The sequence below is a fragment of the Cydia fagiglandana genome, chromosome 4 (assembly GCF_963556715.1).
Source record: "Cydia fagiglandana chromosome 4, ilCydFagi1.1, whole genome shotgun sequence".
Lineage (NCBI taxonomy): Eukaryota > Metazoa > Arthropoda > Insecta > Lepidoptera > Tortricidae > Cydia > Cydia fagiglandana.
The window spans coordinates 18,652,629-18,724,717 of NC_085935.1; the positions used below are offsets into that span (position 1 = coordinate 18,652,629).

At 37.7% G+C, this 72,089-nt stretch overlaps 3 protein-coding genes across 3 annotated transcripts; all 3 read right to left on the bottom strand.

Annotated features, from left to right (window-relative positions):
* Positions 1 to 28,040: 28,040 nt before the first annotated feature.
* LOC134664180 (uncharacterized) lies at positions 28,041 to 30,374 on the bottom strand. Its single transcript, XM_063520768.1, has 2 exons — positions 29,734 to 30,374; positions 28,041 to 28,478 (listed from the first exon to the last, which is right to left on the bottom strand). Exons 1-2 carry the CDS (start codon positions 29,991 to 29,993, stop codon positions 28,112 to 28,114), a joined length of 627 nt encoding a protein of 208 aa, XP_063376838.1. The 5' UTR covers positions 29,994 to 30,374; the 3' UTR covers positions 28,041 to 28,111.
* A 1,344-nt stretch (positions 30,375 to 31,718) lies between these two features.
* Positions 31,719 to 33,346, bottom strand: LOC134664181 (trypsin eta-like). The gene is made up of 3 exons (XM_063520769.1): positions 33,084 to 33,346; positions 32,223 to 32,362; positions 31,719 to 31,902 (listed from the first exon to the last, which is right to left on the bottom strand). The coding sequence occupies exons 1-3, from the start codon at positions 33,306 to 33,308 to the stop codon at positions 31,737 to 31,739; spliced, it is 531 nt and encodes a 176-aa protein (XP_063376839.1). The 5' UTR covers positions 33,309 to 33,346; the 3' UTR covers positions 31,719 to 31,736.
* A 634-nt stretch (positions 33,347 to 33,980) lies between these two features.
* On the bottom strand, positions 33,981 to 36,556 carry LOC134664182 (hypodermin-B-like). The gene is made up of 3 exons (XM_063520770.1): positions 36,042 to 36,556; positions 35,458 to 35,597; positions 33,981 to 34,253 (listed from the first exon to the last, which is right to left on the bottom strand). The coding sequence occupies exons 1-3, from the start codon at positions 36,513 to 36,515 to the stop codon at positions 34,061 to 34,063; spliced, it is 807 nt and encodes a 268-aa protein (XP_063376840.1). The 5' UTR covers positions 36,516 to 36,556; the 3' UTR covers positions 33,981 to 34,060.
* Positions 36,557 to 72,089: the final 35,533 nt, after the last annotated feature.

Below are 72,089 nucleotides of genomic sequence, written 5' to 3' on the forward strand. Positions count from 1 at the left end.
TTGCTTTATTAATAAAAAGGTATTTAATTTAAGAGTTATTTTTACCTTTTGGAACACCTGTACAATCGCTCTCAACACGCTGGGCTAGCGAAGCTTACGAGAAGCATGCGAATTTTTATATTCCCTCCCTTTGATTTTAATTTAAAAAAGTGAACATGAATTTAACTTACTCATACTTATTTCATGGCGCACTTGAAGGCAGTTTATCAAAACGCTAAGTGTATTTTGTTACACCGTCGAGCCACATTTCTAGCTGCATTTCGCGAAGTCACGGCACCGAGCGATTCCCACCACTCCCCAACCTACTTACGGTGAGCATGAGCATTCTCCCCATGATATTAGCTCAAGAGCCCAATTTAGTTGATTTTAATTTGATACGATTTTGTTCTTGTTATGATACAAACTTGAATATCGCTAATAGTGCTCGACATGCTGCTGTCACCTCTATTGACAATAATGGTAACATTCCATTTCTAACCGCAGCTGCATTACTGTCAATTTTACTATGGAAATTGACAGTGACAGCGACGCGTTCAGTACCGGTAGTGCAGCTGCGGTTAGGAATGGAATGTTACCATAACTTAAATTTCAAGATGACATGTACTGGGACTGCGTCGAGCACCAGTACCACCACCTTAGTGCATCAACTATTCGCAAAATTATTAAATATATTGAAAACGGGTCACTCATTTTTATTTCAGGTATTTTAAGTCGAAAACGCGCACGCGGAGGAATGCGGCCCGCAGTCTGCGCCGGTCCATCACCGTAAACGCAAGCTCCTGATGACACTGCTCGGTACGGAGTGAAACATGTCGAGCGTTTTTCGACTTAAAATACGTGAGCGACCAGGACCCCTATTCGACAAGCGACGTTTGACGTATCGTGTTGATCTCCCGTTGATGTGGGAAAAATCATAAGTTCTCGAATACGTACCATGTCAAAATTTATAGAATAGAATAGAATAGAATAGAATAGTTTATTTGTGTAAAAAAGGGTATAAATCGATGTTACATAATAATTGTTTCCAATCCTTAATTTACCATAATACATGGCGTACAAATATTCTTAAATTAGGTACTATCTAATATTAAACTCCCATTAAAATGACACATTGAAAAATAATAAGATACAATTAATAATAATTAATAATAAAATCATAGATTGCCAATATCATTTAAGATTACAATTTGTCTTATATAAAAATATACAATCATTATAAAACATAATCAATGGACACATCAACAATATAGCTTATAATTTACATAATGTCAAAAACTCATCAATTGAATAATAACAACTCTCCACCAAATGATCAAACAAGTGCTTTTTGAATAATTTAATTGGAAGGGCCTTAAAATCGTCAGTAAAAGTGTTAAATAATTGTATTGCCATGTAATGCACGTTTTTTCTGCTTAGTGAAAGGTTTGTCCTGGGTATGCACAGATTACATCGATGTGTACCTCTTTGAGACCTCATGGTGATAGTTTTAAAACATGTGGGGTACTTTTTGACAAATGTACATATTTCAAAGATGTACATTGCAGGTAATGTCAAGATTTTATTGTGCCTAAATAACGGTCTGCAGTGATCTAATTGCCAAGCCCCAGATAGAGACCTCACACATTTTTTTTGCGTCTTAAATATGATGTCAGCATCGACTGAGTTTCCCCATATTATCAGTCCATATCTCAATAGGGATGACACATACCCGTGATATGCTGAAAGAGCGGCTGCTTCCGAAACCACATTGCGAATACGATAGAGTACATAAACAAATCGATCCAATTTAGTGCGTAGGCTATCAATGTGGCTCTTCCAATTACAGAAGTGGTCAATGTTTATTCCAAGGAAAGATGCAGAATCTACTTCTTCAATTTTTGAATCATTGTACTTAATTTCTAAATCAATATGTTTACTTCGGTATGTCTGAAATTGTATCATTTTTGTTTTATTTATGTTAATTTTTAAATTATTGTTTTCTAGCCAGTCTATTACATTTACTAAAGCTTGATTGATTTTATCATCAAATGGCGTATCGTCATCATTTTTAATGAGCAGCGTTGTGTCATCCGCAAAGAGGATAGTATCATGGCTTACTACATTTGGGAGATCATTAATATAGAGTAAAAATAGCAAAGGGCCCAGGATACTGCCCTTGACATTTGACATTAACAATCCACAGTTAGGGTGACAAGTATACCAAACCGAAACACCCTTAGTTTAGAGTTGAGTTTTGGTTGTACCAAATGATATTATCCACCGTTGATGGAATCCACACTCAGTATGCAATAAAATCAACTGTTGATTTGACGTGGATGCAAAATCTGACAGTTGCACATGTCGAATTTGGCCCCCGTTTTCAATATATTTAATATGTCTGTATCTCACGGAAGTTTTGTTATGCCGCTCAAAAAGTTAATTCTTTAACCATTTGACATTTATTTTTAGTCATTCGATTTCGAATCGAAATTCTTATAGTAGAGATGCGTTTTTGTTTTAAGTACGATGACAAATATGTTGCCACTGCGGACTAAAGGGTTAAGTAGACTAGTTACCTTCAGTCGAGCTCGGAAGCGATGAGAATACATTAGACCGTAAATCTCCGCTTTACGACGTGTGAAGGCACTATCTTCCAATGACTTACGTTTTTACAACACACGCAACAACAGCCCCTAATACAATGACTGAAAGCCGAAAAACGCATTCACTGATGACCATAAAATTTATTACGTCTATAATTTTTATATCGATAGTAAAGGATTGGATCTTGTGTCAATATAAAGCCGGGTTTGGGCAACTGAGTTGATTTTAATGACGGTTCTATGACTGAAGGGTTTTACTGACCGTCTGAGAAGTTGGTATTATTTTTTATACAGTAAAACAGCTTTTTTGTTCAAAGTGCGGTTCATATGAACTTATATCTTTTTTATACCATGTCGTAGCAAACTAACATAAGACCCGTTTGATGTAAAGCGGACGCTGCACTCTATAGACGCCTCCATCTCCAACGGTATCACATGCGCATTGTCGATACTTAAAAATCAGTAACGTTCCTTTTTTAATGTAAGCTATTGACATGGAAACCAATGAAAACCAATAGTTATTTTTATTACCTACATTAGTTAGTTTAAGGATGATCTGACAAAGTTTCAGTTTACGATGATATACCGGGTGTGGCCTGTAACATGAGCAATAAATTTAACTGTAGGCTGTACCCCTCATACTGACCAACATTTGTTCAGCGACTTTTAAAAATAACTTGTGGTTTGATTTTTAATAGACTTTAAAGTTTATTCTAAGACGCAATGTATTGCAAATTTTCTTATGTTTAAGGTGTAACAAGCAACGTCAATCACAATGATATGGCGTGGCGATGGTGTCCATTGAAGATAATATTTATTTTGTATGATAAATAGGGAGTCTAAATACTTAATAATTTTTAAAAGTTGTTGAACAAAAGTGTCACCGTTTGAGGAGTACAATCTATGTTTGAATTATTTGCTCATGTTACAGGCCACACCCGGTATTACAACCTAATAAATTGAAGCAATCTTCACACAAGACAATACAATATAGAAACTACCTTTACAAAACTCTGAAAGTCACAATCGAATGCAACGCCAGGTGCAACCGGCGCGGCCGAAAATAGGCGTTAGATAATATCACCGCATTGCCGACACTGGAGAATTCTAAAAGCCAATTTTGATTTAAACCTTGTTCCTTAGAACAAATCAAATGAATATTTTAATTTTAGATTCACCTCCTCGTTACAAAAATCGTCGTAATTTTATTTTATTTCCCACAAAATTCGTCCTATTACAAAAAGGCGCAATCGCGACATAATCAATGTCGCACGTAATGCTGTAATGGCGCTTTAGTTCACGCTTGAATGGAAAAGCTAAACGGTGCTGATGACGAGTCTAAGAGCATTCGAATATTAACCCTTTTCTTGTTGAATATAAGTAAATCGTGAATCGTGAAGTGAATCGTGAATCTTGCGCTTATTTTTTTACTTTTCAATGCCGCGTGTATTTTTAATGGGGTCCCTTTGTTTCCCATAAGGTTTAAAGTCATAATGTATTGTTTGTCATATTATCGTTAGTCATAAAACTGGAACCGTTAACTTTTCAGGATTTTCATAAGGTTATTCTGTAGATAAGTTAGGTTAGGTTAGGTTTGTTTTATGGCAATACTGAAAAGTGACGCGTTTCTGAGAAAAACCAATTATTTATGACTAACGAAAATTCGGACAAACAATACATTATGACTTAAAATTAATTTGGGAAGCAATAGAGACCCATTTTAAATACAACTTCAAATGCTTCTAAGCTTTGGAAACAAACTGTCCTTATTTTTTGTACTTCCATTCAGTTACTAAATACTTCCATGGAAAGTTGGTTCAACTGCCGTTTGGCTGCACTTTGGCTGAAACTTGAAGAGCTACAAAATTGTTTTTTTTTATAGTACGCCGTCACCAGACGCTGTCAATTACACTATAATTACTTGGTTGCTCGTCTAGTCGTTTTTTTATGTCAGGCTTCATTTAAAAAGGAAATATCAGATAAAAAAGTTTCGTGCTCGAAGCTCATACAATTTAGGTACACTTGTTTCATTTTTATTTTATCGAGGGTTATATTATCGAGTGAGTTTTTTTGTAATAGGTCATTTACCATTGTTATGTACTGAAATAATTGAATTTAGATCTAGATATACAGATAGATATATAGATAGATATATGTATGGTGAACGATTGGGTGGTTAAAGTTCCTCAGTCCGCAACTTTGTAATTTTCTCTAAAGAAATAAAATCATTTTAATAATAATTTGTTCTTTAATGAAAGTTCTCTAGACCTCTCAGTCAAGGTACGATGGGATGGGCTACTTTACTGCACCGGTCAGCTAAATCTTTCGTCTTGTCGTCACGTCCCATCAGTTTAGTCTGAGGCCCATCGCTGGTTAGACTTCAAAGGTTAAGGACATATCCCAGAGAAAGAGAAAAATAAATGTTGTAGAGTTAGACCAAGAAAAGTCTGCAAAGATTTTGATAGCACACGCAGTGCAAGTGTTATTTTAAATGTCAAACTTCTATTAACTTATAACGTATGAATAACACTTGCACTGCGTGTGCTATCATAATCGTTGCAGACTTGTCTTTGTCTAAATCTTTTGCTGTCGCTTTTCAGATTTACTGCCGACATATTATGGATGGGTTTATCCATCTTTATCCACGTGATAAAATAACTGTCACTTTTTAACACCGTGGGATAGAAAGTGACGGATACTGTTTTATCTCGCTGTCATGTAGACAAGAATGACCATCATATCCGTACTGAATAGGTATAAAATTAATATTATTGGTAGCAATGTTCCGATACTTCAACAGTGCTTAAAATTGTGCTCTTATTTAATTTCTGGCTCAGGGATGTAGTCGTATCTTAGCCGCCGTAATTCTTAATTACAGACCTAAATAATATAATTCGATAAACTTAAAAAAGTTAAACGTTCTTCTAATGCCCAAAGACACCTTACTGTCACCTCTATTGACAATGACTTAAGTTTCAAGATGACATGTACTGGGACCGCGTCGAACACCAGTACCTTTACAAGCACCTATATAAAAGATCAAAAGAATTATCACCAACGATCGTTCAGTCAACCGACCACGTAACATTCGCAAATTATTCCACTAACACAGTCAATCGTTCCCGTTAATAGATTGGCAATTAATGAAGTGGCATTTACAAAATTATCCGAGCGGAACCCGTCGCGTTGACTTTAGTGAGGGGCTGTGTGAAATCCCATTCCCAAATTAAAGGGCCTGGCCCCCTAGCCAAGGTTACAATCGCTATCGCTTCGACAACGAAAAGCATTATGTATCTCTATCACTCTTCCCCATTAGTGTGACAGTGACAGTTGCGTTTCGATCGCTACGGAGCGTTAGCGATTGGCATCTTGGCTACGCGGCCTGTTTTTTTTCCAAAATCATGTAAATTGCCCCTAAATATTCGTCGTCGTAAATTTAAGAGTTAGACTCTTGTCGGTGTAGCTCTTTCCAGGGCCGCCTCCTTGATTTCCTTATACGACATTACAGCTACCTTTTCTTTTATTTGTGTTATGTAGATTATCCTCGGCCTTCCCCTTCCTCTCTTGTCTGCAATCTTTCCTTCTATTATGTTACTTATAAAATCGTTATGTCGTATAAGATAACCAATCATTTTCCCTCTCCTACTCTCTATTGTCCTCAACAGTTACCTTTTCTCTCCTACTCTTTTTAACACTTCTTCATTTGTGGTTCTTTCTGTCAATTTGATGTTTTCCATTCTCCGCTAACACCACGTTTCAAACGCTTCTAGTAGTTCTCTGTCTTTTGCCCCTATTATTGGGGAATAAATCTTTGATATATTCGTATAAACATAAGCCACACGTAAGCTAATAGAGCATGACTCTAACGAACAATAACTGAAATTGATATGCCAATAATTAGAATAAATAGGTACTCACATTATTCAAATAAGCGACATAGTACCTAAAGTACATACTTATGAAACTCAGAAAGGGTGTATTTATTATTTGATTGAATTTGATTTAAATATTGAAGCAGGGAAATCTGAGAAATTGGGATAATGCTTGGAATTTAATCTTGTCGTTGTGCATGTAAATTTATCTACTTACAGCTAAAAAAATATTTCCATGATGTCATATGTCATGTCGCTTGGATAGGGTATACGGTTTACTTTAGTCCCATAACCATGTTTGAATACCTTCCCCGGTACATCACTAGCTGACTTCCATTCGAACAGGCAATCTGGCTAAAAGGTCCACTTTGCGAAGACCCGCCCGCCTATTTCGTCTCCAACGGAGTCCGTCGGACGGTCGTGCGAACGGGACCCAGATACGTTTGACAGCCCTCGATGTATGGGAGATTCATTACAGATATCTGGATCTCTTTATTTGATACAATTGGTACAATGTCCAGATTGTTCATGAGAGTATTGATAGCCTAGGGCCACTTGCATCATTCACTAACCCGGGGTTAACCGGTTAAACCAGGAGTTACCATGGTTACCACTACCAATTTAACACTAAGTTATCGGTTTAACCAGTTAACCACGGGTTAGTGGGATGGTGCAAGTGGCGCTTATAAATCGTGGGCCAAAGATAAGAGTGAATGAATTGATAATGGAAGGAGAATGGAGCAGTAAGATCGGGATATTTGTCGGATCGGGAGAAATGGCATAGGCACTAGTTTTTACGAAAGCCATTACCACCTTACCAGACCTTATTGGGATTAGTGCGGTTTCACGATGTTATCCTTCACCGAAAAGCGACTGGTAAATATCAAATGATATTTCGTACATAAGTTCCAGAAAACTTATTGGTTGAACCCGCGACCTCCGGATTGAAAGTCACACACTGCTAGGCCACCAGCGCTCTCAGCCAGCACCACCAAATCTAATTGCTGCAAATAAGTCCAACTTTCATCTGTCAGCTACTTATACAAAACTTCAATGTTCAGAGAGACCAACTGACGTATTCGAACTTCAAGATATTCACAAGAGACGACACGTACTAGATCCATTCTAGATACGTTATAGTTTAGATATCAACTAGTTCTCTTTTGCAGCGCAATTCGGGCAACCAATGTCACTTTTACGTTAGATAGTGTAAGATTTATATATTAGATGTGAATTAGATCTCTAAGTCATCTCCTATGGAAATCGTTCAAGAGTATCTCCAGAATCGCGCAAATGTCAAATTTGACAGGTTAGATCTTAAACATATCGTTATCGTATCTTGGTGATGTCTAAAAGATGTCTAATAGATGTCTATTTCAAGATCCGAATCGGGCCCAATGTGTCAGTTAAATGTCAAGGAAACAATGCATACAAGCTTATTTCTCTGAGCCTCTTGTATTCTTCATTGTTTGTGAAGTTACAAGTACGCTACAATACAATTAATGCCTTTCAACTGAGGACAAAGTTGACAACACCCAGCTAAGTTCTTCGTAAGTTGTTTCTTTTGCGTACGAGTGTTCGTCTGTTCTTGCTTTGCTTTGTGTTATAAGATGGAAATAAGATCATCTCATGTCAGTGACAATGCAGACGTTAAAGTACCTCTTGAGAAACGTGATAATACTTACTGCTAATAAGTAATCGGATAAGTAAAGCGTGAGTGGGTTAGTAATACAAGACTGGTAATTCTACGTTACAAGGAGGTAGTAAGTATTATGTTAACCTAATCAGTACTTAGACTTAATGCAGTTAAATAGGTCTGCAATTACTCTGCCTACTTTAAAATGAAATGGTGACTAACTATTTCACATTATTAATTTAATAAAGGCTCCACCTGCAAAGTTCTTATCATCTAAAATATTCACGATATTAATTTTCAAAGGGAGCTAGTTGGGGAAGAATTTGTACAAAGAGGGGTTATTAGGAGTTTGATAATAATTTCTCGCTGGATGTAGGTAATATGAGAACGTTCACTATACTTCCTCAAACATTTTGTGTTCATTGGATGTGTGTAGCGACTATCAGGCGTATATTGATTTTAATAATAATAGTAGGTTAATTAGATCTGGATTAGTTATGGATCTGATCTAACGGTGTCAAAACGTTTATGGTTGAAGAAGTGACATTAAGGTACCGTTCGGATTCAGACTACGCAAGCATTACTGCTGCATTATTGCGGCGCGTCATTGCTACTGACTGTATTGCTGCCGCAAATCGACTTAGCCACTTATAAGTTGAAGAAAGAAGAAAACATTTTGTAGAGTGAATGCCCTCATAAGCATTAAAGCACCTCAGTGATATCGGGATATTCGGGATACTAAGCGAAAACGAAATTAATTCCAAAACATAGTTTTAACGCAAAGTGCCAAAAGCAATTTAGCTTTATGTTCGCCAAATTAAGTTCAGCGCAGCTATTTCTTCCGCTTACCGAGCGCGTATTTTTTCACGGCTGAGACGTACTCGTATGATAACGAAATTATATATTTTTTTTTAATGAAGAAAATAATATTCGCGCGTATGTAATGTATAAAAGGCGAACTTATCCCTTTAAGGGATAAGTATGTTTGGCGGTTTAGTGTTTTTGGCACACGGATAGCTTATTAAATGCAATAAGATACAGGATCCTTTTTTTTCTCAGAATTTAAACTCGGCTGATGTAAAAGATTTTATGAAAGCAGAAGAATATAAATGATCGTATTAGATCCATAATTGATACATATTTTGCCGTGACTTATTTTTAAAACGTGTTTTTCAATAAAAAGACACATCAAGATTGTTTATCTTATTTCTAATGCTAAAAAAAGAAACTATAAGGCCTATACCTGGTTGTGCCAAGGCGATGCGTTAAGCAATAGCAAGCACATCGTAGGACTTTTTTCGTTCGTCGCTTATTAGCATGCGCGGCGGCACAGAGGTAATAGCTGTGACGACAGTTCCACTTTTTACCTTTCTCGTGAAATGGTGGGGAATTTTCATATAAGGGTCAATTAACTTACTGCTTATTGCCACCGCCATAGCCCCTTGGTTCTTATGGCATTCTTAAAAAAAAAATATTTTATTGTGTTATTTTATGATATTTTGTGAATATCACGTGCTCGTTCTATCCTGACAGGATAGATAATTTGTTCCTAATTGCGCTTTAGAAAAGTCGTGCAACCGAACGTTACCGCCATACCGAACTACATACATCGAAATATGTAGATAGTTGAAACAAATAGGAAAACAGTAGAGAGAAAGAAGAGAGTGCCTCTTACATTACTATTGCAGCTGAGTGGTAAACTTTGAACACAACGACCCACTATTGAATTGAACTACAAAGCAATCTCCGGCTACTTATTTGTTACACAATACCCTAGTAGCATTTTCGTTGGGGCCCACGGTGCCAACGGTAGGAAAAACGTTGGGATGAAGTTCGTTCCGTAGCCAACGTTAATTTTGTATTGGCCCACCATCGCATTTACCAACATTCGCTGTGGCACAGATGCCCAACAATGGGCCTTTATGTATTTTGGTACCGTTGGCTAAACAACGATAATATTCGTTGGCCCAATGATGACATATATCGCATTTACCAACATTGGCAGTGGCAGTGATGCCCAACAATGGGCCTTTGTGTATTTTGCTACCGTTCGCTAAACAACGATAACATTCGTTGGCCCAATGGTGACGAATACCGCATTTACCAACATTGGCTGTGGCACGGATGCCCAACAATGGGCCTTTGTGTATTTTGGTAACGTTGGCTAGTCAACGATATCATCCGATGGCCCAATGATGACATATATCGCATTTACCAACATTGGCTGTGGCACTGATGCCCAACAATGGGCCTTTGTTTATTTTGGTAACGTTGGCTAATCGACGATGTCATCCGATGGCCCAATGACGATAAATATCGCATTTACCAACATTGGCTGTAGCATTGATGCCCAACAATGGGCCTTTGTGTATTTTGGTAACGTTGGCTAATCAACGAAATCATCCGATGGCCCAATGACGACAAATATCGCATTTACCAACATTGGCTGTAGCATTGATGCCCAACAACGGGCCTTTGTTTATTTGGTAACGTTGGCTAATCAACGATATCATCCGATGGCCCAATGACGACAAATATCGCATTTACCAACATTGACTGTAGCATTGATGCCCAACAATGGGCCTTTGTGTATTTTGGTAACGTTGGCTAATCAACGATATCATCCGATGGCCCAATGATGACAAATATCGCATTTACCAACATTGGCTGTGGCACTGATGCCCAACAATGGGCCTTTGTTTATTTTGGTAACGTTGGCTAATCAACGATATCATACGATGGCCCAATGACGACAAATATCGCATTTACCAACATTGGCAGTGGCAGTGATGCCCAACAATGGGCCTTTGTGTATTTTGCTACCGTTCGCTAAACAACGATAACATTCGTTGGCCCAATGGTGACGAATACCGCATTTACCAACATTGGCTGTGGCACGGATGCCCAACAATGGGCCTTTGTGTATTTTGGTAACGTTGGCTAGTCAACGATATCATCCGATGGCCCAATGATGACATATATCGCATTTACCAACATTGGCTGTGGCACTGATGCCCAACAATGGGCCTTTGTTTATTTTGGTAACGTTGGCTAATCGACGATGTCATCCGATGGCCCAATGACGATAAATATCGCATTTACCAACATTGGCTGTAGCATTGATGCCCAACAATGGGCCTTTGTGTATTTTGGTAACGTTGGCTAATCAACGAAATCATCCGATGGCCCAATGACGACAAATATCGCATTTACCAACATTGGCTGTAGCATTGATGCCCAACAACGGGCCTTTGTTTATTTGGTAACGTTGGCTAATCAACGATATCATCCGATGGCCCAATGACGACAAATATCGCATTTACCAACATTGACTGTAGCATTGATGCCCAACAATGGGCCTTTGTGTATTTTGGTAACGTTGGCTAATCAACGATATCATCCGATGGCCCAATGATGACAAATATCGCATTTACCAACATTGGCTGTGGCACTGATGCCCAACAATGGGCCTTTGTTTATTTTGGTAACGTTGGCTAATCAACGATATCATACGATGGCCCAATGACGACAAATATCGCATTTACCAACATTGGCTGTAGCATTGAGGCCCAAAAATGGGCCTTTGTGTATTTTGCTACCGTTCGCTAAACAACGATAACATTCGTTGGCCCAATGGTGACGAATACCGCATTTACCAACATTGGCTGTGGCACGGATGCCCAACAATGGGCCTTTGTGTATTTTGGTAACGTTGGCTAGTCAAAGATATCATCCGATGGCCCAATGATGACAAATATCGTATTTACCAACATTGGCTGTGGCACTGACGCCTAACAATGGGCCTTTGTGTATTTTTGTACCGGTGGCTAAACAACGATAACATTCGTTGGCCCAGTGAGCACAAATATCGCATTTACCAACATTGGCTATGGTACTGATGCCCAACAATACCAGTTGAGTTTGCTTGTGGCGTCACTAGATGGCGTTACTGTCTCCAAACATCGAAGTTATAGTTATTTTCTCGATTATTCCGGATATAATCATTATATTTTTTTAAAGTAACTTATAAATCTAATAGCTATAACTATAAAATTTATACATAAATTTGAAAAATTGTATTTTACCAACATTTTCTCAATTTAAATCTCAAAAAACATAAATCTCGCTTACGAAGTTTCGAAGTGCGGTTAGTATATATACAAATTAGAGTGTATAGTAAGTGTACTTGCTTCGGCAGTACATATACTAAAATTGGAACGATACAGAGAAGATTAACAACAACTGCTGCCTAGGGCCTTCATGTGGATACAACCAATGCCTACCGTAGTGTAATTGTAATACATATTTATCAGCAAAGGCCCAACGTCGTATTACACAACCACTTACTTAACGTAGGGTAACTGTAGGACTCGTAAACAAAAGTCCATTACATAATTAGACTGTAGGCACACTATAAATTACACAACTATTTACCTACGGTAGTATTGTAAGAATCCTACACAAGGCCCAACGTTAAAGTTACAATGTTGGCCCTTTGTGGGACAAGCTGTGTTGGGCCTTCAATCTGGTGCACGGCTACCTACCGACCTACCTGACTTGCCGTTGGGTAATTGTTGAATTTGCAAACAGAAGCACAACGAAAAAATTGCCCTTTTTTATTTTTTTGCAGTTGGCCCTACAGCAAGCCATACGGCCAAATGTAACAATTAACCAACCATCAAACAAATGAGTATAGGCCCAACCACGGCCCAACCAAAACCACCACCGTTGAATAATTGTATGATTTATTTAAATAGGCCCAACGAAAAAATTACTCTAATGGCCCTCTGTTGGGAATCTTCGGGAGGGCCTTTGTCGAGGGCCCTCCAGCAAATCGTACGGCCAAATGTAACAATTAACCAACCATCAAACAAATGTGTATAGGCCCAACCACGGCCCAACCAAAACCACCACCGTTGAATAATTGTATGATTTATTTAAATAGGCCCAACAAAAAAATTACTCTAATGGCCCTCTGTTGGGAATCTTCGGGAGGGCCTTTGTCGAGGGCCCTCCAGCAAATCGTACGGCCAAATATAACGGTTGCCCAACTAATACGTAAACAAAGGCCCAACAAAATCCCTACAAGAAAATGCTATTAGGGTAGGTATTATAGTTCCATGATAACATTAGGTGAACCAGAGAAATTGTAGTCTTAAGCTTGAGATTTTTTAGTGTTACAAGGCTAAAAATTGAAGTTAGATAGATAAATATATATACAGTTGTATAAACCAATTTGTCAGTCAGTAAGAACTTCTTTTGGGTGCTAGTACTAGTGTAACTACTGTTCTCTTTGTCTATGATTGAAATGAGACAGTCCTTTAACAAACTATATGAACCCTGTTAAAGTGAAGTTTACATTGACGCCACAAGCATTTTTATGATTTTTAAAATGTAAAAGGCAAATTGAAAATTTTACATAAAAAACCGTCCAATGTCGAAAGCAACAGACATGTCGAGATATTTTAACCTAAAATTCGGACATGCCCCCGGGACGAGGCAAATTTAATTTAGTAACCGCACGTTAAGCGTTTGTAGGCTATATATATACTGGCTGAACTGGCTATACGAGTTCAAGCTAAGCGGGTTGGCTAATGAGACGAAACTTATTTTACACTATAAGTAGTCTACTGGAAACTTTGTTAATGAATATCCTGAAGTAAACTATTAACAACTTGCAGATATAGGTTAATATTAACTTTACTAATTATACACAGAACTAGCTGTTGCCCGCGACTTCGTCCGCGTGAAATCTTATCTTCAACATTTTACATCTCAAATGGTATGGATATCAAAAAAGTATGGGTTACCTTTATTAGTACCTATCATTTTCATATCCAAGCAATGTTGAAATTACTTTTCTTGTATTCTAATAATAGGTATACCTATGCCCTTATACAAAGATTCACTTACTCCGCACTCACAAAATATCATACAAACTTTCAACCCCTTTCTCACCACCTTGGGGGATGAATTTTCAAAAATTCTTAAATTCGTTTTCATATTTTTTAATTTAATACCTTTTTTTGCAAAAATATCAAGTTCCTAGCTTAAAATTAATTTTACACCCCAAGACGAACTTTCGTCCACTTTTTACCCCTTTAGGGCTTGTATTTCCAAAAACGTGGCAATTTTTTTTTGTAATCGTAAAGTTCGTTTTTTTGTAATTTGTAAAGACATAATAGCGTCTTTCTAAGAAGTTTCAAAGCATTTGTAATGGATTCAAACTTTGAACCCCATTTTAACCCTGTTAGGGGTTGAATTTTATAAAACGCTGAAATTACTTTTATTTTCTTCTAATAATATCCCCAAATTTAAAGATTCAAGTACCGCGCTCGAAAAAATGTTTGATATCCATACAAACTTTTAACCCCGTTTTCACCACCTTAGGATTTTCAAAAACGCTGAAATTAGATTTCTTATATTTTAACTTAATAGGTTTTTACACAGTTTCAATTTCCTAGCTTAAAATAAAATATGCACCCGAAGACGAACTTTCATCCCCTTTTTAAACCCCTTAGGGGTTGAATTTCCAAAAACGTTGCCGTAACTTTTTTTTGTAATCGGCTATTATGCCTTTCTAAGAAGTTTCAAATCATTTGTAATGCATTCAAACTTTGAACCCCATTTTAACCCTGTTAGGGGATGAATTTTACAAAACGCTGAAATTACTTTTCCTGTCTTCTAATAATATCCCTAAATACAAAGATTCAAGTCCCACATTCGAAAAAATGTTTGATATCCATACAAACTTTCAACCCCTTTTTCACCACCTTAGGGGATGAGTTTTCAAAAACGCTGAAATCATCTTTATTGTATTTTAATAATATATCTTTTTACGAAGTTTCAAATTCCTAGCTTAAAATAAAACTTGGACCCCATACAAACTTTCATCCCCTTTTTAACCCTGTTAGGGGATGAATTTTACAAAACGCTGAAATTGCTTTTATTGTCTTCTAATAATATCCCTAAATACAAAGTTTCAAGTTCCTAGCTTAAAATAAAATTTGCACCCGAAGACGAACTTTCATCCCCTTTTAACCCCCTTAGGGGTTAAATTTCCAAAAATGTTGCAATTACTTTTTTTTGTAATTGGCTATTATGCCTTTCTAAGAAGTTTCAAAGCATTTGTAATGGATTCAAATTTTCAACCCCATTTTAACCCTGTTAGGGGATGAAGTTTACAAAACGCTGAAATTACTTTTCTTGTCTTCTAATAATATCCCTAAATACAAAGATTCAAGTCCACCACTCGAAAAAATATTTGATATCCATACAAACTTTCAACCCCATTTTCACCACCTCAGAGGATGAATTTCCAAAAACGCTGAAATTAGTTTTCTTGTATTTTTATAATATATCTTTTTACCAAGTTTCAAATTCCTAACTTAAAAGAAAACTTTAACCCCATACAAACTTTCATCCCCTTTTTAACCCCTTTAGGGGTTGAATTCCTCAGAATCGCTTCTTATCTCTTGTACACTTTATAAATGTAATCTGGTGTGCAAATTTCAACTTTCTGTCTTTTGTAGTTTCGGCTCTGCGTTGATGAATCAGTCAGTCAGTCAGTCAGTCAGTCAGTCAGGACACTTGCATTTATATATATAGATTAAAACGAGTTACAACGACACCATACGCAGTGTAAGTGAATTAATGAAATGAAATGAATGAAAACATTTATTTTCAGGCAACTATTGGCCCATAGATAAATACCTTAAAACTAGCATAAATATTATTACAAAATATATCTTAAAACTAAAAACACAATTATGGTTGCGACGCAGTAAGTGCCAGTTATACGTCATATTTTCATAGAAGTTTGACGTTTAAAATAACACTGTGTATGCTGTCAAAGTCGCTGCAGACTTTTCTTGGTCTAACTCTAAACTAAAAGAAGTTTATGTAGATATATTCATGTGAAAATATGATTGAGAAGGTAAAAACTGGACTGATTAGTAGAAGTTGTTTTTTTTTAATTTATTTAGAAAACAAACAGCCTTTTACAAATAAATGTTACAAAAATTATTAAAAATAGGCCTAAAGTTTCATATGTTACTAGGTTGACTATTACAATAAAGGTAGTAGGTTACTTAATTATAAATTACCCGAAGGTATAGTTGTGAATCATCATCATCATCATTTCAGCCTATATACGTCCCACTGCTGAGCACAGGCCTCCTCTCATGCGCGAGAGGGCTTGGGCTATATAGTCCCCACGCTAGCCCACTGCGGATTGGGGACTTCACATACACCTTTGAATTTCTTCGCAGATGTATGCAGGTTTCCTCACGATGTTTTCCTTCACCGAAAAGCTAGTGGTAGTGGTAGTTGTGAATACTACACGCAAATAAAGTAAGAAAACAATGCAAAATATAACTACAAACAATTTTTCAATTACTAGAAAACAAAATATGCCGAACTTTGTTCTTGAAAGTAAAGTAAAGTTGTTATGAAATACACGTCCGCAACTGTTATTATTACCTATTCTGATAGTCGAAAATAGACATTCAGAAGACCCATATTTATTTAAATACTGCTGCAATGTTGGCATCATGTGACAGACGCAAAAAATGAGCAACGCCATGCATCTTTTTTATTTCACTTACTAATTTTAATCGAATTGGTACATCAAATGCCAATTTTAGAATTATAGTAAATAATGAGGTTCACTGAGAAACGCGAACGCAAAGACATAGGCATAGAAATAGAAATATCAGGGTTCTTTGTTGACTAAGAAAACATAGTTATAGAACCTATTTAGATCTGACTGCCCAATTCGAACTTCAAGATATTCACAAAGGACGACACGTACTAGATCCATTCTAGATACGTTATCGTTTAGATATCAACTAGTTCTTTTTTGCAGCGCAATTCGGGCAACCAATGTCACTTTTACGTTAGATATCTATTAGATGTGAATAGGATCTCTAAGTCATATCCTGTGGAAATCATTCAAGAGTATCTCCAGAATCGCGCAAATGTCAAATTTGACAGGTTAGATCTTAAACATATCGTTATCGTATCTTGGTAATGTCTAAAAGATGTCTAATAGAAGTAATAGATGTCTATTTCAAAATCCGAATCGGGCCCTGACTTCTTATTTTTTAACCGACTTCCAAATCCCAAAGGAGGAGGTTATCAATTCGGTTGTATGTTTTTTTTATTTTTTAACCGACTTCCAAATCTCAAAGAAGGAGGTTATCAATTCGGTTGTATGTTTTTTTTTATTTTTTTTATTTTTTTTATTTTTTTTATTTTTTTTTATGTTTGTTACTCTATAACTCCGTCATTACTGGACCGATTTTGAAAATTCTTTTTTTGATTGAATGTATATGCATACAGATTGGTCCCATTTTTGTCAAAACCCTGTTCTGATGATGGGATTCATGAGGAATCGAGGGAACTCCTCAAATCTTAAAGGCATACACATAGTGATTTTTGGTTTTTTATCAACGAATCAAGCATATACATCCAAAAAAGTGACATTTGATGAAGTGGAACTGCTGATGATGATCAGAACGGAACTCTTCAACGACGCATAGTTCACGGTTGGCGATTTGTCCTCTTCGTTATGTTTGTTAAGCAAGTTAAGTTTTTAAGCCACATTTTTGTCAAGCTCGAGTTCTGATGATGGGATCCATGAGGAATCAAGGGAACTCCTCAAATCTTAAAGGCATGCGTATAGAGATTTTTGTATTTACATCAGAAAATCAAGCATTTTCATTAAAAACTGTCGCATCTGATGAAGTGGAACTGCTGATGATGATCAGAACAGAACTCTTCAACTACGCAAAGTTCACGTTTGGCGATTTTTCCTCTTCGTTATGTTCGTTAAGCAAGTAAAGTTTTTAAGCCACACTTTTGTCAAGCTCGAGTTCTGATGATGGGATCCATAAGGAATCGAGGGAACTCCTCAAATCTTAAAGGCATACGTATAGAATTTTCTGTATTTTCATCATAAAATCAAGCATTTACATTAAAAACTGTCGCATTTGATGAAGTGGAACTGCTGATGGTGACCAGAACAGAACTCTTCAACGACGCATGGTACACGTCTGGTGATAACGAATTTCGATTTTGACTTGGACTGGGACCCGGACTCGGACTCATACCCGGACCCGGACCTGGACTCGGATCCAGATTCGGACCCGGACTCGGACCCGGAGTCGGATCCTGACTTGGAACCGGACTCGGATCCGGTCTGGGAACCGGACTCGGATCCGGTCTGGGATCCGGACACGGACACGGACCCGGCCCCGGACCCGGACACGGACCCAGACTCGGACCCGGACTCGGACCCGGACTCGGACCCGGACTCGGACCCGGACTCGGACCTGGACTCGGACCCGGGCTCGGACCCGGACTCGGACCCGGACTCGGACTCGGACTCGGACCCGGACTCGGACCCGGACCTTGGCCCGGAAAACCACTATGATACCTTAACTAAATAAACCACTATGATTACCTACCATAAAATGTAGGTATAAAGTATGATGATGCCAATCTTACTAACCCCTCCCGCTTAAACCCCCGTACACCGCACCGCATGCGCCATTAAGTGGGTTAGGTTAGGTTTGAACTGCGATCCTCACAGAACCGAACAAGGGTTAGGTTAGGTTGAAACTGCGAGCCTTACAGAAACGGAATGCAACTTGAAAAGTGGGTTTGATTAGGTTCGAACTGCGATCCTCACAGAACCGAACTGCTATCTGAGAAGTGGGTTAGGTTAGGCTAGAACTACGACCCTTATGGCTCCTCTACACGATGGGCCAACGCCGGCCACTCCAAGGGACGCATTTATGCGTTAGAGGGAGCAAGTAATATTGCTATCTCATTCTACCGCAAGGCTGCGTCCCTTGGAGTGGCCGGCGTTGGCCCATCCTGTAGAGGAGCCATTACAGAAGCGAAATGCTAGTAGAAAAGTGGGTGGTTTTACCTCCGTTTCTACATAGTGTACTATCTACAATAATCTTTCACCGGCCCCCAAAGAAGTCGGTTTTTTTTTCTTAAAAATTATTTTATTTTTATTTTTATTTCTTTTATTCTTTATGTTTGTTACTCCATATCTCCGTCATTACTGGACCGATTTTAAAAATTCTTTTTTTGATTGCATGTATATGCATACAGATTGGTCCCGTTTTTGTCAAAATCCAGTTCTGATGATGGGATCCATGAGGAATCGACGGAACTCCTCAAATCTTAAAGGCATACATATAGTGATTTTTGTGTTTTTATCAACAAATCAAGCATATATATTCAAAAACGTGACATTTGATTAAGTGGAACTGCTGATGATGATCAGAACGGAACTCTTCAACGACGCATAGTTCACCTTTGGCGATTTGTCCTCTTCGTAATGTTTGTTAAGCAAGTTAAGTTTTTAAGCAACATTTTTGTCAAGCTTGAGTTCAGATGATGGGATCCATGAGAAGTCGAGGGAACTCCTCACATTTTAATGGCATGCGTATAGAGGTTTTTGTATTTTCATCAGAAAATCAAGCATTTTCATTCAAAACTGTCGCATTTGATGGAGTGGAACTGCTGATGATTATCAGAACGGAACTCTTCAACGACGCATAGTTCACGTTTGGCGATTTGTCCTCTTCGTTATGTTTGCTAAGCAAGTTTAGTTTTTAAGCCACATTTCTGTCAAGCTCGAGTTCTGATGATGGGATCCATAAGGAATCGAGGGAACTCCTCAAATCTTAAAGGCATACGTATAGAATTTTCTGTATTTTCATCATAAAATCAAGCATTTACATTAAAAACTGTCGCATTTGATGAAGTGGAACTGCTGATGATGATCAGAACAGAACTCTTCAACGACGCATAGTACACGTTTGGTGATTTCGAATTTCGATTTTGACTTGGACTGGGACCCGGACTCGTACCCGGACTCGGACCCAGACTCAGACCCGGACTCGGACTCAGAGACCTGGACCTTGACCCGGAAAATCACTATGATACCTAAACTAAATAAACCGCTATGATTACCTACCATAAAATGTAGGTATATAGTATGATGATGACAAACCCCTCCCGCTCATACCCCCGTACACAGCACGGCATGTGCCGTTAAGTAGGTTAGGTTAGGTTTGAACTGCGATCCTCACAGACCAAACAAAAGTGGGTTAGGTTTGGTTAGCACTGCGGGCTTTACAGAAACGAAATGCTACTAGAAAAGTGGGTTTGATTAGGTTCGAACTACGATCCTCACAGAACCGAACTGCAATCAGAGAAGTGGGTTAGGTTAGGCTAGAACTACGACCCTTACGGAAACGAAATGCTACTAGAAAGTACTGGTTTTACCTCCTTTTCTACATAGTGCACCATCTACCATAATTTTTCACCGGGCCCCATAGAAGTCGGTTTTTTTTTCTTAAAAATTATTTTACAATTAATTCTTAGTAGTGCAGCGGATAGGACCAAATGGCGGGAAAGAGCTTAGGGGAGGCCTTTGCCCAGCAGTGGAACACTCCTATAGGCTAATAAAAAAATGTTTAGTAGTGAAAAATTTTGTTTGTTATGTAACTATTCTTAAGGGGCCCACTGATTAACAGTCCACCGGACGGTATCTGCCTGTCAGTTGTTCGGAGCTGTCAAAATTTTGTTCTAACTGACAGGCCGATACCGTCCGGCGAACTGTTAATCAGTGGGCCCCTTTATGCTGCCATTTTTTGTCGCACGCTGAAAAGCTATGAATTATGATTTAAAACCCTTAACCAGCTACTACTTATAATCCCAACTGACATGAAAAGGGCGGTCGCATCAATTATTAATCTATTAACTCGAGCAGGTCAGACATCCACCGTAAATTAATTGCTGGATGAGGGACGAGCATTTAATTAGTAAGGCTGGGGTTTTTCGGAGCGTTCTATAATTAGTTTAACAAACATTTATGATCTCCTTGGGCACCAATATTAGTTAATTTAAAGCTTCATCTGATTATAATAGGTTAACCCCCTACTGGCCAAGGACCATTTCCAATATATTATTAGACTATGGGAATACAAAACCCTTTAGCTAGATAGATACTTCTGCGGAATAGGCCAAACAACCACCTATCCAAACAAGGGCTGACTTGAAAAATTCCCGAAAAGGGGGGCAAGGTCGCCCACCTGGAGGCGCACAGTGGAAAAGGAGGCTGCCCCAGTTGGCTGGACCGCAAAATATGGAAATCCCTTTCTGAGAACCTGATGAGGGATAAAAGGATACCATCATCATCATCATAGGTTAGCCCATGACGAAAACGAATAAGACAAGTGCGATGCAGAGTTAACTTGGTCTGGCTCATAGGTACGTTATAAAATAAATAATATAAATAAAATAAAAATGCCTTTTTTTATTCCGGGTACCTACTAGGGAGTGCTCCCGGTACTGGTTTTCTATACAAACACAGTCCGGTACTGTGATTTCCCGGTTCTCGCCATACAAACTCAGTACTGGGAGTATACCCTAGTACCTACTATAGGTATAGATACTTTGCAGCCAGTTATGTATTTAACAATGTGAGTTTAGTTTTATATCTGTTTGTGATCGCTCCAAGTACCGTAAAATGGGGTGAGTTGAGTGAAATTTGACTTTCAAACCTCGATAAAATTTTATTTTTACATGTGATAACTGAATGGTGTATATAATAAGTGGTTCGGACCTTTGTATTTTAGTTTGTATTTTATTTTGGGTAGTTCCATTTATAACTTTGACGATAAAGAGGAAAACCCACCTCACCCCGTAGTGCCTCGTATTTGGGGTGATAGGGTTTTTCATACAAAGGTGATTTTGGAAGATTGTTGGATCGATTTTTTTTTTATTGTGCGTATTACTATAGCCCCATTTTAAATTGGAATACATTATTTTTGTAGCAGTAGCCTTAAAATCCCTTCTCACCCCCGTCTCAAACCTTAACTCCCCATTCATAACCCAACTCTCCCCGCGAAACCTACTCACCCCGTTTTACGGTATAAATAAAAATAGCCTCAACTCCAGCTAGTTATTTCCATACTCGTGTGTACAATGCTCGAAACCTTATAAATGTCGGTAATCCGTATTTGCTCCGTCACGCCACCGTTTAACGAGGGGATAACAAACGGATCCTGTCACAATTAATACGGCTGTCATAACTTACTTTAGTTTCACGTGCTTAAAATAGAATATGAGCACGTGTGAGTCGAAATCTAGCACAATACGTTAGGGTACCATTCGGATTGTCACTACACCAGCAATACTGTTGCAGTATTGCAACATTTGCAACGCGACATTATAATTTGACGTTTCGTGCAGAAATGCAGTCGGCAGTATTGCAGCGCGATATTAAATTGACATTCCATTTCCAACTGCAGCTGCAATACTGTTCATTTTCTATGGAAATTGACAATGACAGCGACGCGTTTCCATAGTAAAATGAACAGTATTGCAGCTGCAGTTGGAAATGGAATGTCACTTTTACTGTCAACTGTATCGATGCTGCAAATGTCTATATCATTGTTGATGCATTGACTTTCGTTTCCTTGCGCGTTAGAGGGACAGCCATTTTGCTTTAATCGAAAACTTAAAACTTTATATACCATTCATGTATCGTATTTACTTGTAAAAAACATAATTAAAATATTTTCATTCTAAGTAATTTAATTTGTTAGTACGTTAAGCCTGTTTTCGCGTAACGCGCACGTGTATACATGTAATTTAAAGTACACATAATATAAGATGGCGGGTAGTAATTCAATTAACGCATTAATCATGGCTGACTAAAAGCTTATTACTCCATAAAAGCACCTGGGAAAATAATATATTTCCTGCAAAAACGGAGACGAGGAAGTTACAAAGATTGCCAACTTCCGTATAAACGTTTTGTAAACGCAGGAAACGTCTTTGATCAAGTTGGGTACGTATTTTTTAGTTGAATCGAATGGTTGGCACAACGGTAGGGCTAATTGAGCATCCGGTATCGATACGAAACGAATGGGAAACATAATGTACCTATTTATATGAATAAATATAAAACAAGATTACGAATGCTTTGAAATACTACCAGTTTTTATTATATATCTGTCTTGGTTGAATTTAGCAATGAATCTTAATAAGAGGCCGATGTTTAAATGAGTTTCCATACACCTGTTTTATTTAAGAACATACGAACGTACATTGCGTACTTATTTTAGGAAAGGAAGTTTGCAACTAATTTCAGATCAGATATTGAGCTCTTTGCAAGAACTTTCTAATTAACATGGCTCATCTGCCTCAAGTTTTAATCTTTTAATGGTAATGTACGAATTTAATCTTTGTTTAATGCTTTAGGTATTAACGGCTTACGGCCTAATTTTCCAATGAAACGTTAGTTAAGAATGACTCGGGTTAAACCGGGCCGTGGCCGGGCCGGAGCTTCCAGTGCTTCGTTTTCTATGGAAAGCACCACGTGATCACCGATCAGTCGTATAGAAAATGACATTTCGGACGCCTCGGCCCGGTCTAGCGTAAGTCATCCTTTAGGTATCAATATAAATGTTAAAGGTAGCAAAATAATAGATTTTTTCATCAAGAAGCTGAATAGACTGCCTGATATTTAACATAGTAGGTACTACATATTATAATCTAGATTAAGACATAGGCTGGAGTTATTACGGAACTCAATAAATGGGATAAGGAGGATATCTACAGCCTTTTTCTGAGCACGCAAAGATCCGGGCAGAGACTAGAGAAACATAATAGACCTAGACCTTTACCACAACATTATTCAGACAACCATCACAAAGAAGGCACACAAAGTTGACATTCTTTTCTATCTTAGCTCAGTCTCTCACAGTCTTTAACGATTGCTTTGTTACTTTTTAACAAATGACAACCAGAAAAGATGTAGTTGACGGAAAATTTCGAGGGTGCTGGTAGGAGGGATTTTTGATGAGATGACCCACTGACCACATTTGCACTGAAATCGCAGTAAAACAAGTATTTTGCTTACAAAAAATTAAGATAAGGTTGTTTCCAAGAACGAGATCCTAATTATTATTCCTTTAAATGTCGATTGAAAATAAAGAAGAAAACGTTCACTAATTACGCAAACATTTCGAAAGAAAGTCTCGAACAAAACAGGATAAAACTCCAATCAGTGGTAGGGTAAAGGCACCAGTAGTCAGCCTTATAACGACTTTTTTAAGTTTGAAAGTTCGGCATTTCTACAGGATTACTCGGATAATTAAACAAATGACATAGTTAGATCAATTGTTTATCATAATTTTAAAACAAAATATTTAAAAAAATAACAATCCTCTTTATAATATCTCTAATTTAGTTTAAACAAAAAGTGGCACTTTTCTCCAGTAGTCAGCCTCCAAAATCCAGTCAGCAGCCTCTGTGTACCCAGTACTCAGCCTTTATAATATTCATAAAGATTTGATCAAAATCACTTATATTTATAACATAACCAACAATATGATTATCATTATAATTTTTTGATTATCATTATTTTTTTTTATTAATAAACAAAGTCTTATACCTACCAGGAAAAAGCAAAGTGATAGTTATGTATATAGTTAACGTCATAAATATGTATACACTTTTGAACCTTATTTCAATGAGATAGGGTTTAAAAATGTGGACTTATTTTTGGCGGCAACGTACCAAGCAACGTCAATGGCTGAGTATTGGATCCGCGAAGTGAAGTGAAGAAGTTCCAGTGGTCAGCCGCATTATAACGTAATTTCAAATGCGGCTGACTACTGGATTTTACTTAAAATTGGCTAGGGCATGCCTAACTAAATTTTAAAATGTAAATTTAACGGTCCTAACGGTCGCATTGGCTCGAAAATAATAAAATAAACGAATAACCCAAAGGTCAGCCGTGGGGGGCTGAACACTGGATTTTTTGGAAAAAAGTGTTGTCCAGTGGCCAGCCCCCTCAATTTATAAGTGAAATATTGATATTTTCATCAAAACATAATCCAATTTAATAGATAAACTAATAATCAAACCAATCATTAACAAAAATAATAACTTATAACATTAAAACATAGTTTTTCTTGCCTGTTAAGAGAACACCACGTGCGGAAAAAAATATGGCGGACATGACACTTTTGCACTCGTCGACAAACAGCACCTGTATGAACGAGTATATTTCTTCCCCCCGTTCCCTCACCGCACCTGTCGTGTGACGTATTAACCAATAAGAAATCAAAGCTCCTATTTGAGTAATCGCGATTTGTTTAAACGAATATACCAGATATTTATGACCAATAAACGACTCAAAAGGCTGACCACTGGTCCCTGGCTGGCCACTGGTGCTGTTACCCTATCTCCAGTTATCAAACAATCCCAGCAAAAGATTAATGCAGCAGAAAAGCGTTCAAAAGAGGGATAAAACTTGTGAAAAATATTCCAAAACGGTCCTTAATGACACAGGCTGTACACTACTTACAGTGGAATACAGAAGTTTATGTGTCTTTTGAAGTGAAGTTGAAGCAAGTTGAAATCACCCGGGTAAATGGATGTATCCCGGATCAGGTTGGGTGAGTATATATATATACTTCGCAATGAAAATGAGATACAATCCTTGTATTTCTCAAACAGCTTAGGTACGATGACAGATGTCCGTATTCCGATCTCCATACAATTTATAATCTTAAAACAATCTTGCAAAACTGTATTGAGATGACATCTATATATATATAGATGTCATCTCAATACAGTTTTGCAAGATTGTTTTAAGATTATAAATTGCAATTATAAATTGCAAAACAAAAAAAAAATATAAATAATAAAATAATAAAATATTCCAAAACGGTCCTTAATGACACAGGCTGTACACTACTTACAGTGGAATACAGAAGTTTATGTGTCTTTTGAAGTGAAGTTGAAGCAAGTTGAAATCACCCGGGTAAATGGATGTATCCCGGATCAGGTTGGGTGAGTATATATATATACTTCGCAATGAAAATGAGATACAATCCTTGTATTTCTCAAACAGCTTAGGTACGATGACAGATGTCCGTATTCCGATCTCCATACAATTTATAATCTTAAAACAATCTTGCAAAACTGTATTGAGATGACATCTATATATATATAGACATCTATATATATAAAACAATCTTGCAAAACTGTATTGAGATGACATCTATATATATATAGATGTCATCTCAATACAGTTTTGCAAGATTGTTTTAAGATTATAAATTGTATGGAGATCGGAATACGGACATCTGTCATCGTACCTAAGCTGTTTGAGAAATACAAGGATTGTATCTCATTTTCATTGCGAAATTGGCCACGTCATTTGGATGATATTAATAATGCCGACGTCACGAAAAGCAATAAGTAAGACACTCCTCTAGTTTGATGCTTTCTGACCATATTCCTAGTTTACTCTGATCACCTGTCTTGATCGATATAAGCACATTTCGATTAGCAAAAAAGTAACAATGCTAATGGGATCCTATATAGATCCGTGGTTGAATTAGTTATAAAATAATCGGGTGTACGTAATGTTTTGTACCCTACATAAACATATTGTATATATTGGTCAATATTCTGCAATTTTAGTTTTCTGTGCAGAAGCGATCTTTGATGAGAAGCTTTAAAATACTCATTACAGGCAGCTCATAACGAAACGACGAAAAATTCAACATCAATTTGAGATCTTTAAAATTATAGAACGGTTAAATTGTGTTAACAACGTCAACATAATTATAAGCGACACCCGGCCCTACAGTATACAAGATACCTTACATAGGTAGGCCTATGCACTAAAATTAATATATTATATACCTACTTAGATTTTTTTTTCTTAAAACATCTTCTTTAATTTTAAAAGTAATTAATTGCTTAAGGTTTTATATATTCATACCTATTATTTTTAGGTCATTATTCATATTTTCGGGTCATTCCAAATCCCATCATAATTTCAGATAATTCCGGAAACTCCCCATAATTCTTTCTTGTCAGAATCCATTTCTGATGTTACTTGATATTTGGGAGTGGTACGGAGATAAAATACACCTTCTAAATATTTTTATCGGCGGGACACGGCTATTGAGGAAATGCCCCGCGTGTCTCCGCGTCGAGGCAACTATTAATTAAGACCGCCTCATATTAAAATGCCTCGACATCACTTATTAACTGCATTCCCATGTCGCACTGGATCTCATAAAGCCACATACATGTCAGTACGGTTCGCACTTTATAGTGCATTCAAAAGCAATGGAAACGTTGTTTGTTACAAGCTTTTTATTAACTTCGCTAGCAATGTACGGGTCAAATCTTGCAAATGACACACCCGACTTCCAATGAAGCTGAAAATTTGCATACATTATGTAAGTCGGGTGACAATGCATTATTATGGTACCATCGAGCTGATCTGATGATGGAGACAGGAGGTAGCCATAGAAACTCTGTGATAAAACAACAAAACCTAATTGTGTTTGGGGTTTCTAGACTTGTCTCGATGACTATTAGTTACCTGTGGTAAAGTACAGTCAGCGATAAAAGCTTGTACAAAAAATTAATTTTTTGCCAGATCTTACTTTTAAATTAAGTATAAATAAGTACCTAATTATTATCATAATTCATAAATAATAAAAGAAACTTGTGGATACAGTTTTCATTGGCCTTGACTATAATGTTAACCTACTTACATTAACTTAGGTTTTGTTTTAATTTGCAAAACAACCAATTTATTTTTCTAAGGTTTATTTGGACTTTACTGAATGTTATCATTTTGATATTACTCACAATTATTAAAAAAAAAGAGAGAAATATAGAAAACGAAAAAACTGACTTGTCAAAATGTTTATTTTTAAATTCATTTTCTCTGGTTCAATAAAGCGTAAGTTGAAGATTACGACTAGACAGGTACAGTCAGCCAAGAAAGTGGTCGACCACTTTTCGACTCTATCATCTGATTGGTAGAGTCGAAAAGTGGTAGACCACTTTCATGGTTGACCGTACGTGGATAATAAATAAAATAAGCAATCCAAGCATGCACACGTTTTAAGACCGAAATATTTCAAATGTAATATTATAATCCAAACAACTTAGTTTATCAGATTAGTTATATCTTGAGTTGAAGAAGGTTCATGTGCCTCTGGTAAGATGGCAGTAGCTGTGCCATTATCAATCTTCCTGTATTGAAAATTGGGTAGATTTCTCTTTGCCGTATCGACTGTATCTCTAAGTCTTTCAGCTGAGATCTTAGCAGAAAGTTGGGTTTCCTCCTGGCATTCTTTGACGAGGTCCCTCATATCACCGTCAGTCATGGGTGCTATAGCTTGGGAGCCCACTTCATGATGGCGCTTGAGTTCGTTGTCGATGCGGAGTAACTTTTCTTTGCTGGTATGGGTACGCCACGGTCGCTTGGGATCTGCTCCAGAAAGAACGCTTTCTTTAAATTCTTTTTTGGCCCTGTAAATATGTAAGTAATATTTTATTGTTTATTGTACCAATGGCTTTACTGTATACAAATATTTTATTTTTATCATTTATTTTTGGAATTAAAAGATGATTTAACGTAGTTTATTTTTATGATTGAAATATTACGTCAGTTTTTCTTTTTTAAAGTGTTTAATACAACACACAAACATATGTAGCTCGAAAAAACACATATACACCTATCGGTAAACTACATACTTTTATAAAAATATATTGAATTAGTAGGTACCAACTACCAAGGATTAAATGAAATCTGTCCTTTCCTTCTAGAGTGGAAATAATTCAAATCTAATGATAGTAATGATCATCTAACCTACACCGCCGGTTTCAGCCTATTTAAATACGCTGTCCTACGGGAGTAACTAGATCAGTGCCCCAAAAGCGACCGGGATAATGCTACGCGGAACTAACGCGAATGGGGAAAAATGCGATCGGGAATAATGCTACGCGGAACTAACGCGTTTGGGGCACTGATCTAGCTACTCTCCTACGGACATAGGCTTTCTCAAATCGTACAAGAGGACTGATGAATTTCCTAGTGAGTTTTGCAATGATAGGCGATTTAAAACCTAAGAATATTTACCGTCGACCTTTGACTGCCAATGTTTACCCGTCAAAATTACATAAAGACGTGTAATATTATGCCTTTGTTCTCCGTCTGCCTAAAACGGATAGTGCCTATGTCGCGTTATGCCTAAACTTCAATCTTTAGGGGCATAAAGACTATCTAGCTTGCTGGCCGTTTCGCTGTTTGTCTGTATAGTGGACCGGCTGTTTAGAGCTCGTGCCTAATTCTCTAAGTGACATACTCGCGTTTTGCCTAAACTTCAACTTTCAGGGGCGATAGGTCATTTCTGCTGTTTGTCTATATAGTGGACTGCCTGTTTCGAGCACTTACCTAAATCTTTAAGTGGCATAGTAATAATACCGCTGTTGTCCTAATGCGTGTTAGTCGTAATGCGATGTAGCTTAACAGCCATTTAGTCTTAATACCCTTTAGTACAAAAGCTATAATGGCATGTTGATAATTAGGAACTTGACGTTTTATGTCATGTGCGATTTAGACTTGAGAGCTACATAGGCACAATCCGTTTTAGGCAGACGGAGAACAAAGGATATTATGTACCTTCGTGAATTCCGATACGGTATACACTGGTGTGTTATTGATAGACATAGCATTCAAAGGATTAAACCACTAGTTTGTATTTGACTATATTACGATACTAACCGTTTTCCCATGGCAAGCAGTTCTCGCAGTTTTCTCTCATTTTCTTCCAGCAATCCTTTGTCAACCTTATACGGATTCTCGTCAAATGTTTCCGTCTCTCTGGTAACCCGGTCTCTCATCTCCTCCTCCTCAACCTCTTTGTCAAACTTTTTGTGGAACAAATTGACTATATCTCTACACCTCTCTGTTAATTTCACTTCTGGCACTTCTAAGCCTTGCAGGAGTTTTGCCAACTTCAATTTTTCCTCGTCTGTAGCCATCGTTTGATCGTTGTTGCCATAACAAACCGGTTGCCATGAGAACGGCTGACGTTAGTACATGAGGAAGGCGGTGACGATATCGTTTACTTTATCTTGTAGTCTTTCCTCGTATCCGTTCATCTGCCATAATATGTAGGAGCCCGCAAGGCACAGGAATAGGAGGACGGGAACTATAATCCAACAGAGCTTAAGTAACAGGGCTACTACTTGAAGAGGTAAAAAAGCACTCATTTTTGGAGGAATATCTACTTAGGGAAAGATATGGTATTTATTGCTTAAATTGTGAATTATCTTGTTATAATAACTATAATTTTAGTTACTGTACGAGTATAGCTGTTTTAGTTTTCAAAACATTTTGATTAAGATGATATTTGTTGACGCTTAGTTTGACCGATGGTTTCTGACATTTCAGTAAAATAGGTTGTCATATTGTGTGGCACAGATAACGCATGTAATTTGGTTTTGTACGGGGAATAAGTGAAAATTACTGTGTCTATTGATTTATATAGAGTTAGGCCAAGATAAGTCTGCAACGATTTGGATAACACACGCACTGCAAGAGTTATATTAAACGTCAAACTTCAATGAAACTATGACGTATAAATATCACTTGCACTGCTTACGCTATCAAAATCGTTGCAGACTTTTCTTGGTCTAACTTTTCTTTCTATTTATTTATATTTTATTTTTCTTCACTGCCATGTTCACTCACTCTTATCATTGGCTGAGACAACGGGACGAATTGCTACAAGGAAATTTTTACTTACTTACTTACTGCCGTGGCGCAGCGACCCGAAGTAGATCTTGGCCTCTGACACTAAGGAAGCTTGCTTCTCTGTCTAGCGCCGTTTCTGTCCAATCGACGGCACCGAGCTCGTTCAGATCTTTCACGACCTCATCGCACCAGCGATACCTAGGACGCCCAACCGGTCGTCGACCATCCGGACGGCCCGAGTACGCTCTCCAAACCGCTCGATCTTCACCCATACGGACCACGTGCCCGAGCCATCGGAGTTTTGAGGCTTTCGTTTCTGCTACTATATTGGGCTCGGCCACTAGATCATTGTAAGGAAAGGTTTAAGTACTTAAATCACTTTATGGTGTCTGGTTAAGTTGAATTTTGGAGTAGGTACTTCAGTAATTCCGATGACAATGTAACAATATGCTAATCTGATCTGATGATGCGGTCGATAGGTAGCAAATGGAACTCATCGATGAAATATCTTATGGCTCCTCTACGTCTACACGATGGGCCAGCGCCTCCAAGGGACGCATTTATGCGTTAGAGGGAGCAAGTGATATTGCTATCTCATTCTACCGCATGGCTGCGTCCCTTGGAATGGCCGGCGCTGGCCCATCGTGTAGAGGAGCCATTAAACATTCGAGTTAAGATTAGAAAGGTTTCTAAGAATTATAAATATTTTTAGACATGCAAATGAGAAAAAATACAGTCAGAAATAAAAGTATATTTCACTTTTTTCGGCAGTTAGTTGTTTGATTTTCGCTCCAATATCTACGTATGAATGTGAATATTATGAGTGAAATCAATGAAATTTACAGACAAGGCGTCTTCGTTTGGTTATATCCTCTAAGCTTTTTTGCGGAAAGTACTATAGTCAACTTAATTGTAACTTTTTCAATATTTATTTAATCCATCATAATATTGAACTACGCTGTTAACCCTTATGGGTAAGGGTAATTGTAGTGGTTTACTTCTTATTTGGTTTATTAGTGAACACCATTCTAACTATTCCTACAATATAGATTTCTAGCAGTCTCGTTTATCCAATCGAAGTGGTAACTAATATTGGTGTAAATTATCTTGCTGTACGATTTTTTCATGTGACCCCAGGAGACAAGGCCGATCTGAATATAGTTGTTAACCACGAGTGCTGCGCCGGTGTCTCCTCTGGAAGAAATTAAAAATATATAACTTCTAACTAGATATTACAGTCAGGTTTTGAATCCAATTTTCAAAATGTTTTATTTGACAAATCAGTTACGTCTCAAAAACCGGTCTGGCCTAGTGGGTAGTGACCCTGCCTGCGAAGCCGATGGTCCTGGGTTCGAATCCCAGTAAAGGCATTTATTTGTGTGATGAACACTAATATCATGAGTAATTTAGGCAAAATAATATGCATTGCGACACCTAAGCTTTTTTCGACAACATTTTCTATTTTGACATAATTTGTGTTATTGATATATAAACTAAATTGGGTAAAAACTTACTGAAATGCCCGACTGTTTTCGTCTTCCATACAGAAGGTCCCTTCAGCAATACGATTGGGGCCAAATACTTTATGACATTCCTCGATGTTTACCAAATGTTGGCGCATGTGCTTCAGGTAATTGCTGGGTTCTTCCTTATCCTAATAAATTTAAAATGTAACTATTTTTAGTGGTGCAATATAGAAGTTGAAGACAAGTGGCCGCAATTTCTATGGTGTTAGTTACATTTATCTTGCTGTCGATGTGTACCCAATCAAATATATAAGTGTAAAGTGCATAAAACAATATTGTACATTAAAAACAATCACATAATTATTTGAATGACCCACTCTGCTTCTCCGCGTAAAGTCAAAGCCATACTACATTTTGTACTTATAGGAATTACATATTCACCACACCAACTGATAAAGGCTCTCTTGATTGTTCAAAAAGCAAAGCAAAGATAGCAAAGTTGCATTTTATTCACATGTGGGGAAAAGTAATCAAATGCAAATTTTGAGTTGTTTTCTTATGTTTGCTGGTTGAATTGACTTTTAAATAATGATTTTGAATGATACATACCTATATAATAACATTATTTTGTTATTTTTTTTGTGTTTAATACCTTACAGTTACTATAATAGTAATTTTCTATAGAAGAAAATAATTTTCTTCGGGTTGGTGTGGTGAAAAATTTTGTGTTTCACTCGGGTCAAATTTTGTTTAACCCTCGTGCTTTGAAACCCTGGCAAAGGTCAAGATTAAATTTTGGAATCTTTCGCTTGCTCGGGTATCAATATTAGCACGAGCGGTCAAACAACAACTTTGCCTCTTTGTAAACAAAAAAGGGTTAAAAAAGTACTTGTCTCGAACACTACTTACATTTATTGCGCCCCATCCAGCAACATAAGCGGATTCATAAGAAGGCGGTGTCTTCATTAAAATGATCCTCTGAAGGTTATCACCGAGCCTCATTGGTCTATCTACTTTGCCTAAAGCAATATCGTTTGCAAGCTTAGCACCTGTATGTTTTTCATGTACAATGAAATCTATTATTTTCCGTACTTGTCCTAATTCTTCATAATCATCTCCCATTGTTACTTCCATAACTTTATCATTTAATGGCTTTTTGCAGTTGACAAAACATGTCGCAGCAGTTAAGAGAATATCTTGAGTTAAAACAGAGGCACCACATCTTGGATAAACACCACAATCTAATTTAAGAAATAGAGAATGCGGATATTTGTATATTGAGGTTTTATCTCCACCCGCTATTCTCAGTATATTGCGTGTTGTAACTAGATGTATTAAAGTTGAACTAATTGATATAAATAATATTGCGGATGGTGCTACCATGGTTTTGTCAGCTATAATGAATGTTAACGACCGTAGGTTAAGATCAGAAATTTTTATTTCGTAATTAATTAGGTCAGTTCCGTGCGAATAATCAATCGTGCAGTGTGCAGTTTTAATTTTACGAGTTTTAATTTCTTCGAGGTTGTGTTTTATGATGGTTTTTCATAATATGTTTGTACTTTTGAGTTGATAAACCATTTTAATGTGTCGTCTTTTTAATCTGTACATTTCTATGTTTTATTATGCAGCTCTATTAGGGTAAACAAATGAGCATTTTTTTGTCTTAATGCAATATTCCAACTAGGCTTATGAGTCGAATCGGCTACAGCTACTTACATATAACCCATATTATTCCTTGCGTAGTTACAGTTTTTTCATTGTACCCATAAGTAATACGAAAAAGTTTTTAAATCAAATATTTATTTCAAATCAAGCTATTTAAATGAGTTGAGTATTTCTGTCTATATACATATTGACACTTTTTAAGAGGTCTAGCCATAAAATCATATCATAGCATACTTGCATTTACTATTTCTTCTTTTACAAAATAATTTCCTAGCGTTATATTTGATCCAATCGTAAAAATAGCTGATGTTGGAGTACACAGTGATCCTCTTAGAAATTTGGGGGTCCATGTAGGAGACAAGTCCTATCTGGATGAAGTCATTAACTATCATGGCGTTGCCTGAATCAGCTCTGTAAAAAAATCTCTTGTTAGATACGTACAGAATTATCATAAATATTGAATAAGATTTTCCTTAAAATTCAGACAAAACAGTACAAAACAATCCATGTCAATGCCTGCCTAATTATTGACAATGTATGGCACTGGTCCCACCGCGAGCTAGTAAGCTATGAGCTATCGGCTATAAACACGAACAAAAGATAAGCACTCCCGTGTAAATAAAAGAGACACGGCGATATTTATAATTACTCGCCCAGCGGTGAGCTATAAATATCACCGTGTCTCTTTTATTTACACGGGAGTGCTTATCTTTTGTTCGTGTTTATAGCCGATAGCTCATAGCTTACTAGCTCGCGGTGGGACCAGTGCCCTATAACCATTACATTCCCAATATCTTTCCGTTTATTAAATGAGCGTCAATTGAAATTAAAAAAAGAAAGTTTAAGACTAACATTGAACAACGGTTTAGACTCACTAGTTTAACAAACATGTCGCGCGAGTTATTAAAAACAATTGAGTAGTAATAGTGAATAGAATCAGGCGTTACCTTGCAAAAATCCATATTAATTAAAACCAAAAATATTACTGAATTAATAGCACTGATTGACTAGCACGTTATCTTTTCGCGGATTAATATTTTTGGTTTTAATTTAAGTGAGTCTAAACCGTAAAATTATTCAATGCTAGTTTGTCCCACAACAGTTTAAATTCAGTTTAAGACTAATTTGGTTTTAAAGTGTTGAGTTAAATACTAACATATCTGTACAAATATAACTAACAAAACAGTTAAAATATAATAGTAAGAAGTAGAATATATAAGTAGGTAATATAGTAAATAAAGCCCATTAAACTCCCACCACTATCACCGACACAAGTGAACAATTTAGTTTGTAGAGCCAAAGAAATATCCAGAAATGAAAAATTAATTTGTTAGTCAGATCAAACACCTACGGGGTCCCTTTGTTTCCCATAAAGTTTTAAGTCATAATGTATTGTTTGTCATATTATCGTTAGTCATAAAACTGAAACCGTTAACTTTTCAGGATTTTCCTAAGGTTATTCTATAGATAGGTTAGGTTAGGTTAGGTTTGTTTTATGGCAATCCTGAAAAGTTACGCGTTTCTGAGAAAAACCAATTATGACTAACGAAAATTCGGACAAACAATACATTATGTCTTAAAACTATTTGGGAAACAATAGAGACCCAACACCTACCTTGCAGGTATACCCGTTCCAGGCCTACTATCGGCGCAGAAAGTGCCAGCCGGGTTATTCATGGTAAAAGTACACGTCGACGGAAACAGAATTTTCTGTTTTGTGCTCATCAGGATGTTAGACACGTCGTTCGACTGCTCCTGATGGTATTGATAAAGATTACAAATTATTGGAGCAAATGCCATTTATTATATCAGCAGATTCTGATAGCGACGTTTGTGGAAATGATATGTCGACAATAAGTCGACTTCATTTGTGGAAGGATATCTACGTTCCCACCACTCTTTTTCACCCTTTCTGACGGCACTACGTTTTTTGATTGTGTGTGTTAAACAGAACTTTACACCAAATTATATACCCTTGTTGTTATATTGAGCTCAGTCAAGATATAGTCAGTCATTCTGGTTACGGCTTTTCTTTATACAACGTTAGCATATCATCAGATTTATCTTTTTTATAGGATATTACGAGTAGTACTAATTTGGTATAGGTACCAACGTCCACACTGTTAACTGTACATAGGTGGACCTTATGCATTTTGTAATAAGATCCACCGATGTCCAGTAAGGGGTGTTTGTACTTACATTTGTTTTTCCCCAACCAGCCACAGTAGCATCATCCACGTCTGGTGGATGCCTCATTAACGCCACTCTTCTAACGGCAGAACTAAACTTCAAATTTTTCTCTAACAACACTAGAGCTATATCGTTTGACAACGAACCCTCGAAATGATCTTCATGTAATTTGATATGCGACACATTTGCAACCATTCCCTTGTCTCTCTTTTCATGTCCGAATATGGCAAAAGCGTCGACGTTTTCATGACACCCGATGACGCAATGCCCGGCAGTCAACAGAACAGCTTGATTAACTATAGAGGAGCCACACGAAAAGTAACCCTCTCCACGACTCGAGCTACACTCTATAGCCAAATATGCAGAATGTGGAAAGTCTATAATATCGGAAGCAACTCCATTTATTACATTGCCGGTCATATTCGACGAGGTTATTTTGATATTGCAAATAATAATTATTATCACTTTTATCTTCGAAGTCATTGGAAATTAATGAAAATGATCCGTCTGCGGCTTTAAAAATACAGTAAGTAATCGTTAACTCATAATTCAATTACCAGAAGTTTGTAATGGGTCATTAAGCCAAAATCAATTTACGTAATACGTAATTTCCAGCCGTTTAAAAATACCACGCAGGTGGAAAATGATATAGATTTAGTTGTGCCGTACATACTTCATTAAGAGAAGCGTTTTACATCCCACAGACCTTAAACTTAAAGTTCATTATTGGCACAAATAGTGAAATACATGAATACACTGAAAAACAAGAGGTACACGAATAATTAAAAAAGAGTAACTAGGGAAATACTTCAAAACCACTGTAACGAATCAGCCACAAATTAAGTTCACACCAAAGCTAAAAAACGACGGTATAGGGTTATTTCAGAGACGCAAACTGGTGCTCGTGCTCTGTGAAAAATCATCCAAAATAATCACCGAAGAAAAAAAAGAACCATCTGATTATTATAGATATATGGCTAGAATAGCTGATGGCAGATGTAAATCTATAGGTACATCAAAAAGCAACAAAATTAATGTGTTATGCAGTAACTTTGTACATAAATAAAAAAATAAGGGAAGTTAATGATGTTATTGCAGTCCCCGTATATTAAATTTAAAAAAATAAATTTACCGTGATTCTGCATCTTGTTGACATTATCATTCTCCCCACGGTAATTTGACTAATGTATTCTTTCATTCTTATTCATGTCGAGGCGGATTGTTGTCTGTTATTTCGGATCGTTTGACAATTTAAAACGACACCTCAAATTCTGGTTGCATAATGTGCATTATTTTTCTCTCACGACGTCTATTCATGTTGACGGAGATACTCAGCATTAGAGTACGGTAGAAAGTTTTAATTTACGACCCATTTTTTATCCTGTCACTTTAACAATAGTGTGAGATCTCTATACTTTTTTATTGATTGTCACTGTGACAAGGTACGAAATGGGTCATAAATTAAAACTTTCGACTGTACCTACGGGCTTACCTGATTTTCTTCTCAGGACATATCTACGGAAATCAATGTATCATGTCTGCTCATCTCCGCCTCCGTGGAAAGGCTTAGGATGTGATTATTTCAAAATATTACATTGAACATACACCAGTGCTACAAGAATTGAATGTGTTCATTGAATTGTTATAGCATTGTATCTGGTTATCAGTAATAAGAGGGGGAGAGAAATGATGGAATTATTGTAGTAGAGACTCTAATAAGACAATAAGTTGTAAGCTTGCTTTCTCGGGTTACTATCATTACTATAATTATTGTGTGTTCTTATGTAGCTATAAATATGTATATGAATATTACATTTGATATTAAATCTATTATCGTCGCGACAAAGGGGGCTTCAGCTAACTCTTTTACCTACATATAACGACGATATTTACTAACAGGTACAGTCTGGTTCGATTAACATTTATTTAATAATTATCATTAAATTACCTTTTACGTACCTTCCTGTTATCCACTTTAGTTGACCCAACTAAACTTATCTAAGAAACTTCCGTAACAGCAAAAACTTAAACATGTTTGTTATCCCAATTCAGCTTGAATAGAATAAATAAAACCATTGCATAAAATCGTGAATAAATTTAAGAGTGCATTCATATTTCGAATAGGTATTCGAATTCTCGAATCGAAAATTGTTTGCGCTAGCTCTCGGTATCGATGCCGATTCGAGTGGCCGACTCGATCGTAAATATCGCGTTTGAGATCTGAAGCAGATTTAATTATCGTAAAGCTATTTACTTAACGGTATAGGCATGAGAATGTTTACGGAATTCAAAATTCATTCGTTTGGCCCTTTGATGCAAATAATACTAGATTATGTTTAAGGATTTGGTTTTTTTGGTAAAACGCGATAAAAAATGCATTGATTGGATTTTATTTGACTAAAAATGCTTATTTGAAACTATGTTGGCTAGCTTTTAGTTGCTTTTTTTTAGATATTTGTTACACACTTTTATGGATTTAATCTATCGGATCGGTAATTTTGTATGCGGCCAATTTTGTGTGTTCTATTTGGACTAATTGAACGCGGTTACTAAGGTAGGACTTGAACCATTTATGAGCCAAGAGTTGTTACAACTTACCCCGCAATTTTGTATATATCCTATCCTTATGACACTTTTATAGATTTAATCCATAAATGGTTGGTTAATGGATAAGTAGTACAGAATAGTACACGAGTCCAACTTAACACTTGGCCAGTTTATTACTCGAATAATATCTTTGTAAGTTTCTCACCATTTAAAAATTTAAAAGTATCTCAACACATGGCTTCTTTTATACTATTTTCGGGAAATAAACATAATACATAAACTAAAGCGTCGAGGTGATGAATTAACGTGCTAATTTCCCTCGAGCACTAGTCATAGCTGGTGGAACCATCGCCGGGAAATAGACAATTATTCACGCTTGCCATTCACTTTAATGCTACTTGAGTTGAATACCGTTTATACCACACTAAAGGGGCCCACTGATTAACAGTCCGCCGGACGGTATCAGCCTGTCAGTTGTTCGACCCTGTCAAAATTTTGTTCTAACTGACAGGCCGATATCCGGCGGACTGTTAATCAGTGGGCCCCTTAAGTAACCTCTGCCTGCAACTTACTTCTTTGACAGCGTACCTACGGCATGACACTTGTTAGCGTTTTTATTACTGTTTTTGACGACCGGTCTGCCTAGTGGGTAGTGACCCTGCCTATGAAGGCGATGGTCCCGGGTTCGAATCCTGGTAAGGGCATTTATTTGTATGATGATACAGATATTTGTTCCTGAGTCATGGTTGTTTTCTATGTATTTAAGTATTTATATATTACATATATATCGTTGTCTAAGTACCCACAGTACAAGCCTTCTTGAGCTTACCGCGGGGCTTAGTCAATTTGTGTAAAAATGTCCTATAATATTTATTTATTTATTTATTACTTTATTTAGGCACAATAACAACTCTAAACTCGTTTAAGAATTGAAGGCATCCAAATTAATTATAAAATTTTTTGGATGCCTTTAATTCTTAAGCCAAAAGTGAAGGTGACTCGCGTTAGACCGGACCGTGTCCGGGCCGGAGCTTTCGACGCTTACTTCTCTATGACATGACAGGCGATCATGTGATGCTTTCCATAGAAAACGATGCGCCGGAACGGCCCGCACACGGCCCGGTGTAACGTGATTCATCCTTAAAGCCACCAAGAAAAATATTCGTGGCTTAGTTACACTAAAGGTGTAAAGAATTTGTAAATCTAAAGGGTTTGTTATTCTTTAAATAATATTTACATTCAACAGTTTTCATAAACAACGTTGCGAAACACTTTGCATGAATAATGATTATTCACCGGTTCTTTTGTGGCTTAACTTTTATTTACCATACGAAAGGTTCTGTCCATATTCTCTGCATACTTTAAGTAGTTTAGTCGACAAAAGCTCGTTCTTTTTAGCCATGAATATACGAGCCGGAGTTATAAAATATTGTGACAAATGGAGTTATTAAATAAATTGGACTTTATTTTCTACGTATGCACGTTATAATATTTGAACACTCGTTCTGCCGTATTCGAACTTCAAGATATTCACAAGAGACGACACGTACTAGATCCATTTTAGATACGTTATAGTTTAGATATCAACTAGTTCTCTTTTGCAGTGCAAATCGGGCAACCAATGTCACTTTTACGTTAGATAGAGTAAGATATATATTAGATGTGAATTGGATCTCTAAGTCAAATCCTGTGGAAATTGTTCAAGAGTATCTCCAGAATCACGCAAATGTCAAATTTGACAGGTTAGATCTTAAACATATCGTTATCGTATCTTGGTGGTGTCTAAAAGATATCTAATAGATGTCTATTTCAAAATCCGAATCGCGCCCAGAATAGTATGCACTGGCCATATTTAATGACACTGTTAGGAAATAAATAGATAGTACCTATTGTGTACCTACTGATGTAGTGCATAATTGTCTTCTATCGTATTTTATCGGAAACGTTCGTATTTGTCATGTTACTTTAGTCAACCTCAGTACTTTTTGTACCGAGACTGACTGAAATAGCAAGATACGTACGTTTCCGTACGTTTCCGTGAAAATACGATGGAAAATAATTATCCACTACATCTGTAGACACTCTTACAGAAACCTACTTACTCTAATTTTTAAATTATATATTACCTATATTTACTTGTAAATCTATAATTTTGCATGTCCTGTAAACATAATATCGTAATAATATCAAAACAGTGTCAGTCACTCGCAACAAACCAAATTTTTCCCTTAACGGAAACTTCGATGAAAACATCTCCGTTTTCCGTTCAGCATCTAAAACCAATTTGCAGCTATCCGACCAAGTTATTTCCCTACTCGGGGAAATTTTATTACGATGCCCACTGTACAGTCTTATCACTGTACATGCATTTCGGAATCTAATCAGCCGCGCGTGCATGTAGTACATGCTATACGTGATTGTCATCCGGATTAGAGTCGCACGTTCTTCACGTATTGTCGAACAGCAACTCTAATGGCGGAAACAAGATAGTTAACGATATAAAAACCGCTGTACAAGCAAGAGGGATATAGACGCATAATAGATTCCTGAGAAGGAGGGTCACCTTCTTAACTTGTACCTTACTTCACAATATATCTACATTCTCACTACAACTGCTGTTTGCCGTGCTGCTCACCAACTACCCATCTGAAGCTACTACTACTAGTGTATCAGCTAACTGGCTGCTACATTAAATGGTCCTTCGAACCTCTCCGTGTCCTGCGGCTTCGACAAAGGGTATTTAATGTTTTTGTTACTTTATTGCGATAGCGAATCGGTTTGCTGGCTTCCCACAAGCGGGTTCCACCAGTGAATTGAGAATGCGCATATATCGTATTTAGAGTGCAGAAGCATTAGTTACCTGTGGACAAGGGACATCGGACTGAACCAGCGCAACTACAGTCGTCGGGGATACAACAAACCAAGACGCAACTTCAACTTCAAGCAACTACTACAACTACAAGCAACTAACTACAACTACAAGCAACTAACTACAACTTCAAGCAACTAACTACAACTTCAAGCAACTAGCTACAACTTCAAGCAACTAACTACAACTACAAGCAACTAACTACAACTACAAGCAACTACTACAACTACAAGCAACTAACTACAACTACAAGAAACTAACTACAAATTCAAGCAACTAACTACAACTTCAAGCAACTAACTACAACTTCAAGCAACTAGCTACAACTTCAAGCAACTAACTACAACTTCAAGCGTCAACAAAACGTCAACTTATAACTAACTACAAGGAACTTCAAGCATTTAGCTAAACTTAACTAGCTTCAACTTTAAGCGTCTCAACTGAAACTTCAACTTAAACTAACTACAAGTAGCTAACTTCAAGCGTCTACGAACTACTGTTTACTGCATCAACGAACATCAACTTCAAGCGTCTATCACTACAGCTGAACTTCAAGCAATTAACTAAAAAGTGAGCAAATTCAACAACAAGTAAGGTACAGTGCAAGCAACGGCAAGTAGCGTCAATTATCAGGTGGCAGTTTTCTACTAAAAACTATCTTAACTAACTTAATCATGAACACTCTCGAGCAGCAAAAGGTCAGTTTCGAAAATATAAAGACCTTGTGCACGAACTACAAAAGGGATTGCGCATCCAGGAAGAGTCAAGAGTACTTAAATAAGCGGCTGACGGCACTGGCAGGCTTATGGGAAGATTTTATGCGACGACATGAGTTACTTGAGCAGGAAATAGATGATAAAACGATCGAGTACTTCACGAACGACATATACGGGAAAACTGAAGCCATCTATGAGTCGACCAAAAAGGATATTTTGGACCGATTACGGTCTCAGAACCAGGAAAATATAAAGGGGAATAAAGTTGACTTTAGCATAGCAGAAATTGACGAAGAATGCCAGGATGACGAAAGCAAGCTTCGTGAGCTGCTTAATAAACAGGAGTGCAACTTTAAAGCGATCGATCGGGCCATGTCTAAAGTCGACATCAGCGGAACTTCGCAGAAATGGGAGTTAGAAGATCACCTCAGCATCTTGAAGTCGAAATGGGAACCCATTGACAAACAGCACTGGGAGTTAGATGCCATCCTGAAAGGCTCTAACGAGCACTATTACAGTTTGTTCGTTAACATAGAGCACAAGTACGACGAGCTGAAAAGGAGATTGAATAGCAAGATTTGGTCGGTGGCTCATTATCAACATTCGGCCCCGAGGATCCAGGTTCCTGAGTTCGCAGGAAATTATAGTCAATGGGTGTCATTTAAAGGCCTTTTCCTGGAAACTATTCATAACAACCCTACTATTAACAAGGCTCAAAAGATGCAGCATTTGAAAACTAAACTACGAGGCGAGGCTGAGAGTTTAGTACAGCATCTGACTATAAGCGCCGAGAACTATTCTTCCTGTTGGGAGTTGTTGACCCAACGATATGACAACAAGCGTCTGCAATTTACTTCATATGTAAACGTCATGCTGAATCTATCTGTCATTCACCATCCGGATGCGCACAGTATGAAAAGGATGCACGATGTAATATTGGAGTGTCTCAACGGGCTCGCTAATATCGGCGTCGAGATAACTACATGGGATCCGATGATCGTGCATCTTATGTCACTAAAACTTGACTCGTCTTCCTTCAATGATTATCTAAAGGAGCTTCAGAACCAGAGGGAATTGCCGGTTCTAGCCGATTTCTTATCTTTCTTGGAAAGTAGATTTATGGCATATGAAACTATGAAGAATCAGAAGAAAGAAGGAACTAACTATACATCTAACTATCCGAAGTCAGCAATATTCAGCAAGCCAACTTTCAACAAACCATGGCAAGCTAAGAAATCATTCAACTAGGTACCAACCGGAAGTACCGAAAAGTTATCACACAACATAAGGAAACTATGCCTATTTAATTCTAATGCGATGTCCGAGGTTTATTGACCTAGATCTGTTCCAACGTAATGCAACTGTTGCAAGGTTGCGCGTCTGCAAAAATTGCGTATACAGTCACTGAGGCGATGAGTGTGAGTCGGCAAAAACGTGCAAGGAGTGCAATATGCGTCATCATACACTGTTGCATAATTCGACGAAAAGAAACATGTCAAGCTAACTACAATAGAAGTAATTCGTCGGGTCAACGGCCGGCGGCTTCAAGTTCACGCCCGTCTTGCTATCATTTATCAGGGACGGGTCAGAGGCACTACGAACTACTACTACAGGCAATCGACGGAACTTACGTCACTTTTCGAGTGTTTTTTTAGACCAATGCAGTCAACTACCTAAGCTGCCAAGGAACAAGCTTGGCGGCATTGTCTCTGGATTTGGAGGATCCAAGGATCGTAAAGGACGAAGGACGATTGAATTGCAAATCTATCTGCTCCGACTACGTCTTCGAAGCTAGAGCATTGGTTGTGGATAGAGTAACTAACAGTTTGCCCAATTCTACGTTTGAAAGAAAGAGCTGGGTGCACTTAGAGCATTTAAAACTCGCCGATCCTGATTATAACATGTACCGAAGAGTTGACTTACTACTCGGATCAGGTGTCGACGCTAAGGTCATCCTAGATGGACTCCGTAGAGACTCAACTTGGGTGGATCTTGGGTGGAAACCGCGGAACATTGAACTGTCATGTAACTATCTTAAACTTGGAAGAAATAGCTAAATTCTTGGAGACTGAGGACGGTACACAGGATAGCTCAGACGTTGCTATGGGCGATCACTGCGAGGTTGGCTACAGGCAAACGAGCGCCGGATGGGAAATATATCATCCAGGTGCCGTTCCGTCACAACTATGAGGAAAAGCTTGGAAATTCGAAAGTTAGCTATCTTGCAATTTCTTCAACTCGAAAAAAGACTTCGAAAGGAAGCGAAGCTTGGGAAGAGGTGCAAAGACTTCATCAAAGAGTACTAACACAGATAAAAGGTATTAAACTACAACGATGAGTCAGTACAACAGAGAACACGATACATTTATTCGGTTTTTTGTGATGCAAGCGAGAAGACTTATTCATGTGTCGTGTACGCGAAAGCACTGAACGAACGAGGTAAAACGATCATTACCCAAGTCGCGACGGAAAGAAGAGTCGCGCCCTTAGCTAATAATAAGGAATCGCCGAGATTGGAGTTGCCGGGGCGCCTTGCTCTTGTCGCAGCTAAGGGACGCATTGACGGGATATCCCGTAACTATACATGCGTGGTGTGACTCACACGTATCTATATACAAGGGGGTAATTAATAAATGGGAGAAAATATTTAGCGAATCGTGTTGTGGAAATCAAGGGGATAATTTCAGCCGAGCGATGGAGCTACATTAAGTCCGAGCAAGAAGCAGCGGACTGTGCATCACGAGGACGTTATCCTAACAAACTTATTAACTTGCAATTTTGGTGGGACGGACTCGAATTTTTGAAGACATTCGACGGGCAAGGTGAAAGAGAAATTCCATTAACATTGTTTACAACAAATGTATTATGCACTATAGAAGAAGCAGAGAGGCTAACATTGGGAACATAGTAAATATGTTACAGCTCATTTAGCCGTTTTGTACGGGTCATTGTATGGATATTACGTTTCATAACAGCAGCTAGCAAAATAAAGCCTGACGCTGCATATCTATAACTACGAGCAAGCAAAGGCGACTGAACTCATTATAGAATGTGCGCAGCGCATGGATTTTGAAGACGAATATAAACAACTATTGAAGAAGCAATTGATCGCGATACGATCGAATCTGGTCAAGCTTAATCCATACATGGATGAAAAGGATATCATCGGGCTTGGAGGTCGTATAAACAAGTCGAACTTGCCTCCCGGAATGAAGAACCCGATCGGTTTGTCAAGCAAGGGGCGAATTACTGAATTTATCATCGATCAAGCTCATGGAGTGACGCTTCATGGAGGAGCACGGTTAACTTTATTTTATATCAGGCAACGATGTTGGATCATAAGTGGGAACAAGACTGTAAAGGCGTGGTTACGACACTGTGCCATTGACTTGAATCTAAGGAAAACTATTAACTTATGGCCGACTTACCGAACCAGCGAGCGTTGTCGGACCACAGTGACGAAAAATTATTGTTTTGCGGTGTCGATGGCAACTTATCGAGCACAGGCACTAGTACTTCTGGAAGGCCTGGGTGAATGGATACTTATCACATCTTCAAGCCAGGAGCGAATGGAATCAGCCAGCCAAAAAACTTGAAGGAAGGTGGTCCTTATGAAGGATTACAATCTGCGCCCGATAGGCGGATATTGGAAACTCACGCAGGCAGCGGCGGACGCGTAAGAGTAACAACCATAACGACGAAGTCAGGGATCACGAAGCGTCCCGTAGTCAAGCTGTCACCGCTACCTATAGAATCTAACTGAAACGGTGACGAGCAGTCATGAGGCAAAAAGGCGGAACTTAGCACAAGAAGATCAGCTCATCATCAGAGTAAATCCTCAATACGAACTCTGATGACGTTATTGACATCGTTAATAGTAATGTGTACCTAAACGAATGAGTCACACGCCGCCACCGCCGGCGGTACTACGGCACCGGCTCGGATTACAGCGTTTGAACCGGAGCGCTCCATTTATTATGATACAATGAGCCAGCTACAAATAATACACGACGAATGGACTCTTCTCATGTATTATAACTTAAGCAGCTATTGGCAGGCTGTCAGTCAGGTAGAAGGCTACCTGCGCGAAACCGATAAATTGTGCCAGAAATCTGACCCTCGCTATTGCAAAGCTACGATGGAGCAATTATACCACGAAATGGACCTTTTGAAGTACTATATATATATAACTCTATATATATATAACTCGTTACTTCTGGCCCCGCATAAGCACTCGTCTGATAGGAGGAAACGGAGCCTATTCGACGGAGTGGGCTACGCAGGCAACAGTTTGTTCGGGATCTTGGACCAGAGATTCGCGGACAAGTATCGGAATGATATAGAGGCTGTAAAGGACTACGAGAAGTACCTACTCGCGCTTATTCAGAATCAAGCGTCTGTGGTGGAGGTGGAGCTCGAGAACGCTGTCCTGAGGAGGTCTGAAGGGAACATCAAGAAACAATTCCTCATGATCGATGACTTCATGAGTAGCACTAATTTGAACTTTGCGAAGGTCGAGTCTACATTAGAAATAGTGATGGCAACCAGTTATTTCAATTCGGCGTCATTGAGCACGCACTTGCTAATAAACAAATTAAAGGATGTTAAAGAAATTATGTTCAACACGCTAACGAACATCTACGTGCACAAAGGACACATCGACGTGCATCTCGTCACGCCAGTCAACTTAGTTAAGCAGCTCACAGCAGTCGCTGGTAGGCTGCCGCGGACGCTATCTCTTCCAATAGGGAATATATAGGAAGATATCAAGGATCTCTATAAGCTACTTTACGTCAAGGCGAGGGTGACAGGCAGTTATTGCTTATTCGAGATTCACGTGCCGCTCATCTCTGACGAAGATTTCGCATTCTTCCAAGCTATACCATTACCAGTGAAAACTGCGGCGGGAGCTGCAATTATGAAAACTACTTCAAATACATTGGCGTGAACTTCAGAAAAACATTTATATTACCTTGACCGAGGGACTATTAAAACACTGCATGCAGCAAAAGCTAGACAGCTACGTTTGCAGTAAGAATCAACTTGTCTACAACTTAAACAATAACAATGTCTCGTGCGAAGCAAAACTGCTGGGACGGCATTATACTGCACCGTGTGACATAATAAACACGTCATGCAAGGACGAGTGGATTGAACTTCATGCGACAAACACTTGGCTTGCAGTTTGTTGTGACATCTGTTCATTACGAATAATATGTATGGACGAAGTTACCACCCGCACGATGACATCGTCGGGGATTATTACGTTGCCGCAAGGATGTTTGCAATCAGATCGGTTTAATAGCAAAATTAAAATTGGCTACAGTATCAACGTACCGGTCTCTAACAATAAATCGGATCGTAAACCTAACTTCCTACAAGATATCAACCGCCACTATCGAGGACGCAGCAGAAGCGGAAATAGATCGAAGGATAACACTGCAGCATAGGCAGGAACAAGTATGCCATCAACTGTCTCCAGTCATGATATGCATCAATATGTCATAAGCTACCTGCTGTTAGGAATAGCTATAATCTCATTCGCCGTGTGGGCTGGGAAGCGACGTTTCCCGAAACTATGTGCGAAACGTACGTCACGAAGTCAATGCTCACTCAAGTCTATTAAGCGACGTCAGGAGGACATAGAAATGCAGCCTACTCCGGCAGCAAGGAATCTGCAACGTGGGAAGGAGCCGCAGCCGCCAGCCAGCCGAGAGGAACAGCGGCATCGGGGCGACGCCGCAGCGGACGACGTTGTCTTCGAATTTGATGGATAGCTTATTTTACTTTGTTTAACTTCACTTAACTACTTTGTACTTTACTTACGCACCTTTACTTACTTTGTAACGACTCTCTTTCTCAGTTAACAATTTTCGCTTCGTTAGGGGTTGCCAATATGTACAGTCTTATCACTGTACATGCATTTCGGAATCTAATCAGCCGCGCGTGCATGTAGTACATGCTATACGTGATTGTCATCCGGATTAGAGTCGCACGTTCTTCACGTATTGTCGAACAGCAACTCTAATGGCGGAAACAAGATAGTTAACGATATAAAAACCGCTGTACAAGCAAGAGGGATATAGACGCATAATAGATTCCTGAGAAGGAGGGTCACCTTCTTAACTTGTACCTTACTTCACAATATATCTACATTCTCACTACAACTGCTGTTTGCCGTGCTGCTCACCAACTACCCATCTGAAGCTACTACTACTAGTGTATCAGCTAACTGGCTGCTACACCCACCAATATGAGTTTTCTGAATATTTGAGGTCTATAACAAATATTCGGGATCGTTAACTTTGATGGAATTAGGAGTGAATACTGTTGGTATTTAGGAAAAGGGTATTTACTGACCCCCTTATTCATAAATGAGCTACAAACCTAAATTAACTAATAATCGTTTGTCCTTATCTGTCATTTTGAATTATGTATTCGCAAGAAAGTGACAAAACATAATTTAACAAAATCAGGCCCGTAAACTTCTATGAATAAGGGGGTTTATGGATAGGCTACAAATGAGCATGTATGTACGAATAAACCTGAACAGGCCCTCTTAACTAAATAATTACATACAACACTAAACTCTCGCGTTTTATATACATATTAAATTACACAAACGTGTCTACCGCGACATAATTTCATTGTTTTTACCTTAAATTCCGACGCCGACGTTTCGGCTGAGTTGAACCAGCTCTGTGGTCAGGCGTGTCTCACTCCACGATTTCGTCGCTTCGCTACAGGTAGGTAAGAGTACATCCGTTCGACCCCAATTTTGGGGTTTGCCATAAGCCGCGCCTGGCGCTGTCGCCACCTAGCGGCCATATCTGTGCTGATCGTGAAAGACGCGTCTTGTTAGAGAGTGAGTCTTCTGTACCTAGTACTATTATTTATTCTGTGCTGTGGTCACGGAAAGACTGACGTCCCAGCAACTGTTAACGAAGATATATAAGTAAAACAACACTGAACTACCCGAAATTACATAAATAGTTTATAAAAATGTCCGGGGTAGACAAATAAATTGCAACTACCCGTTAAAGTTTAATGTTTATTGTCCACGGCTCGACACGCAACACTCACAGTATCCATAAATACATATGTACATCTGTACCATACCATAGTCAACCTTGCTCATAGAAAATAACTTCAGCTTAGTTAGGTTCTATTTAGTTTTTAGTTACTTTGTATATGTCGTAGTCAGATCGTATAATCCACCGCATTACATTACGGCTAGGCGTTTTCAAAAACAGGGGCGTTTTAAAATGCGGCGGTTTGACGATTAGCCGGATTGTCATTGCGATACGTTCTTCAATAACGGCCTGGCCACGACATTGGTCTAAGGCGATCGGCGGCGGCGACCGGCGGTAAGTCGCAAAAACAATAACCCGGCGACGCATAATGCATGCCACGAGCCTTGTCGCCGAGCGGCAACGCGCGCGGCGTGCACCGGGCGACCGGCGGCGGCGGCGAGCGGGGCGGCGCGCGACTCGAACATTTGTATCGAGCAGCGCGGGCGATGCCACGACTTTAGAGCGGCGCGACCGGCCTAGGCGGCGCGACGGATCGAGCGGGGCGATGCGGAACAAAACATTTTGTTTTTTTTTTCGAGCGACATGGAGACGGAAGGGTTTATTATTGAAATTTTTAATGTACTTTCGCGTATTTAAGTATCTTGTGACGTCTCCACACTTATTCTTGTGTAAGTACTCGTTTTTTGGATGCTTTATATATACAGTATATAAAATACTTAACTAGATGTAAATGAATTTGTCGTCCTGTATTTAGCCCATGCACCCATTGACAAACAATGAAATATATTCTAGGCACTTTTGAAAAAAAAACATGATTTTAAATACGTCTACGTCCCAGCCGCTCCTAGTCGCTGCCGCCGCTACTGAAAGTACGTGGCATGCCTGGCGGTCGCTCGCGTTTTCCGCCCCGCCCGCCGCCCCGCCGATCGCCTTAGACCAATGTCGTGGCCAGGCCGTTACATTACGGCTAGCCGTTTTCAAAAACAGGGGCGTTTTGAAATGCGGCGGTTTAACGATTAGCCGTATTGAATGCGGCTGAATGAGAATCCGCCGGAATGTATTCGGCGCCATACGTACTTCAACACGGCTAGCCGTAATGTAATACAGCGAGTCATTAGCCGCCGCTTTGACAGTTTTTAGTTCCCATTTTTAACACTCGTGGCGCTGCCTGTCAAATGCTGGGGTGTCCATCAAATCTGGAGTTCGTTGGACTTTTCAAAAAACATTTCCTTTGCAACTTAACTAGACGGAGCCCCGCTTCGCGGGGCTCCTATTTCTGAGCGGTTTGCCCTTCGGGCATCTGAAGCTACCTAACGAACCTAACCTACCTACCTATTGATTAGGTGAGACATCCGTGAAAACATTACACTTTGGGGAAAAAAGCGTAGGTAGGTAACTAGGTTAGGTTCGTTAGGTATCCGATGTATCAGATGTGAGAGGTATCAGATGCCCGAAGGGCAAACCGCTCAGAAATAGGAGCCCCGCTTGCAGGGCTCCGTCTATTTAAGTTGTGAAGGAAATGTTTTGGAAAAGAAACACATGTAGTGTGGTGGGACCATGGTAAAAATAAATTAAATTGCAAACTCCGGTTAAAACATTGTCAAACTCCGGTTACGTAGGCGACCGAAAGAACTGATCACTCTACAATCTAAAATAGTGGTACGATGCGGCTAAACGTAGGCCGCCTTACGGCCTGGCCACGACATTGGTCTAAGGCGATAGGCGGCGGCGACCGGCGGTAAGTCGCAAAAACAATAACCCGGCGACGCATAATGCATGCCACGAGCCTTGTCGCCGAGCGGCAACGCGCGCGGCGTGCATCGGGCGACCGGCGGCGGCGGCGAGCGGGGAGGGGCGCGACTCGAACATTTGTATCGTGCAGCGCGGGCGATGCCACGACTTTAGAGCGGCGCGACCGGCCTAGGCGGCGCGACGGATCGAGCGGGGCGATACGGAACAAAACATTTTGTTTTTTTTTCGAGCGACATGGAGACGGAAGGGTTTATTATTGAAATTTTAAATGTACTTTCGCGTATTTAAGTATGTTGTGACGTCTCCACACTTATTCTTGTGTAAGTACTCGTTTTTTTGGGTGCTTTATATAAAATACTAAACTAGATGTAAATAAATTTGTCGTCCTGTATTTAGCCCAGGCACCCATTGACAAACAATGAAATATATTCTAGGCACTTTTGGAAAAAAAACCATGATTTTAAATACGTCTTAAGTCCCAGCCGCTCCTAGTCGCTGCCGCCGCTACTGAAAGTACGTGGCATGCCTGGCGGCCGCTCGCGTTTTCCGCCCCGCCCGCCGCCCCGCCGATCGCCTTAGACCAATGTCGTGGCCAGGCCGTTAGGTGGACATTCCAATGCCTTACAGAGCTTAACAGGCTAATTCGAACGTACACTAAAATGAAAATGATATTTGAAATATTTGAATCATGTTTTTTTAGTTATCGTGCGTCTCACCTGCGCCAATATAGGTGTAGCGACATGACAAAATTGCAAACAATGCATTGCAAAAAATTGCAAAAAATTGCATAATGTTGGCGCATAAGTGTATTGGCGTAGGTGAGACGCACGATAACTAAATAACAGATAGATTTTATACTTACCTATTATGAGTCTTTTATAGAATTAAGTATTTTACAACTTATACTACTACATACATACAGGCAGTACTGGCCTATTACTTTCAGGTACAGTCGGTTCCCTAACTTAAGTATCCACTTTTCTATTTACATATCATTATTACATTTATTACTGCCCGATTAGAACTATAAGATACGTCAAATATTTCGTCTAGATATGATATGGATTATATATGTCAGTGTCAAAAGTGCCTTTATTATTTAAAGAAGCGTCACTTTTGACACTGACGTATCTAATCCATATCGTATCAAGACGTGATATTTGACGTATCTTAAAGTTCGAATCAGGCAAACTATTTTATTTTGGGTACTTTAGTTGGGGCGCCGACCGTACTAGGTAACTAATACAAAAATACGTGAAAAATTAACAATAATAGTCTTAAAATAAATGTATACCGGGTGTGGCCTGTAATATGAGCAAAAAATTAAACTGTAAGCTGTACTCCTCATACTGACTAACATTTGTTCTGCGACTTATAAAAATAACTTGTGGATTGATTTTTAATACACTTTAAATTTTATTCTAAGACGCAATGTATTGCGAATTTTGTTATATTTAGACGTGACAACTATGACAAGCAACGTATAAAATAAATGTATACCGGGTGTGGCCTGTAATATGAGCAAAAAATTAAAATGTAAGCTGTACTCCTCATACTGACCAACATTTGTTCAGCGACTTTTAAAAATAACTTGTGGTTTGTTTTTAAATACACTTTAAAGTTTATTCTAAGACGCAATGTATTGCGAATTCTGTTATGTTTAAGGTGTGACAAGCAACGTCAATCACAATGATATGGCGTGGCGATGGCATCCATTGAAGATAATATTTATTTTGTATGAAAAATAGAGAGTCTAAATACTTCATAATTTTTAAAAGTTGTTGAAACAAAGTGTCACCGTTTGAGGAGTACAATCTATGTTTTAATTATTTGCTCATGTTACAGGCCACACCCGGTATAAACACTTGAAAAATCAAGGTCTTGTTACACTAGTTTGCCAAGGACTACACCGCGTGCTTTAATAATGAAGATGCATAAGGCGACCCATATCACGGTTGGGCGAGGGCGCCAACCGCTCACGGGTCTGTCCCGACAGGCTCGTTATACCTGCGAGTTTTATTTAAGTACATTGTTATTAATTGAAATGTAATACAGTGTATCTTTGAAATGTTGTTCATGAGCATTAGTGATTAAATATAAGTTTTATACCGGATGTGGCCTGTAACACGAGCAAATAATTAAAACATAGATAGTACTCCTCAAACGGCGACACTTTTGTTATCCAACTTTTAAAAATTATGAAGTATTTAGACTCCTTATTTTTCATATAAATTAAATATTATCTTCAATCGACGCCATCGCCACGCCATATCATTGTGATTGACGTTGCTTGTCACGCCTTAAATATAACAAAATTCGCAATACATTGTGTCTTAGAATAAACTTTAAAGTGTATTAAAAATCAATCCACAAGTTATTTTTAAAAGTCGCTGAACTAATGTTGGTCAGTATGAGGAGTACAGCCTATAGTTCAATTTTTTGCTCATATTACAGGCCACACCCGGTATATTAAGTGGTATATTTTTAATATTCTTATCTTTGTATTGTTTGCATGCTGTGTGTGGACAGCTAAATACGGGGTACAACTGAACAAACGTGAACACTCCTGTAACTGCACCCTTTTTAAGGAATGAATAATTTATGATTAAAATAATGCTTGTCTGTTGTTTTAGGGTTCCGTACCCAAAGGGTAAAACGGGACCCTATTACTAAGACTTCGCTGTCCGTCCGTCCGTCCGTCCGTCCGTCCGTCCGTCTGTCACCAGGCTGTATCTCACGAACCGTGATAGCTAGACAGTTGAAATTTTCACAGATGATGTATTTCTGTTGCCGCTATAACAACAAATACTAAAAACAGAATAAAATAAAGATTTAAATGGGGCTCCCATACAACAAACGTGATTTTTGACCAAAGTTAAGCAACGTCGGGAGTGGTCACGGTCAGTACTTGGATGGGTGACCGTCTTTTTTTTGCTTTTTTTTTGTTTTTTTTTTTTGCATTATGGTACGGAACCCTTCGTGCGCGAGTCCGACTCGCACTTGCCCAGTTTTTTATAATATGTAAGTATCTGATATGAATGGATTGAGTGGCTTGCTAGCCTGCTAACTGCTGTTCTAGCATGGAACTCAAATACAATTGGATCGCTTATTTTAGGCAACTGAAGTTACGCCCTTCAGAGAAGCCGAAGAAGAACAAAACATAATTACATATTCTAAAATTGATGTCTGCCATGGAGGCCATTTATTCGGTTCAGATAGTGTGGAAATAATCACACAAATGTTATTGTACACAATATTGTTGATGTTGTCCCCGAGACCGGAATTAATGACAGTTTTTATTACCGGTGTCTATTCTGAGACGAAAAATTAACTCTACTGTAAAACGATCGTTTATGAGTAAAATAAATATCATAATGTGAATATGCCATCGCAGAATTTACGACAAGATAAAAATAATAGAATTGTCCACACTCAATGATGACTATTTAAAAATCCCTTACAAACATTTGCATAGTATGAAAATAAGAGTGAAATCTCGGGATGCATCGTACGCGCCCAGCGAGCCGTGAGAGATTAGTGCGATCACTCAGCGAGATGGCTGGTATACGAGTAATAGCGCCCTCTGGCGTTCGACACCTACAACAGAGTCTCGAGTATTATCGAAACTATCATAGAATATTATGGAAGAGACTATAATTTCCGAGAAAAAAAAGAAAAAGTGAGATTGACCCGTATTCTATGACACATGACAGCTGTAAAGGGGCCCACAGATTACCAGTTCGCCGGATGATATCCGAATTGTTCGGAGCTATCAAATTTTGCGTTTAACTGACAGGATATCGTCCCGCGAACTGGTAATCAGTGGGCCCCTTAATAGCGGCTTCCAGTATTTGACACAACTACTGCAGTGTTGTGTACTGTGTTATGGAAAATCTCGGAATGCATCGTACGCGCCCAGCGAGCCGTGAGGGATTGGTCGGACCACTCAGCGAGATGGCTATACGATATAATTGCGCCCTCTAGCGTTCGACACCTACAGCGGAGATTTGTGTGTTATCAGCGTCAGCTATAATGATTTCTGGAAGAGTCTGGAAGTTTTGAGAATTGACTGGAATTGGAATAATAATGACCTCTGCCGGACTGGTGTAAACAACAGCGGAATATCGTATGACTTTATTGTGAAGAATAATAATTTCTCGAAGCGTCTGGAATAAATAAATATAAATAAAAAATAAATATTAAATATTATAGGACATTTTTTACACAAATTGACTAAGCCCCACGGTAAGCTCGGCACGGTAAGTGTTGTGAAGAATTCTTGAAAAGTTAGAGATGGCCGTTTACAGTGGAAACTAAAAAACAGCTGTCAGCTGTTATAGTTCTGGGATAATCTAGCATTTTAGATAAATATTAGTTTGGCCAACCACAAAGCCGCAACCATAAGCCGCTAATGTACCAGCTGACTGGTACATTACGTGCCTAAGGTCATCACAATCGCTGAAAGAGCCTTAAATCTTAAGAGTACCAAACGCTAACGGTACTTCTGCTACATTAGGTATATTATACGCGATACAGCGAAGTGTCATGTAGGTAGGTATTTCTGCTGTAACTATCATGAAGTCGCTGAAAGTTTAACGTTCGCTTACGAAGAAGCGCTTTCACTGTCAAATTGTGCAGATTGGCCATTGCCAAAACCATTGATGCAAAACGGATCTTAATACCTAGTAACTATGTTTAAGTCTTACCCAGTACAACTACATCCGTGTCTGAAATGTCATAATGACGTAGCACTTTAGCCCGTGATGCATGATGCGCCAGCCATGAGTTAGTGTCACTCTCCAATTACGGGCAGAATACGGTTGGCACTTGTTAGTGAGTCCAGCGAACCTAGAGGTCTGGAGCGGTATTCTGGATTTACTTTTGTTACAAGATTTTGCTCACAATGCCTGCTGAAACCGGTTTACGGGTATCTATTTATGCACCCGTGAATGGGTTCCAGCAGGCGTTCTACATGACATCAAAGCTCCAAACGGCCTCTACGTGTTGGATCTATATCCCCACGCACGCCTTATAAATGACCGGGCTTAAAAACCCGAGAGTTTGTAACGCAGATACAAATAATAATAATAATAAGACCGGTATACTGTTCACTTTTTCTACAATAGTCCCAATGCCTGCTGAGACCGGTTCATGGGTGTTTATTGTTGCGCCTGTGAACCGGTTCCAACAGGCGTTCTACATGACATTAAAGCTCTCCAAGGGGCCTCTACGTGTTGGATCTATATCCCCACGCAAGCCTATCAAAAGACCGGGATCTATAGGCCCATGAAACCCAAAATGGAGTACAAATAATAATAATAATAAACTTGCACACTTGATTATGCAATGTTTGTAGGTATGTATGTTCAAGTCAAATTTACAGGCTAAGTTAGACCCACTTCCCTTTATTCAATTGAAGGTGGCCAATGTGGCCATAGGAACAATGTGATATAGGTAGGTAGGGTAGGTAGGTAGGTAGAATTGGTTCGATGAGTATTAGTTGCCTGTTGAAAGAAAAGGACAGACAGCAATAAAAATTCGCATCAAAAATTAAAATGATCACAAAAAACTTATTGGATATGTTATATTTTTATGATAAGTTACGCGACCTTGACATGACTCCCAGGGACATGTCCAATCATACAACTCGCAGTGCATTTCCATCGCAACATTTATAGAAATAATTACATCAACATCAAAACTTTAACAGATTTCAAAATCAGAATACGGCTCTTGAGCGTAAGAGTACAATAAATTGCATAACTCTGAACAGTTTACGAGATGTCGTTTCTTCGGAGTCCTGCAAATACGAATCGTAAAATTGAAGCTGCTTTACTCTTGTGTCATTACTGCGGCGCCCTTGTTGTCGCTGCTGTATCTGTAATTTTTTTGATAATATGATGATAACCGTCGTTATGATGTTCATTTTATCGCTTAAGGTGACAGTCCATTGCAAACGACAGTAGCACTACCATTCATTTTATTATGGAAATTTACAATAACACCGACGCGGCGCGCTAGTAGACTAGTGCAGCTCTGCTGGGGTCAGAAATAGAATGTTACCCTTATTTTATCATTATCAAGGAAAATTACTGATATAGACGCAGCATCAACACAGCCGCAGTAATGTCGCAACAGTAACGCAGCTGTATGTGACATTTAAATGTCACCTTTAAGAGAAAAAAATAATTGAATTGGATTTTTTACGCTCCAAATACATCTTTGAAAGAGCTTAAAACTTTTTTAGATTAAAATCAAATTTCAGAGAGAATATTGAATTTTGATTTAAATGATTTTCTATCCCGTGTTTTAGGGCTCCGTAGGTAAAGTTAGCGTACATGAATGAATGAATGAATGACGCTTTTATTCGAAACACACATTAAAATAGGCTTATATTAGAAGTTACAGTGCTGCGAGTGGTTCCAGAAAAGGATAATCAGCATGTGTCGCAGCACATGAGTAGTGTTTCGACGCTGATGTTCAGTGTACCCACTGACACGTAATACTACAACACAGAACATGTCTTATTAGTAAACCTTAAGTTTATTGTGGTTCGTTGTTGTATCTTTTGTTATTGTAATATAATTATAATATTGTAATTTTTGTTATTATCTCTGATTGAACCTGAAAGAACATACACTGAGAGAAAAGTACAACAAAAATACACTTAGAATTACAAAAATAAACTTAATCCGGGGACAAGGAGAGTTAACCAATAGGAACAAATTGACTTTTGCAATTTCTATTAGTTCTTGCAATTTCTATTATCTGTTTGCAGCTCAGTAATCCCAAATATAATTATTTGGGATTACTGAGCTGTTTGTAGAAATAAATAAACTTTACAGAAATAGTGAAACGTCCATAATTATTACTAAAACTTCATTTTTTCCCCCAGTACAGAACTGTTTTTTAATTCCTGGTGATGATTTTTCTCTCAGTGTATGTGACGTCCCACGGGTAAAGGTACCTTATGGCGGTTGGCGCTTACGCTATTATTAACGCCGCTCCAATATTATTGCGGCGCTATGCGACGTAAGCGCCAGCCGCCATAAGGTACCTTTTTCCGTGGAACGCCACATATATAATATACATATTTGCGACCACCCCTGCTAATATTATAAATATACAAGTATCTACTTAACTCTGTCCGTTTATCTGTATGTCTGTTACCTCTTAACGCTTAAATTAACGCTGAAATTAAATTTAGTATCAAAACGGTTTGAGGACCAAGGAAGGACATAGAATAACTAGCTCTTAATAATTATCACCATCATCATCTTACGCAGACGACGTCGCGGTTTTAAGCTAGTTTGAAATAATAAAAAACAAATCGTAATCTTTTTGCACTTTTTCAATATTGTGTTATATTTTAACTGATAAAGTAACACCATTTTTCCTGAAAACTGCAAATGTATGCTATAACTTACAATACACTTTCTGCCGTATTCGAACTTCAAGATATTCACAAGAGACGACACGTACTAGATCCATTCTAGATACGTTATAGTTTAGATATCAACTAGTTCTCTTTTGCAGCGCAATTCGGGCAACCAATGTCACTTTTACGTTAGATAGAGTAAGATATCTATTAGATGTGAATTGGATCTCTAAGTCATATCCTGTGGAAATCATTCAAGAGTACCTCCAGAATCGCGCAAATGTCAAATTTGACAGGTTAGATCTTAAACATATCGTTATCGTATCTTGGTGATGTCTAAAAGATATCTAATAGATATCTATTTCAAAATCCGAATCGGGCCCTTTGCCCCTTCATGCATCCATCTTGTATTCGGAATTCTATAACATCGTCTGAATGTTCAATGCAGCTTACAGATATTGTTACACAATGTGGCACTCACGTAACACCATTATACTGTCCTACAGAAGAGCGTATATGTAGAGTAGGGGTTAGTTACACAGTAATAGGACATTGACAGTAACTTATCTTTGAACATTTAGCGATTCACGATTGTCGTTCATATTTAAATAACTACTGCTTCCATTTCATTATTCTTTAGTGTATTTCTTTTTAACAAAATGTAATAAAATGACAATAAGGTATTTTATTGAGCAATAATATTCTTATTGTCAGCATCTTTGGCACAATGCCGCGGGGGCCTTTTTTAGATTTATTTTAATTTAGATTTATTTGGTTTTTAATTTTAGTTTTTAATTTTAGATAGTAATATACCTAGTTTAGAATTTTGTTTAATTTTTTGCGTAATCTCTTGTATTTGTAAGAATCTTGTGGAAATAATTAATTTAAAATATTTAAATCAATGTGTCAAAACTTACTATGATGCATTACAGTATTACTTACTAAACGTAGAAATGGATCTGCTTTAATCATGCTAGGGTAAAGGCACCAGTAGTCAGCCTTATAACGACTTTTTTAAGTTTGAACGTTCGGCATTTCTACAGGATTACTCGGAAAATTAAACAAATGACATAGTTAGATCAATTGTTTATCATAATTTTAAAACAAAATATTTAAAAAAATAACAATCCTCTTTATAATATCTCTAATTTAGTTTAAACAAAAAGTGGCACTTTTCTCCAGTAGTCAGCCTCCAAAATCCAGTAAGCAGCCTCTGTGTACCCAGTACTCAGCCTTTATAATATTCATAATGATTTGATCAAAATCACTTATATTTATATCATAACCAACAATATGATTATCATTATTATTTTTTGTATATCTTTTTTTTTTATTAGTACATACAATTCTTATGACACGAAATTTGTTAGTTATGTACTTAACTAAAAAAGTTGTCAAGCGGACCCCAGGCTCCCATGAGCCGTGGCAAAAATGCCGGGATAACGCGAGGAGGAAGAACCTATTCGGTAAAAAATAATGAAACGATTCTATGCAGATCTAATTATCATTAATAAACAAAATCTTATACCTACCAGGAAAAAGCAAAGTGATAAATAGTTATGTATAGTTAACGTCATAAATATGTATACACTTTTGAACCTTATTTCAATTAGATAGGGTTTAAAAATGTGGACTTATTTTTGGCGGCGATGTACCAAGCAAAGTCAATGGCTGAGTATTGGATCCGCGAACTGAAGTGAAGAAGTTCCAGTGGTCAGCCGCATTATAACGTAATTTCAAATGCGGCTGACTACTGGATTTTACTTAAAATTGACTAGGGCATGCTAAACTAAATTTGAAAATGTAAATTTAACGGTCCTAACGGTCGCATTGGCTCGAAAATAATAAAATAAACGAATAACCCAAAGGTCAGCCGTGGGGGGCTGAACACTGGATTTTTTGGAAAAAAGTGTTATCCAGTGGCCAGCCCCCTCAATTTATAAGTGAAATATTGTTATTTTCATCAAAACGTAATCCAATTTAATAGATAAACTAATAATCAATCCAATCATTAACAAAAATAATAACTTATAACATTAAAACATAGTTTTTCTTGCCTGTTAAGAGAACACCACGTGCAGAAAAAAATATGGCGGACATGACACTTTTGCACTCTTCGACAAACAGCACCTGTATGAACGAGTATATTTCTTCCCCCCGTTCCCTCACCACACCTGTCGTGTGACGTATTAACCAATAAGGAATCAAAGCTCCTATTTGAGTAATCGCGATTTGTTTAAACGAATATACCAGATATTTATGACCAATAAACGACTCAAAAGGCTGACCACTGGTCCCTGGCTGGCCACTGGTGCTGTTACCCTATTTTACTAATATAAATATATCGGGATGATTTGATCAATCAATAGTAATTTAGGTAGTAATATTTGCTATAACTCCGCCCTAATATTGGTCCTAAAATGAGACTGATCCAGAACGATGAGGAACAGATTCAGGCAATTTTCTATTTGGTTGGTTAAATGTTTCAAATACCCAAAAATAAAAACACATTGTTTACATTTATTTAACTACTTAAAAAAATTGACTATAGCTGTGATCTAGCGCGTACCTATCATCACTTGTTTCCACGCCCAGCTTATGCTCAATTCATCTTTGAAGAAAAACTACTTTACATGAAAATTTACTCTGATAATCCCTACCATACCAATGGAGCTTCCCAAGAGCACATATCGCTAAGCTCAATATTCAATTGGACCCTGTGTTAGCCCAGAAGCATATTGGATCGATGATTCGAAGATATAAAGAATTTACTTAATTGATCCCGTAATATCAGGTAACTATAGTATTTAAGTACAACTGGTCCAGTTTTTAACGTTGATTATTAACGAGCCTTTATGATATGTGACATTCCACGGCAAAAGGTACCTTATGGCGGCTGGCGCTTACGTAGAATAGCGCCGCAATAATATTGGAGCGGCGTTAATAATAGCGTAAGCGCCAACCGCCATAAGGTACCTTTACCCGTGGGACGTCACATATGTAGATACTCGTTACATTTATTTTGGAGCTTAGATACACTAAATGCTCTTTCTATATTATATACTCATCATAATTTGAACGGATAGGTAATTTTTTTATTGGAACTTGTATTCCGATTTTCCGATTTCATATACTTATTACAACTACTAGCATTGTTTATTAGGTGTTTAACATTTTTGTACTACGAGTATGTATGTCCGTCTGTAACAACATATAGGGCTATTGATCGTATTCTTCACTAAGAGAATATAATTATTATACCAAGTCATGTTATACCAAGCTTCCAAAGTAACATTATACATACGCAACGCCTTGTCTAGTTAACGACCCCATTGTCTCTCTCCATTATTTACATAATGAGCGCACGAGGCGTGTCAAAACGAAAACGATGCAAGTGACACTTTTTAAGCTGATTCAGACACATTTAACGTTGACTGTTTGATCAGTCTGCGTCATTGACGGAACATCAATTATCACGTTGATTTTTCGCTTAAGAGGACACTATACTTGAGTTGCTCAAAAGTCTACAAAATGACCACGACCACTGTCTCAAGAGTGTAACGAAGAAGAAGAAGAAGTACTATTATTGGTTTATTAAAGAAGGTATTTAAATAAAATTGAGCTACGCTTTCGAACAAGCAAAACATAACATGAAAAGGGCTACTGTAATTCGAGTGATTGTAGCTTCATAATACAATAAAAAAACGTTTGTCATCCGCGAGTTTATCTTCTAAATATTAATATTTTACAAAACAACAAGCACATTGTCAGGGGTGCGAAACTCCTGAGATCGGCCAAACTCGGCTCCGCTCGGCTCAGCATTGCTCCGAGCAATTATTAGGGTTGGCACCACTTGACTTCCTTTGGCGTACACGACCACAGATAAGATAATCACTTGAATTTTGACAACCCTAAATAGCCGAAAGGGATAGTGCCATATATTAGGAAGGGATAGCATGATTCGACCCTGAACCGCTGTCAAACTTCGGTTTTGTAGGAAGTTTCCTTTCTGTACGGTAGTACTATTATTTATTCTGTGACATTGTTTAGATTTTCTTTTATTTATTCGGCTGCTGATATGTAGATTTAACTTCACGAACATATTTTATCTTCAACCCAGCGTTTTCCCGGCCTAGGTATTTAGATAAGTATAATATTACACTGATTTAAACTTTCACGATTATTAAACATCATCAAACTGCACAACGGGACTTAATCGCGTATTTAAGTTTTAAGATTTACCTCCGACGTTCCCGAGGTCTCGGAGAAGACTGACTTCTCCGAGACCACGGGGACAACGCCGTCCTCGAAACGTCGGAGGTAAATCTTAAAACTTAAATACGCGATTAAGTCCCGTTGTGCAGTTTGATGAAGTATAATATTATAAAAATATCTTTAAAAAAAGGAAAACTGTGACAAATTAAAATAATACAAAGTTTTAACTGCACTACCGCTAACCAGGGAGAAAAAGAAACTAGGTACATAATCAAGCGACGAAATAAGCGTGCGCTGTCCTCTTAAGTTCTTTTGTAAGTGAAGTGCTGACGCCATCTGAGTGAAAGCCATTTGTGTTGGCTGCTCTATTTAGCTAGAGCTCATTAAATGCCGATGGATAAGGGATGAAGTGAAAATTTAATGAGTACGTAAGATTATAGTAAGTTTATTGCACCATTGAGAGAAGCCACAAAAGCGCTGAAACTTTCATCAGTATTTTAAAAGAGATAGATTTTGGGTTTCTAAAAATTCGTTGCATATAAAATAGATACAACGACGTAATACGACGTGGGGATCTCGGAAACGACTCCAACGATTAAGGATTTCGATGAAATTTGGTGCATGGGGATTTTCGGGGTCCAAAATCTAGCTAGTCTTTTCACTGGAAAAACGCGCATTATTAAGTTTTTTATACGTTTTCCGAGCAAAACTTGGTCTCCCAGATATCAATACATTAAATCTCAGAGTACGTATGTTTTTGTTGACCAAAAAAAGATTATTTTTACTGAAATATAATACCGGGTGTGGCCTGTAATATGAGCAAAAAATTAAACTGTAGGCTGTATTCCTCACATTTGTTCTGCGACTTTTAAAAATAACTTGTGTTTTAAGGCGCTCTTATATTTGAGTTTTACGTTTCCGAGGGGGTGAAGCAGACGAGTGGTAGAACAGGCGGGCGGGCGCCCCGCGCGGCGCACCGCACCATTCCCGCGCAGCACGTCTACATCCTTATTCTGGCGCCATCGGTATTCTGAATATTCTGATTTGTCAGTTCCGGGATTTTTTCCGGCAATTAATATCGAATAAGGTTTATTAGCAAATTCGTATTTTAATGAGAACTTAATGAAATTATATACAATATGAGAGTATACCCCGACAAACTAAGAACCTAATCAAATTATACACAATTATTATGAGACAGAAATTAGTACTTCCTTACCTTAAAAATATAATAGAGTTAGACCAAGGAAATTCTGCAACGATTTTGATTGCACACGCAGTGCAAGTGTTGTTTTGAACGACAAACCTTTATGAAATTATGATTAACACTTGCACTGCGTGTGCAATCAAAATCGTCGTAGACTTGGTCTAATTCTAGAAGTAAATTTCGGGCAAGTAGGTATTGAAAATAAGGAAGAATACTGTAGTACGTTTTTTTTAGCATTAGAAAGTACTTGACATGTCTTTTAATTGAAAAGCGCTTTTTAAAAATCCGTAACTATTACTTATGAAAGCTTATTTTATATATTAGGACTTTTATTTTATATAAAATCAATCAACATTTGGCATGATGTGTCACATCCCCGTAGCTGCAGGCGTCCATAGGTTATGGTGAATGCGGGTCGTATGCTTGCTTGCCACCAGTGTGGTATATAAAAACAGCATTTTTTGGAAATAATTTCCATATAGCACGGTACGGACTTGGCGGAAATAAGGTAGAAGTACTAGTGCTCAACGCTGCACTAGTATTCGACACGGCCACTTTATGTCAAAGTGACAAGAATTAAATTTGAATACAGAAAGATCGTCGCCGTTCAAATTTAACCTATATTACTTTGACATAAAGTATAGTGTGTAGCTTTCAAATAGAGCTCAACGGCTAATCCTATTGTCTATTGTTAAGTAAAACCACACGTGCTACTTACGTGCAAAAAAGGGTCTAAATTATTTTATTTGGCACCTGAGCGCGGGCTAGGCCAACGCTCAAAAAACCAGTGTAGGTGCGCTCTCCGATAACGCGCCTTTGTTACGCATCTCGATGACACATTTTAGACTGGTTCTGTAGCGTTCGACTCGCCGGCACTCAGTAACCGAAGTACGTATTTTTTATGCAGGTGGTTGTGGCACGTGGCACGAGCAGTTTTACTTAACAATAGACAATAGGATTAGCCGTCGAGCTCTATTTGAAAGCTACACACTATACCCATGTCGAATACTAGTGCAGCGTCGAGCACTAGTACTTCTACCTTACCTAATATTAAACACAAAACCATTTTAGGCATTTTTCGACCACTTCCCTTAAAACGCATGTAGGTAGGTGACTCGGAAACTAAAAGCGGTGAAATGGTTACCACCATACACTAAACACTCCCACATAGGTATTTGAAATCCGTACACATATGTTTAAAAATGATTCAATTTGATTAATTTAATAGCCTTTAATAAAATATGTTTACACAATTTATCAATCGTGACTGAATTCCGGATTGGTTAGATGGGTGTGTGCCTTTGCTTCCCAACTTGTTATAAAATGACAATATGACGGGCAAATGTCTGAAATGTCACAGTAATTAAGAATTATTTTGCTTTTCTTCGTAAGTATGTTGAAAAACATTGTGTGTATATTTGCATATTTATACAGTGGTTACCCATTTTATGAAACGTCCACTAAACTAGCATAGGTCCGACGCTGGCAGTGGCCACGGGCGTACTGGCGCGGGGAATTGGCGCAAGGTATTGCCGCGTAGGGTGAAATTTAGTAGGCAAAAGTTGAATTCATAAAATTATGAATGAAAAGATTAACGTATCAATAAAAGGACCAGCAATAACGAAGATTTACTTAAAACCTATCGAATGAGGTAAGTTTCATATCCATTTTCGTTGTAGTACTTCTAAAATATGGATCAAAAGACAGCTTTAAGCATGTTTTCAACTTAAGATTCTATCGAGAAAATAATGAGCCGTTGTGTTTCTGACAAGCAATAACGTAGTTCAAGGACTAAAGTTATACATACTAGAAAATAATGCATGAAATCCTTGTAAAAGTCTGTAAATATGGTTACAAAAAAGCGCATTTTACTACACACCGCGCCTTAATATTTAATACTTTTTATGAGAAAACATAATTTACTTAATAAATTAACATCATTTTATAAAACCATAAATTGACTTTAAAGATTATTCTAAGACGCAATGTATTGCGAATTTTGATATGTTTAAGGCGTGACAAGCATCGTCAATTACAATGATAATGGCGTCCATTGAAGATAATATTTATTTTGTATGAAAAATAGGAAGTATAAACACTTCATAATTTTTAAAAGTTCTTGAACAAAAATGTCATCTTTTGAGGAGTAGGTACAATCTATGTTTTAATTATTAGCTCGTGTTACAGGCTACACCCGGTATAACTTTTAAAATATGAGAATGATAGGTATTTAGTGTCGTGTGTGACGGCGTGGATTTAAATAAACAATAAAAAATACAGGTTACAACAAAATTACCTATTAAAACCTAAGCTGTATTTAAAAGTCGCTGGTGGACGTTTTCATCAAAGGAAGGCGTACGGTTCGCTGTCATCGTACTGCGAGTATATACACGGTGTAACATGAGTAAACCGAATAATTTTAACAGCGTATTCCTGATCATATTTAGAGACAAAAATGTCCTATAAACTTTTTTTTTAAAACACCTAGTTTCAGTGATAATATAAATTTAAAAATAAACAAGTTTTTGTTGTTACATAATGTAAAAGGCCTTTTTGATGGTAATGTTGCTGCTATGGGACGTCCTTATTGATAGATGTCAAAAAGTGACAAGTAACACTTTGCAAAAAGAAGGTTTTACGAAAAAAAAAATTAATTTTAAGTAATAAGTTTACCAATAAAATTTATTTTTTAGGTACAAATACATTGAAAAATTTTTTTTTTGCGAAATTGACCTAAACTCATATTACATTTTTTCCTTCTTTTGACCTCAGAAATGCGTGGTTAAAATTATTCGGTTTCCTCATGTTACACCGTGTATACCTACAACGACACATGACGCGCGTCACTGTATGAAGTCTAGTTCCACCACTAGTGTAAACAACTATTTTACTTAATCTGTTTACATTCCTAGCGAGACCCGTGCCGTAGCGAGTTTGTTGTCATTCCTAGGTTATTCACGTGTGAGTTAATGAAGCGTATCATACATGTGGCGCTCAGTTTGTAACGTTTAACTTCATGAAGTAATAAATCTTGATAATTACCTGTCTAAGAAAATTAACTACCTCGAAAATTACTTACAGAAGCTGCTACGGTTCAATTTTAACTCGAATATCTTCGCTCGAATAATAGTATTGTATGTCGTAGTTCTATGGCAAAATATTTATAAATAATTAATAAAAAAAAAACTCAAACTTTGGGTTACTAAAAGTACATTGGTACATGTCTAGACCTAATGTCTAGACCTTAGTTACAGACCTGGACTACAGTTTGGCTAGTTTTACGGAACCTTGAGGTTGCCTTTCCAAAAGTACATAATTAAGAGGAGACAAAGCCATTGCGCGGCGCAGGTTTCAAAGTTTTACATCAATTAAAAAAATCTAATTGTAGTATAGTTCTGGTCAGAGTCAGTCCTTGAAAATAGTCTAGTTTCCTCCTTATTTTTTTTACGCCATTTTCCTTTCAAAACATGTAACGATTCAATATTAAAACTTCAATCTTGAATTATTACCCTTAATAAAGGCGTTTCGTAATGAAATTCCAGTTAAATTGATATATTATGTTATATCAAGAATATTGTCTTAGCCGGGTTTTCCCAATCTAATTCAGTAATGAAATGACTTGGTCACACACATTTAACGTGGGGTAGTTACTAGGATTTGTTGTTTTAGGATCCCTCATCTATATTTTGTATGCCGATGACGACGAATGTTTGCTTTCCACTATCGTCTACTTATACAACGTTAAAGCTCGGAACCCCTTTATTTAGGCCCTTCGTCAGCTAACACACAATAGATTGCTGTATCATAATTAATTTTACAGTACATATGGTGCTACTTTATCGCACTAATGCGATAATTAGCACGTTACGTAACTGTAGGTAACGTGTTTTAATTTATCGCCACTAGTTGCAAATTCCCTATTTTTCACACTTGTTTCGTAATGTACGTACTATTATTTATTTATTTTCATCGTTAAGACAGACTGACTCAGATCACAGATTACAATTATTATCATGCCGCGATCAGAAAGGGATTAGAAATAACAGATTTCCATACACTTACGTCTAAATCAATATGGATTGACAGCTATCTCAATCCCTTTTTAATTGCGATTCAGTAATACTTATAAGTACTATTTGAATAAGTTGGTATTTTTCATCAAATTATTATTCATATACTTGTAGAAATACCTACTGCTTAAAAATAAAACCCTTTCCTTTCAGTGTACCTAACTTGAAACATTAACTTTTAAAAACCAACTTTCTTCAGGACTTTTCATGTCAACTCCAGATAACAAGCATTTCTGTTTTATCTACCTACAAAATATTGCATTTGAGATCTCCACTTCAAAGTCAGCAATTTCTTCTGTGAAAGACGTTATTTATGCTTCTTAGTCTATTTTAATAACTTAAGATTGACTTTCATGCCTGTTAAGCATAAATATTTAATCTTCAAGTAAACTGTCACTGCCAGAAAAAGGATTAATCTTGTTTGCTGTTTATTCTTTAGGTTAGCTCTTGCCAAAATGAAGATCTTGATGTTTAATCAATTTTCTGCTTTAGAATCATGTTATTAAAGCGCGGTCTTTCTAGCCATGGATTTTTTATATAATATATACATATTATGTATAATATTACTAGTTGAGTACCTCGCTACCGCCAAAATATGTATAGGTAACGAGCGTGATACCTACAGTCCTACACGGAACAGTGCTGTCAAATTAAAATAAAATTAACTTCAATTAGTAAATTCGAATTCGCCTCCTTATATTATTCATGCCCTTATTAATCATGTTTATAAACAACGTTCAAATCAAGCGTGTTTCCCCTAAGCGTGTATTTCCAGATTCGATCACGGCTTGTTGACGAGATCGGCACGTTGATTTTAACTTTGTTTGTAAATAAACTAACTTACGTAACTTACGTAAGTCGTACTCGAGCTTGAAAGATCGGCTCTTAATTTGACAAAGGTTCTTAATTATTGTAGTACCTAATGCAAGCAAGATACACAGCAATTGGAATATCTTATTTTATACAGATAAAGTTGGCCCAAGTGGCAACTGTTCCTTACGTACTCTTTTTTTTTGCTTTACAAAAATGGTAGTTTGATTATTTATTTTAAAAGCAATTTTTAACACACTGATTGACTAACACGTTATCTTTTCGCGGATTAGCAAAGTAATATTTTGGTTTAGATTGTAAATTTTTAAAGTTCGGTGTTCTTATACCTTCAAAACTTTAACACAGTTTACCTGAAAACTCTACTAGCACCCCCACAAGTAATCATTAAGAATATGCGGCCAAGAGCCATCTCAATTCCCTTTCCCGCAATCTACAATCTCATCTTACCTCACCATCTCCTCGTGCCGAATCAGGAATACTCGATAACCCCTAAATTATCCTAAAAGTGTACTTAACAAATTGAACAAGATCGCCGGCGTAGCTTCACGTCGATATGTTTAATGATCCGAGCGGAATTCCACTTGAATTTACAACTTTTGTTCGATGGAAAGTTTGCGAAATTCGAGCAAATGCGATGGTAGCCGAGTTTCAATCGCGTTAACGATTACCAGCTCGTACTAATGTGTTAGTTTTACGTATAAAGTACAAATTTGTTTAATATTAAATGCTTAATATAATAAAAAAATAGCAGTTATCTACGTAGTTACTGGAAAATTTATTCATCCGCAGCAAGATCTAGGTATATCCCATCGTTGTGACTATGCACTCTCCTCCACTACGCATAACGCATATTAGAATGTGAGTTTAAAGTTTCCTATTACAATGCTTTATATGTATAACGATTAATTAAATACCACTTATTTTCGCCTCTATTATTTTACCAACTTCGTAAACTATCATCTGAAACCTACAATTTTCCATTCCGTTCCGGGTAGTCATTATAGTTCATGTTTAATAAAGGAATAGTCAAGTTAAACATGGGCCCCTTGGAATGATGGGTCCCTCAAGGTGGTTTAACGAGATATTTGATTTTATAACGACCTCGTCCGAGCTGGAGGTTGAAAATAGTTCAGTCTCCACAATTAACTTAAGTGACAAAAGTAACCAAAGGTTTTCTCCGTCTTACACCAAATCGTGCCGAAGTTTCAATGAAATCAGTAAATACTGTCTTTAAACTTTTCTACCTCACGGTAACCCATGGACTCCAAATAGGGGGTAATAGGTGTAATGTTCTGCCGCCAGAATTCAGCACTAATTTGTTTAGTAAACCATAGAGTAACTTATACATACTAGGTCTAGTAACTAACTGTTTGTTTTTTGACAAGTTTTCACTATGACATTGATGCATCAAGGCGGTTTGTTTACAGGTAACCTGCCGCGAAACGCGAAAATCGAAATTTCTTTATCTGCCTCTCTATCGATCATCGATCGAATAGGCAAGAGTGATAGAGAGGCAGAAACCGAACTTTCAACTGTCGTGTTTCACGGTAGGCCATGTGATTGGCCCAGTGACGCCCTCTACGCAGAGTTTTGCGTAATATTCCCTATTCAATTTGATTGTGTATTCAAGCTTCGAATGCTTAGACGACCTCATAAAACGGCTCATAAAATCGCATAGAATTTACTAGAATATCTGAATAAACCAGGCACAATCGGGCCACGAATGGTGAATAATTCCCTCATTTCGTGCTTTAGCTTTTATTTTTGCTCTGCGTTTGAGTCTGTTGGGATTTTGAACGATTTCAAATAGACAAGTTGTAATTGATTTCAGCAATCGTAGCAGGGAATATGGACCATGAACTTAATTTTAAATCATGTCGGTTGTGTCCCGTTTTCCATTTTCATATACTTAAAGATAATTTTCTCTTAGATTGAACCTATTAGTTAGTTTATTATTCTACTTCCCAAGATCCCGAGATTACGCACCATGTTAATACGCATGGTAAAAAAACAATGTTATTATTAAATAAAAATTAGTCATAACTACCAAACAAAATGTTACATTCACGAATAGGTACTCTTTAATTGAATTTCTTTCCTAATACTTTGTTATCTGGAAATAGACAATCAATACCATTAATATAATATTAATACCATTAATATAAATACCCACTATCGCTGATTACATATCAACATCAAATAAAACAATTATTACAGGGGGTGCTGTAATTATACGTCATGAACGCGTACCTCAAAATAATTACATACCTCATAGAGGTCACCTCACACGGCCCCTCAAGCACGGTCACCGTGACGTACGGCTGTGTGTTAATAACCCGGCTCTTGGGTGACAAACTATGAGCGTGCTTGGGACGAGGGCGTCATTAGGTTGAGTGTGCCAACGCTAATTGGGACCTCCTATGGAAGCGCCAAGTCTAGGTCATTGAAGGTGTTTAGATATGATATACAGTGTGGAAAAATAAGTCGGGCCCTAGAGGGAAACTACCTTAAATCCTTAAGCTGGCTCATTTTACTTAAAGAAGACATTCTTTTATTTTCAAAAAGAAACAAACCTGCATTCAATGATTTTCTAAAACTCGCTGGCCTCGCCCGGAACTCGAACCGACTAAAAATTCCAAAAAATAAACACTCGCAATTTTATTACACTAGTCGATACAGTTAATGATAACATTTTTCCAAGAAACATTAGGTATTACACTCGTCTGTCCATAAAATCTAATATTTTAGTACTCAAGATTTTTTTAGAATAAGCCAAATTGAAGAAAAAAAAGAAAAATCTTGGAATGCAGTTTTGTTTCATTTTAAAAATAAAGGAATGTCTCCTTTAAGTAAAATGAGCCAGCTTAAGGATTTAAGGTAGTTTCCCTCCAGGGCCCGACTTATCTTTCCACACTGTATAATGAATGTTTCCATTGAAGAAGGTCAATATGTTTTTTAATATAAACGTCATCGTCTTTATGGTTGTTATTTCGATTCTCGTTAATTTATTTAATATAGATCTATAACTTTTAATCGGTAGGTCTGTAGGTAAACGTGTAACTACCGACTACTTCAAAAATTATTTCTAAAATACGGTGCAACGGTACGGTGGTACGGTGGTTGTTCCTTCCGTAGAAAATTTTATCAAAATAACTATATGGGCCCGATTCGGATTATGAAATAGACATCTATTAGATATCTTTTAGACATCACCAAGATACGATAACGATATGTTTAAGATCTAACTTGTCAAATTTGAAATTTACGCGATTCTGGAGATATTCTTGAAAGATTTCCAAAGCATATGACTTAGAGATCTAATTCACATCTAATAGATATCTTACTCTATCTAACGTAAAAGTGACATTGGTTGCCCGAATTACGCTGCAAAAGCGAACTAGTTGATATCTAAACTATAACGTATCTAGAATCGATCTA

What these genes read in the sequence shown, in the direction of transcription:
- LOC134664182 (XM_063520770.1), bottom strand. Translation starts at nt 36,515, where the DNA reads ATGACTTCGAAGATAAAAGTGATAATAATTATTATTTGCAATATCAAA. An exon ending in CTGGTTGGGGAAAAACAAAT is followed by an intron (nt 35,598 to 36,041) that starts GTAAGTACAAAC and finishes CAATACCATCAG; the next exon opens with GAGCAGTCGAACGACGTGTC. An exon ending in GGAACGGGTATACCTGCAAG is followed by an intron (nt 34,254 to 35,457) that starts GTAGGTGTTGGG and finishes ATTTTTTTACAG; the next exon opens with AGCTGATTCAGGCAACGCCA.
- LOC134664181 (XM_063520769.1), bottom strand. Translation starts at nt 33,308, where the DNA reads ATGGAAGTAACAATGGGAGATGATTATGAAGAATTAGGACAAGTACGG. An exon ending in CTGGATGGGGCGCAATAAAT is followed by an intron (nt 32,363 to 33,083) that starts GTAAGTAGTGTT and finishes TAAATTTATTAG; the next exon opens with GATAAGGAAGAACCCAGCAA. An exon ending in GAAAACAGTCGGGCATTTCA is followed by an intron (nt 31,903 to 32,222) that starts GTAAGTTTTTAC and finishes AATTTCTTCCAG; the next exon opens with AGGAGACACCGGCGCAGCAC.
- LOC134664180 (XM_063520768.1), bottom strand. Translation starts at nt 29,993, where the DNA reads ATGGCTACAGACGAGGAAAAATTGAAGTTGGCAAAACTCCTGCAAGGC. An exon ending in CTGCTTGCCATGGGAAAACG is followed by an intron (nt 28,479 to 29,733) that starts GTTAGTATCGTA and finishes ACATATTTACAG; the next exon opens with GGCCAAAAAAGAATTTAAAG.